Source organism: Pinus tabuliformis, chromosome 9 (genome assembly GCF_031772625.1).
Source record: "Pinus tabuliformis cultivar Carrire ecotype Pingquan chromosome 9, CPIR1, whole genome shotgun sequence".
In the NCBI taxonomy this organism is placed as follows: domain Eukaryota; kingdom Viridiplantae; phylum Streptophyta; class Pinopsida; order Pinales; family Pinaceae; genus Pinus; species Pinus tabuliformis.
The window spans coordinates 906,543,974-906,616,062 of NC_142307.1; the positions used below are offsets into that span (position 1 = coordinate 906,543,974).

A 72,089-nucleotide genomic window follows, 5' to 3' on the forward strand; every position below is an offset into this window, starting at 1 on the left:
TGTAAGCTATTCTAGGTGTGGTGTGCATAAGATTAAGCACAAGGATAATCCTGCAAGCATAAGGTTAACTCTATGGCTGCTGAGCAGCGTCTAAGTATAGATTTTGCTCAGATCTATAAACAGTCAACTCTTCAGCTCTATTTTGCGAAGTACAAGAATAATTCTTGGAACCAATACATTTCTAGACAATATTTTCTTTTAAATTTTCCAACTAATTAAATTCTTTCTTTCAAATACTAATAAATCTCATTTTATTAACGCAAAATAATTAAATTTTTTCTTTCAAATACTAATAAATCTCATTTTATAAACACAAAATAATCAACTTGTTAATAAGTTACGTATCCGAGCCCCTGATGCAAAGGATCATTATTTTCGCACTGAATATGTACAATGTGCTTGGAAACAATTCACAACCTACTTATGGAAACAATTTTGAGCATATTGTGAAGTCTTGGTTGCAATTTAGTGAACTTCAGCTTTTTAACTTCATGGCTATTTGGCACTAGCTAATGTCAAATACAGACGAAAGTGTACAACTAGTTTGTTATAATTGGGAATATTCTTTATTTATTTCCTTTACAATCTATCACTTTTAAATTTTAAACATTGTTCTCTGTTTTTAGCTCTCAATCACTTCTAAATTTTAGACATGGTTATCTTGTTTTAGGTTGCAGATTACGTGATAAAAATGTGCTCATAGTTTTCATTACACCTATATTTTTTTCAATTTGTAAGTATTTAATACTACAAGAAAATGAATTTGCAACAAAAAAGATCAAGAATAGATGTTAATGATAATTAAACCCATGCATGATACCATGTTTTTTATAGGAATAAATTATTTCTCTTCCGTGAACTCCTTGTTGATGTGGAATGCCAACTTTCTCTGTTGAAAAAAGTAGCTAAGATGTATTCTTGAATTGTATATGCTTTAGTCCACGGAAGAAATCACAGGTCTTATCAAAGGAGATCTGTGAAAATTATTTATTATTTTTATTACATTATTTTACAGAAAGTATGGCCAACAATTAGCTTACATAAAGTATTCACAACAGTTATGTTATTGTTGGACAATTCAATCAAATTTGACATCATTAAGGAAACTCTGTTTTTTACTATCAACAACATTGATACATACATCTCAAAGAAGTCTCAATCTAATATTCTATATAGGTTTTGGAAACTACTCCTTGGTTATTTCCTTTGACTACTATGATTTTTTCTTGCAAATTCTCAATGTATAACTTGATGGTGGGGCATTTTCCTTCTATAGGTGAGATAAAATTTGACCTCATTAAGGAAACTTTGTTCCTCCATAATTAATTGCACCTAAGAAGCTCTTCCAGACTCTCATCTCAAAGAATATTGCTCTGGTCTAGCTCAACATGATTCTTCTCCCCCAATCAGGGTGCCAACACAGTGAAGTGAGGTGGTGACCAGACATGGCCCTCTAGCATGCCCCTCATGTCAATCATTAAAGGATTGTATTGGATATTTTATGCACCACCCTACATGGCCATAAAATAAAATTCATATGGTCTCATCATATACATCTAATCCTAATGAGCATCTCTTTAGCTTTGATAAAGAATTCCCATGAGGGTCTTTTATTAATTTTGGGATTCTATTTAGTTCTAGTGTATTGGATAATTAATATAATGTTTTCAAATTTCAAATTTTATTTTGATCGAGGGAGATAACTGAAGGTCTGCTAACATAATTATTTTTTGCTCAGGCGTGCCTTGGGATGGATACGTGTTCCATCTTTGTTTCTAAATATTTATTTGGAATCTCCCATGTTGACAATCTCAAGTCTTTGGCATTTGAGGGATTTTGCAAATATTGGTCAACACAACTGCTACACATATTGTCAAATAAGGATGCCGTCATCAATAGCAAATTGAGGAATCCATGACACAATAGAGGACAATCTCAAAACTTCTTTCACAACCTACCAGGAAAGTAAATGAAATGTCTTAATTCTTTCATAATGCAGAGCCACCAAATGTCATTCAATAGGATTCAAATGATCTGATCATATACATCAACAAAATGTGTTAATTGTTACAGAGCCACCAGATGTCATAAAATAGCATTCATATGGTTTGATCATATACATCTAATCCTAATGAGCATCTCTTTTTCGTGCATAATGCAAGACACCAAATGTCATTCAATAGGATTCAAATGATCTGATCATATACATCAAGAGAATGTGTTAATTGTTGCAGAGCCACCAGATGTCATAAAATAGCATTCATATGGTCTGATCATATACATCTAATCCTAATGAGCATCTCTTTATCTTTTAAAAATAATTCCCATGAGGGTCTTTTATTAATTTTGGGATTCTATTTAGTTCTGCTATATTGGATAATTAATATAATGTTTTTAAATTTCAAATTTTAAATTTTTGGAGGGTTGGCTTCCCCCCTTTTTGAGTAAGTCAGCTCCGTAAGAAGCCCCCTACCTTCATCACTATAAATATGGGCATGGATCCTCCATAAATTCATGAATTTTTTTTTTCTCAGTAAAATTAAACTATTTCTATTGAGTAAAATATAGTACAGTCAAGAGAGACAAGAAACTGGCCGACCGGAAATGATGAAACTATCAACCTCGGTCCCGGAAAAGGAATGAACCATATAAGGAGCTACATCCATTGACTTGAGAACAAAAAATGACTTTTACCCCACAGGGGAAAAATTCTCAACACAATGTTTTTTCCCTTTCTTTTTATTGACTTTTATCCAACCATCCTGGGGAGAATGAGCTATAACAACTTAGGACTGGAATTTTCCAATAGGGGGATCTCCTTATCTGATTCAGAAGAGGAGGTCTCATGGATGCATTTCTGAGAGACTGCTGAGACAGAGGTGGGTGCAGGTGTATCAGTGGGCGGGTCCATCGATTGAGGCGCCTGGTCCGGTTCTGCATCCCTCTCCTCATCTTCCGAGCTTGAGGAATCAGAGCTTACTACTGGCAGCGGAGGACAAGGGGCCCAGCGTTTGGGTTTGGAATTTGCAATGTTGCCCTTTTTCGCTTTTGCAGGGAGCGATGAGCAGGAATTCTGCAAGTGCCCTGTTAGGTGACAATGGTGGCAACGGAAGGCAGTGTTCTCCTAGTCCAGAATTTGGGTCCAAACAAAATCGTTGATCTTGAGATTGATTTGATCTGGCAGACCCTTGCTAAGATCTAGCTCCACACATATTCTGGCATATGTGTATAGACCTTGATGTTCCTGCATAGAATCTCCCATTAAAAAGCGGCCCAAGGTGTTGCCTATGCACCTGTAAACTGCTAAATGCCACAGGTGAGCTGGTAAAATTTGGAAGTCTAATCCAGACAGGCGCTTTGGTGATAACTGCAGATGCTGGGTCAAAATCTGGGAACCATGGAGTTAAGAAGAGTCCTGCTGTACCCATAAACCAAGGACCTTCTTCTAAGGCCTGTTCATAATGCTTAGGATTGTCAAACAGAACTATAAAATATCCTTTTGAGTAGAAGCTGACCTTACAATGATGAGTCCAGTTGTCATGGATCCAGTCATAGAGGTCCTTAGAGCATGGCCAAACCCCGTTGAATCTGCAGACAATGGCCCTTTCAGCAAATTTTTGAAGGTTATCTGCAAGGCCCGGGGGGGAGAGCTCAACAGAGCGAACCTCCTCTAACTTGTCAACCAGGAAAGGCTTGGGTTTGGGAGCCTCAGGGGAGGAGGGAATCTCAGAGTGTACTGCTGCTTTTTAGGAGAAGGGAGGAGCAGAAGAAGATTAACCTGCAGCGCCGCCTCTCAAGCGAAGGGTAAACACTAAAGAGCTATTATTTTTTATGCTATAAGAAGAGAGGGGGAGAGGATCATCGGGTTGTTTACCTTGAAAGAGAAGTCTCTGTAGGGCAGAGGGAATCCCGACTCGACGCTCCAGTTTTACCTTGAGATCCTGCACCAGATCTGAAGGGTAGACCCATTGCAGAATGGTCTTGCCTGAGATCTATGAGATCTGAACCTGAAAGGGGGAAGAGAAGCTTTCAAACGCTTTATGGAGCAAAGCAATGCTTGAATCTTTAGGGGTTTCTGTCTCCTGACGAACTCGAGGTGGTGGGGGAAGAAAAGGCTTCTGCAGATGGCAGCTATCGTTCCAGCCCTAATCCACTGTTGAGGAAAGGTAAGCTGATTTGTAGAGGGCCGAATGGACATTTGCTTCATACAAACCCCTTCCACACTGCTTTTTTGGAGAAGGGCGAGGGATGCCCACGCTTGGAGCACGCCCAATCTCTCTGTCCTGGGAGAAAAATCTAGGCAAGTGGCACTGACATGCGAGTCTTCAGAATGTCTGCCATGGTCACCAACAAGCTGAAGGAAAAGCCAGCAAAATCCATGCTGTGCATAGCTCGATATCAGGCCCCTCCATGAGATCAAGTCTCGGTGAGGCATTTAGGCAAACACTTGCCACGCATCCTCCATGCTTTGGCATTTTGCGTTCATGTTGAAAACAAGGTTTCCCAGAATAGTTTTTGTCTCCAGTCCGCAACGTTGTGGTTGCATGCAACAGCCGACAGGCAACTGGCGCTGAAGGTCATCTGCGAAGGGAGCTACGACAGGATCCTTTGAATTGAGCAACCTCCCCATTAAGAATCTTGAAATAGCATCCAGCCGAATCACCAGATCTGAGAATTTTGCGGAGCTAGTTTTCGATCTATACCCAGAAAAGCGAGGCCATGGCCCGTGATCGAAGTTAGCACGAGCTGCTTTTACAACCAAAACCGCATTTTCTTTCTGAGCCTCTGATACGCGCGTTATCATTCCCTCTGTTCGAGGATCGTTGGTCTCAAAAGTTTATCCTGAAAATGCATCTACAGATTCTTCATTGATGAACAGCTTCGCATATATCACTTGCGGCGGAACTGCGTTTGATTTGGAGGAAAGGGGCACCATATCTTTGCAGAGAAATATCTCAAAACCTCAGTTGATGGCCTATTTCCAATGCTCGTTCCATAAATTCATGAATTAAACATGCCATCATTTTTTATTTTCTTCTCTAATTTTTGGAGCCTTTTGTAATCATGCGCACATGTAGTAATAGGTCACAATTTTGGAGTTGATTGGGTTTAACTCTTATGTTTTTGGTTATGTTTTTTTGTTGGGATTTTGGAATCAACTCAAAAGGCCTTTTTTCCCTTATTTCGCTCTCTTTTAATAGACTTCTATGGACCCTTTATGAGGCTACATCCACAGGTCCTAGATGTCATATTTGGCCTGCTTCCTTGCAAGGGTTTGGCCTTCAAAGAATACAATCTAAGGTCTGAATTCATCCTTCTTCACAAAGATTTCTATGGAAAGTTGAGGCATCCATTCGCACAAGACTATTTTTTGGTTCATCTATAGACGAGGCCAAGTTTCCTTGCAAATTGTTGAGGTTGATATGAGGCTATTGTGGGTTTATCTAAGGCTACATCTTTTTCTTCTTATGATCTTTATTCGTTATTTCTATAGACCTCTATTGTGGCATATTTCGGTCCTTTTTGAAGTCAATTTGAATTTCTGGGTTGAGGTAGAATGGGCTTATCTTGAAGCGAGTTCTTGCCTCCCTCTAAGGCATATTCTTGGTCATCTTTTGTAGATACTTATCACCTACATTTCAGCCTTGAGGAAGTTGCTTATTCACACAAATTCAGGGTTATTTTTGTGTGGTTAATCTACACTATTTTGAGGGTAATTGAATGATGTTTGGAGCACAATCTGTGGATTGATTCAGAGAAATTTTATAAGTAAACTAAAGGCTGGTGTTCAGTCTACATCTGTGGCTTGTCTTAGGATTTGTTGAAGACCTATTCAAAAGTCTCATCTAGACAAAGATCAGTGATGTTCCTTGAAGTGTTTTGCAAACTCATCTAAAGGTGTGATTTTCTTCTCTAATTTATGTAGCCTTTAGTAATCATGCACACATGTAGTAATAGGTCACATTTTTGGAGTTGATTGGGTTTATCATTTATGTTTTAGGTTATGTTTTTTTGTTGGGATTTTGGAATCAACTGAGTAGACCTTTTGTCCTTAATTTCACTCTCTTTTAATAAACTTCTCTGGACCCTTTTTGAGGCTACAGGCATAGGTCCTAGAGGTCATATTTGGCCTACTTCCTTGCAAGGGGTTGGCCTTCAACAAATACAATCTATGGTCTAAATTCATCCTTCTTCACAAAGATTTGTATGGAAAGTTGAGGCATCCATTCAACATTCTATTTCGTTCCTTTTTGAAGTCAATTCAAATTTGTGGGTTGAGGTAGAATGGGCTTATATTGAAGCAAATTCTTGCCTCCCTATAAGGAATATTCTTGGCCATATTTAGCGGATGCTTATCACCTACATTTCGGCCATGAGGAAGTTTCTTATTCACACAAATTCAGGGTTATTTATGTGTGGCTAATTTGGACTATTTTGAGGGTAATTGAATGATGTTTGGAGCACAATCTTTGGATTGATTTTGAATTCAACATTCTTTCTACGCCCATGTGTCTCAAGCTCATCCTATTGTCAGCTCATTGACATTGCCAGATCTTCGTCTCCAATTTTATTTAGGGCAACACATATCATCCATAAGCTTTTCAAGCTTCAGAAATCCACATGTGTCCTACAAAAATTTCATCAAGGGCTCTTGCCATGCAGTGAATTCAAATTCCATTGTAGAAGATGTATGCACTTCTTTAATACACTATTTTGATTGAGGGAGATAAATGAAGGCTTCCTAACATAATTATTTTTTGTGCGGGCATTCCTTCAGAAGGAGACAAATTCCATCTCTGTTCCCAATGATTTGTTTGGAATCTCCCGTGCTGAAAATATGAAGTCTTTGGCAGTTGAGGGAGTTTGAAAATATTGATCAACACAATTTCTACACATAAAATGATTCGAAGCAATTTTATAAGTAAACTAAAGGCTAGTGTTGAGTCTACATCTATGGCTTGTATTAGGAATTGTTGAAGACTAATTCAAAAGTATCATCTAAGCAAAGAACAGTGATGTCCCTTCAGGTGTTTTGCAAACTCATCTAAAGTAATCCCTAATGGAAAGTAACTTAATAAAACAGTTGGACCAAAGTTTGGTTTAAGGAATTTATATGACAGGCCCCTCTAGCATATTAGGGCTATTCATTATGGTGATCAATCATAGGCTACTCTTCCACATTTTTGTGGTACAATCCAATCCTTAAGGGCTTATCTTTATAAGTAAGAGTTTCATTGGATGATTTGAATATGTTTTTTATGATTTTTAGGAAAATGGAATAGTGGAATTAAAACCCAAGTCCTCACTGTTCCAAAAATAAATTAGAAGAATTTTATTATTTTTATAATAGAATATAATTTTTTGAAAATAATGATTCAAAAAAAAAGTTGAGAGTCTATGAAAAAGTAAATAATCTAACCAAAATAACATAAGCACAATTTAATAAAAAATAAATAAAAGAATGATAAATGCAACAAAAGATATGTCAAATAGATGCATCTCCTCATATTTTAAAGGTTTCTTAATTGAAATTGGGCCTAGTCGATGACTAGTCGCTACTGAAACCAAATTAATAAAAACGTGTGATATCTATCAATCTAATCATGAAAGGTTAAACTACTACAATAATCCTAAACAATATATTTTTAAGATATAAATGTATACCAAACATTGAAATGAGCATAACTTATTGCAATAATTATCCACATAAACGATGGTTTGTAGAAGTGCCATTGTTTTAGGAATCATAAAAAGCTAAACATTATGCTCTACACAGATTGTAAATATACATATTGCAAGAACTATGAATAGAGAATGCAAATAGAGAGCTCCATGCCAATAGGAAATTGTAGGAAGGGCTCCGATTAGCAGCACCATGGAGACTCTTAACAATAAACTTTCACAAATATGAGAAAGACAGTGTACACTAAACTAAAAAACTATAGTAAAGTGTTGTATATTAAACTAAATATAATAAACCTAGGTAAGGCATCGTACACTAAAATAAATACAGTAAACCCTAGTAAAGCATTTTATGCGTGAAAAGACTATAAATAAAGAGATGAATTCCTTTACTAAGAATATTGCTAGCAATAAACTCCATGTGAAGAGGCATTCACCACATGTTATTTTTACTCCTAAATCAACCCCGAGCTGAAGCCATGGAGGTAGGACATGTACGTGGAAGGATAAGCAAGAAGGCGAGAGACATTTAATTTTGCAATACACCCAAAATGAGAGAGGAATATTAATAATCAAGGAATTGTGGTCGATAAATTGATACCAGGTTTGGCTTATATAACATAGCATGCACCAAAAATGGTGAGGAAACCTTTCAAACTCACTCCTAAATTTTATTTGATACTTTGTTAGATGTGAATGGGCTCCTTAATGGATGATTTTGTCATTAATGGTATGTATTGCATTTTAAGATACTTTTAATTTCATATTCTCTTTGTTAAAGATTTAGCTCAACATTTTTAAATTTTAAATCTTCTCTCCTCTACTCTATCTTTTCTTTTAAAATCTCGTAGCTTTTTAAAATTCATATTTTTTTTGGTGTGGTCTACCCTAATATGTTAGAAGTTATTTGAAATCCCATTTTGGACATATCTACCACATTCACAATCACATATGAGAAATTTAAAAAAAACATTGATGCTAATGCAAATAATGAAGAATTTCAAATCATTTATTGTTGGTCAAAATCTAAACAAATTAATGTAAGTCCTTGCTTTAGGTATGCATGCATCTCTCTTGTCATCTTAACTCACCTCTTGCTGCATTTCCAATTTTTTTGTGCCTCTCTTTTTCCATGTGTTACTAAAATAAAATAAAATCAAATTTAAGAATGAGTTTCTTAGATTATCAAAGGGACTTTCTCCATTTCCAATACATGTTGTATATGCCAACCATGGTATCATTTTATCAATCCCATCTCTTCTATTATTAAACCTTCTTTGTCAATTTATATATATGTTGAAAATGATTATGATTATAGTCAGTTCGGTATAGTGGAGGATTTCTTTTGAGAGGGGGACTATTGAGCATAGATTGCTCTCCTCGACTGGCTATAACTTCTCCACTATCTTATATCCCCATTGCATCTCAAGGGTCCATGAGGAAGAAGACTACACAAGGATTAGGCTAGGAGGTAAACTGATGAGTCAATAAGATTTGCTCATAACACATCAACATTCACACATGTACATGGATGATGACAAGAGAGCCCAAACAACAGCCAATTCGAGAACCGAAACTCCACCCCTTAGTGAACAATACATTGTGTATTAATAATTTTTGTTATATGATTAATGATGTATTTATAATGACTGGAATGTAATGTCAATGTCATGATGATTGAATTTGAGAATATGACTATTGATGTATATACCTCAAATTTATATGCTTTCAATATTGATGAAATTTTATAGTGGTCATGGCTAACAAATGACTAGCTGATTAGAATGTTTATTTACTTATTATTATAGTATTGTAACTTAAATAGTAATTTCTCCCTATACCTATTAACCTGATTTCTGATTAGTAAAAAAAAATGGCCACAAATGACTAGTTGATTAGAATGTTTATTTGCTTATTATTATATTATTGTAACTTAAATAGTAATTTCTCCCTATACCTAGTAATCTGATTTCTGATTAATAAAAAAAAATGACATCAGAGGGAGTGTACCCACAATTGGTATCAGAGTCATAGATCTAGGACCTATGGACCAATAAAAAAAAAAATTCATCAATGACGTGATTCTCTCATTAAACTATTGTTACAATACATATATTGAACTAATATTTGATATCTAACTTAAGTAATATGCATTATTGTTGTAAATCACAATCAATCATAAGAAACTATCACAAGTGAAATCCCTATAAGAAAGGTCAAAAAATTAAATTATTTTATTTACATCATTAAATATTCCCAAAATTTATTAATCCAAATAAATTTAAACTAAGGAAAAACAAATGATCGACACAAAGATACCATACACAAATTTCAATATCATTGATGATTGTGCAACTTTGCACCCAGCATCAATTTGCACTACTTTTTTGGCCTTCACCCTTTTCCTTCTTACAAATCCTCTATGGGCCTTAGCTTTGGCTTCCACTTGAGATCGATTCCAAGTGGAGATGTGAGAATTATTTATGCATCTTCTAATCTTTATATATATATATATATATATATATATATACATATATATATATATATATATATATATATATATATATATATACAGCATTAAGAAAAGGTTTATTTCAATTATTGAAATATTATATGTTTGTTAATAAATTTAAATATGAAAATTTGATAGGTTCATTGCTCTAATTAACCTCATTATTGGATTTTTTTAGTAGATCATACTTCCAATGCTACTTTCTCTTGAGCTCGAGATATAAAAGATTGTTTGCCCCATTTCATTGGGTTATTGGCTAAGACATCCTTAACCCTCCCTTCCTCTAATAAAGAGGAGTTTTTATGTGTTTCAAGTTATACTTTTGCTCATATTCAGGTGAGTCATTTTGGTTAGCAGGGTCAATATGCCTTGGAAATGAAATAGGGACTCCATTCACCCCCTAGGGAACTCTGAAGGAGAGACTCCTATGACAAACTTATGGAGGAAACATAAGGGCATAAGTTGAAGGTTCATTGCATCGTGAGTCTCCTTCCATGGAGCATCATCATCAAGACCATCTAACAAGAGCTTCTAAGGATATGCCTATGTATTCACCATCATTCCTTTATATCCAATCACCAAAACAAGTAAAGGAGATAATTCTTTCAAACACATACCTTTACCTTGAGTTGACTTAAAAATATTACTCAACTCCCTGTGCATGGCGTTCTAGTTATCTTCAAATTCCTTAATAATATCTTTAGGTTCTAGTCCCTCGAGAGACTTTCTAAAGATTTTATCATTGTGATATTCAAGTCCTTGTATTATGCACGTTTACATTCCTGCTAAGGAATAATGTTTATAGTACTCTTATTCCTAATTTTTTTGTTCAAATACATAGCATTATGTTGTTTGATTGTGCTACATTCTCTTTGTCTTCACTGTTAATTTGATGTTCATAACCCATTATGCACATTTACATTAATGCTAAGGAATAATGTTTATATTACTCTTATTCCTAGTTTTATTGTTCAAATAAATAGCATTTTGTTGTTGTTGACCCTGGTTTATTTCCACAATGCTTGAAAAACCTAATTTTTCTATGGGAAATAACGTATTTTGCAGTAATATTTATAATTTTTTGAATTGATGTTTAAATTTTATTTTAATAACCTTAATTATTTGTCACCTTTTATTCCAAAAATATTTGTTTCTATTTGGTTAATTTTTATTTTACACAAATAATTTATTTGGTTAATTTTTATTTTAAAAAATTTTATATTTTGAAAGCAAATTAAGTGAAGTAAAGAGATATATCACTGTTTTATTCAGCATTACTTTTTTTCTTGGTTTATTTATCCATTAACAATTATAACATTTGTAATATATAAAAATTTATTATTTAAAATATTTATTTTATTTTATTTCAACATTTTAATTTATCATTTAAAATATAAATATTTTATATGAAAAAAATAAATGATTGGTACATTTTTATATATATTTTATATGTAATGTTTCTTATATTAACTTCTTCTTCTTTTTCAGAATGTAATATTTATAAACAAATCATAATACTAAAATCTTATTCCATGGACTTACTGAGTGCAATTTACAAAAATTTCCAGTGTAATATACTTTGATTCATATATTTTATTAATATATTTTTATTAATATATTATATCTTATTAATATATTTTTATTTATATATTATATTTTATTAATATGTTTTTATTAATGTATTTTATTTTATTTTTGTATCTTTTTCGTCATTGTTTAATTATTTTATGTTTGCAGTTTTCGGTTTGAATTGGAAGAAATAATTTTTGGTAAGTTTTTGTTCTTTAAAATATGTTTTTTAATGCATCAATTACTAGGGTGTAAATTTGATGGCCACTCCCATCTATCAAGTAAATTCTTGATCATGTGTTTCCTTTTAAAAGTGTCCTTAACATGGCTTTTGATTGTTATTTCTACCCATTATTTAAATATCATGTATTATTTGTTTTTGTTAGCAAGATCAATAGTAGGGACTTAACTTCCATGGAATATTCTAGAATATTGATAGTAGTATACACAAATCAACGGTTGAGATTTATCTCAAAAGTAGTTATGCTCTTTTAACCATTTTAATTAAATTGATTAATTAAAAATGATGTCATATGAATTGAGTTGTGGTTTTTGGGACATGTGGTATTGATAAGGCACGGTATTGTCCAATGGGATTGTAACAAAGCCTATTTATGAATTAAGATTTTCCAACATCAAGTGGAGGTAAATCTCCATGATTAAGAATCTTATTCCGTGTTTTTCTAAATGTGAGTATGTTTAACTTATATATTAATTATTTTTATAAATAATAATTTATTTAGAATAATTATAATTTGTTTACTTTTTATTATTTTTACTTCTAGCAACATGAGATGCATATGAAGTAATTGTTTTGATTCTTACTATGGATTGTTGCAAATATGCTTTTACCATCCATCTCTCTCTCTCTCTCTCTCTCTCTCTTTGGTGTGATATCTCTCTCACCTTCTCTGCCCACTCTTTCCAAACTCATCTCTATCTCATGATCGTTCCCCTTAAATTTATCTCCCCATCTGCTCCCTCTCCTTCTCTCTTTATCCACCCACCTCTACCTCTCTCCCCACCCTCCCTCACTCTATCATTTTCTCTCAATCCTTCCATCCCTCTCTTCTACATGTTCTCGATATCTTTCTCTCCACACGCTTTCTCTCAGTCTCCCCTTCTTATTCTCTCTCTCTAACCCCCATGCCCTATCTCTCAAACCGTCACTATTTTCCCCATATCTCTCTCTCCCTCTCTCTCACGCAATCCCTATTTTCCCATCACTCCCTCTCTCTCTCTCCCTCCCTTCTCCATATCCATCTTTGACTCACACACAATCATTCCCTTCCCTCATCTCTCTCACCCCTCTCTCTCTCTCATGCTCCCTTTCTTCCCCTCCACCGTCATGCTCCCTCTCTCTCTCTCCCCCCATTATCTCTCTCCCTCCCTTGTACACTCCCTCAAGCACTCCTTATTTCCCCCCTCTCTTTCTATCCTTGCCTCTCTGTCTCTCTCTCTCACCCTTTTTCTCTCCATCGTTCTTTCCCTATTTCCCTCCATCTCCCTCCTTATCTCCCTCCCTCTCTCTCTCCCTATCACCCTCCCTATCTCTTTGTCTCACTCTCCCTCTCCTCTTTGCTCTCTCACCCCTCTTCCTCCCTCTCTCTCAGACGACCTCCCCCCCTCTCTATCACACGACCTCCTACCCCCCCTCTCTCTTTCATCCCCCCTTACCTTCTCTCTCTCTCACATGCCCTCCCTCTATCTCTTTCTCTCTCACACTCGGTCTCCCCCACCTTTAGCTCCCTCTCCCTATCCTTATCTCTCTTTCCCTCGTACTCTCTATCTCTCTTCCCCCCAACCTTATACTCACTTTCTCTCCCCCCTTGCCTTCTCCCTCTCTCACACATGCCCTCCCTCTATCTCTTTCTCTCTCACACTCTCTCTCCCCCACCTTTAGCTCCCTCTCCCTATCCTTATCTCTCTTTCCCTCCTAATCTCTATCTCTCTCCCCCCTTCTCACTCTCACCCTCCCTCACTCTTCCCCTCTCACTCTCTTCCCCCCTCTCCCTCTCTTTCTCTCACTCGCTCCGCCACATCTTTTTTTCCCTTACACTTTCCCTCTCCCTCTCCCTCTCTCTCTCTCTCTCCACTTAACTCTCTCTCTCTCTCTCTCCACACATAACTCTCTCTCTCTCTCTCTCTCTCTCTCTCTCTCTCTCTCTCTCATTCCTTTTCTCTCCCTCCCTCTCCCCTTGCATTCCTCCTCCTCCATCTCTCCCTCCCTCTCCTCCTTTCTCGCTCCCCGACATTCCCTTTCCCACCCTCTCTTCCACTCTTTCTCCTTGTCCCTCCCTCTTTTCCACTCTCTCTATCTCTGTCCCTCCTACCCTTCCTCCTTCCTCCCACTACTCTCTCTCTATCTCCTACCCTCTCTTCCTCTCTCTCTCTCTCCCCCTCTCCCTCTTTCTATCACTCTCTCTCCCCCTCCCTCCCTCCTTTCCACACTCTCTCTATCTCTCTCCCTTCCACCCTCTACTCTCTCTCTCCCTCCCGCTTTCACCTCTCTCTCCAGCCATCCCCTCTCCCTCCCTTCCTCTTTTCATCTCTTCTCCTATCTCTTTGTCCCTCCCTCCTCCTCCCTCTCTCCAACCCACCATTCTTCCCTCTCTCTCTTTCTATCACTCTCTGTCCCCCTCCCACCCTCTTTTCCACACTCTCTCTATCACTCTCCCACCCTTCCTCCTCCCTCCCTCCTCCACATCTCTCTCCAAGCACCCCCTCTCCCTCCCTTCCTCTTATTCTCTCTCCTCCTATCTCTATGTCACTCCCTCCTTCCTCTCTCCCTCACACCATTCCTCCCTATATCTCCCTACTCCCTCCCTCTATCTCCCTATCTATCTATTTCTATCCATCCCTCCTTTATATGTCTCTCTACACCCTCACTCCCTCTCTCCTCTCCTTCCCACTCTCCCCACTCTCCTCTCTCCTTACCCCCTCCCCTCAAATGTTAAAAAAAATTGTATCAATAAAGGAAAGCAGATACAAGAGAAACAATATAGATATAGACATATATTAAAAACTACAATTCATCATTCTTCAAATATATATATATATATAAACATTTAATTGATCTTCAATTAAAATAATTTTTTTTTAAGTAATAATAAAACACTTAGAATATCTTAAACATATTAAGTTAGAATAACAATAGATTATAATTAAAAAAAACAATATTCCAAAAACAAACAAAAACCTTTAAATTTTTTATAATAGAATACAATAATTACTAACATTGAAAGATTATATATATATATATATATATATATATATATATATCCCGGATCTGGGTGTTTAATGGCTTGAATGGTACGTGGGCGGCTATATGGGTTGGCGCGTGGCTCATTACCACCGCCACCTGGCCTCGCGCATTTACAGTCTTTAATGCATATGCTCTCAACTTCAATGTTGCATTAATGCAGCCTGTCCCTCCCTATCAGCCTGTTCATTCTTCAATCATGTCGCCCCTTCCTGGTTTCATTTGCGCTCCTCCTCTGCGCTCGCGTCATTCCTTCACTGTCGCAGAGCCGCGCTCCCGGACCAGCCCTGGGAATCGTTGGGCTCTGGATCGCTAGGTGGAATTATTGCTGGCCCTTCAGGTTCCTCACCGCCATTTCTGCAATTGTAATAGCAGCTCGTCCTTTGTCCCTCCCACTACCCCTCTGGGTGCTGAAGCTCAGCTACTTTTAGTCCCCTTCTGCCTCCACAGTATTGCAGTCAATTCTGAACCTCCTGCTCTTCCCACTATGCCCAGATTGCGCCAGAGAATGAGTTGCAGGAGGGGAAGTTCCCGGGGGCAAGTTAACCGCCAAGCCTCCTCCTCCACGACGGAACCCTTGTCATTCTCCTCGGACTTCTGCTCTGACCGTTATCCTGTTACCAGGAGTGGTCGTGGACAAGGTCGTGGGAAGTTCAATTTGGTAGTGTGCTCTCTCAATTCTCCTCCTAATACAGCTCATCTTCAGTTCCCTTGTACTCTCAGTAATGTCTCCTTTTTAGCCTCAGTCACCATTGAGCTTAGTGAGGTTACCTCTAATCATGATTCCGTGACCTCTGGGGCGACTCTGGAGATGAGGGCAGAAAATAGGTATGGCACTACTCAATTTGATAACAAGTAAAGCAAGGCTCTCGGTCCAGGTAAATGCATTGCAACCCAGGTTAAGGACAATCAGCCTGGTCCGAGTGTCCCTTCTGGTGGTGGTTCTTGAAGCAAAGAGGGCCATCCCTCCGAGGACGAAGACCTCTACAATTATGGATGTTGCATCATTGAAGAGCATCCCTCAACCTCTCATGAAGTCTAATCAGGTCTACATTCAATGGTTTTTGTCTCTCCATGGCTCGAAGGTGCTCAATTTTCTCCTGTTTTATCCCCATGATATGCTAAATAGTTCTCATGTTCAGTCCTTGGTTCGAAAGTCCAAAAGCGGTTTCCCCTGCATGGGCTGCATTTTTCGGGCAATATGTTTTGGTATTCAATTTAGTCGCAGCTATTTTTCACGTCTGACTTCAATTTTGATTTGGGCAGCACCTCTTTGTTTTCTTGCCTCAGCCGAGTCATCTTGTTTTGGTTGTTGAATTTCCATGGGTCAGACTTCAGTTTCAGTCACGATAATGGTGTTTTTCTATTTCTATGTACTAGTCTTGGTCATGTTCGTAGAAGCCCTTCTGTTCGGTCTTCAACATGATTTTTTGGATAGTGTTTGGCTTTGCAATGTGAGCATGCCGCATCTCTGGGCTAGACTTCTCGAGGATGTGGCCTCTTTGTAATTTTATTTTGTATCAATATAAGAGTAGACAAATTTAGGAAAAAAAAAAAGAAGAAAAAGAAGGGAAAAGAAAAAGAAAAAAGAAAAGAAAAGATTATATATATATATAATATATATATATATATATATATATATATATATGATATTTATTTGAAAATCAAGATTCAGAAACAAAATTGAGAATCTATTAAAAAATAAATAATTTAACCAAAACAATTTAAACCGGTTAAAAAATAAATTATGAATGTAGCAAAAGTTATGTCAAATAGATATATGGCCTCTTATTTTAAAACATTACTTATTTTAAAAAATCGCAATCTCTAACAACTACTGAAACCAAATTAATTTGAAAGTGTGAGATTTATCCAGCCATTAAACAATTACAATAATCCCAAACCATATATTTTGCATTGACATTAGCATAACTTATTGCAATCATTATCCACGTAAACGAGGGTTTACACATAAACGATTGTTTGTAGTAGCAATAAAGTAGGAATCAGAAAAGGCTAAACATTACGCCCTAGAGAGATTGTAAATATACATATTGCGAGAACTGTAGAGGAGGGCGGTTATTGGCAGTACCATGGAGAATTGAAAGAGTTCTCTCTGAATCAACCCCGAGCATCAACCCCGAGGCGAATTAATGGAAGGGGAAGGGAGAAGGCGAGAACACACAAAATGAGAGGAGGATTAATAATGAAAGAGATGTGGTCGATAAATGATACCAGGTTTGGCACCGAAAATGGAGAGGCAGTCTTTCAAACTCACTCCTAGATTTGAGTTTATTTTATTTTGGAAACACCTTAAACACATCAATATGAAAACAATAATTTTAAAAACTTCTAAGGACGAGACAAAAGCATACATACTTGATTGGTTTCGGCACCAACTCAATTTCATCCAGCAGAGGTGGTTAGAGAGCGGAGCAGAGGTCAATTCCATTTCCCCAGCAGACGTGGTTCGAGAGCAGAGCTGACGTCCAATTCAATTTGCCCTGAAGGCATAGGACCAACCACCCTCCTCTATCACATATGGACTCGGGACCAAAGCGGACTCAATCTCGCATGTGTGGAGCGCTTCCAACACAACACAAAACAATGATTTGACAACCGTGTCAAAGTGGAGATACAATATAAAGAGTTGTTCCCACAAATCACTTCTATCGCTTTTCTATTCACCAACTATTTTTATAAATTGCTTTTCTTTTTTTCAAACTTTTCTTGCTTTTCTCTTTATCAGGTATCAATAATTGCTTTTCTTGCTTTTCTCTCCATCAGCCATCATTTAAAATTGTTTTTCTTGATTTTCTAACCGTTATAAATTGTTTTTCTTTCTTTTTCTAACTGTTTTTGCTTTTCTCTCCAGTAGCTATCCTTAAAAATTGATTTTCTTGCTTTTCTAACGTTTCAATTTTTGGTGTGTGTGGAGCTCGGAGAGTTCGAAGCTGGAGTTGAGGCGGTTTAACGCGGGTGAGAAAATTACATTTGAACTTCAACTGTGCACTTGGAGGGTTCGAAGCTGGAGTTGAGGCGGTTTAACTTAGGTGAGAAAAGTACATTTGAGCTTCATCATGTTTCCGCCGTGGATGATGTTTTTGCCACTACGTGTTTCGCCTTGAATTTCAGCTCATTTGAAAGTTGCGTCATAGACATTTGTTGCACGTTTCACATTACGAAGGTTTTTTTGCTAATACCGTTACATTCCAAATTGTTTGATTACTTGTACCCGATTAGGAAATCATCAATGGAATTGTTCTCACTATAGTTATATTTAGAAGTTACTACTCTTGAAATTGGGTTTAGTTTTGTGCATGATTCGGTCCAAAATTGATTTGATTAGATGCATTTTTTAAAATGCAAATGGGTTGTTAATTTCAAATTATGTCGTACTACATGTGCATATTTTTGTATATAATACAATTGTTTCAGAAGATTAGGTTTAAGTTTAAATGGCATTTATTTACTTCTTTACCGAAAATCAAATTTTGAAATTGTCATCGTAGTTTAGATTAGGTTAGGGTTGTGCCATTACAATTTACTTATTATTAGGTATTTCTTTTAAGTCTTACACTTACAATATGTCTTGTAGGTATATTTTCATTTTATTTACAATATTTTGGAAGTTATATTTTTATTTTACTCTAATTAATGGTTTTTAACTATAAAAAAAGACACAGAGCAATAACGTACACTTAATAAATCGATATTTAAGTTTATCATAATCAATTTGCTTCTCAGCTATAGATATGTTGTAATATCATGTTTGGCTTGGCATTACTAGTACATAAAACTTTTTGGTTCTCTCTAATTACATTTAAAAAAAATAAAAATAACAACTAAAATAGTCAATTTACTCTTTTAGGTTTTAACAATTTTCAGTTGTCTTTTCCCTAATATTGGTAACCATGGTTTTCCCCAAAGTATTAGCCTTTTTTAAAGGCATAAAATTCGAATGAAATTTATATTATTTTTCTTACCAAAAAGATTTCGCTGGGGATTTGAGAGTTATTTTCCAATCTAGGGACAAAAAATCCAAGAGGCCTATGGAATTGAGGGTCGAATTACCAATTTGTAATTTTAATTCACTACCATCATGCTACCTCAAGTTGCCACCATAAGCCTCAGAAGATTATTTGCAGGAAGCTCTTAGTAATGAACCCTCATCAACCCATAAACTATTTCCACCATTTCCCATTATCACCACATTCATATGTTGTGGAGCTTCTCCATATAAGCATCTTCATATGTTGTAGAGCTTTTCCAAATAACAATTTTTCACAAGAACATGATTCTCAAATTTTATAAATTAATATCCTACTTATGGGTAATATGTTCCATTGTGGAACATTTGTGATAAGTTCCACAATGGGTAATATGTTCACTTTTTTAGATTAAACTTTGAGTTGTTCTCTTATTATATTGTTTAAGATATTATAATTCATGGAGAAATCAAATCATCAGTCAATTTAATTTTATGTGTTTAGGAATTAATTTAATTATGATCTCCATCCATTCACAATCCTACAACTAAAACATGAAATAAAATATATAGATATGCATGTGTATAATGACATCTTCCAAACAACTCTATTTAGCCTCCGCCTAAAATTGAGGTTCAAATATTTTATAAAATGGTGCCACAATTATAATAAACAATTTTTTTAATAATTTTTTCCTAATTATAAAACAATTCTAATTTTACAATATTTTATTAATTACAAGTATTTGTCATAAATTTTCTATATTTTAACATTTAAAAAATAAAACAATTTATCTTAATTGATGTTGTATCTTTTAAACATCATTTTGTAAATACTCCACCTATTACCATCATTACCATCTACCCCTTCAAATGTTGTGGAGCTTCTTGAGAAAAGTATTTTTCATGTGAAACCCTAATTTTTAGAGTTTGAAAATTGATATGCTTAGTATCAATTCTCTTACGATGATACTTACATTCATGATAACGTTGGACAATGGGTAATATGATGACATTTTGTAGTTCTTCTCTCTTGGAATGTTGTTTAAGATATTATAATTCAAGGAGTCATTACTCATCAAAATGTTATTTCAATTTATGTGTTTAGATATTAATTTAATTGCCATGATTTTTATACAAGTAAAATTGGTTGAAGAATATACTCAAAAAATGCTTTAAAATGTTAAATTAAGACTTTAAATTCAATACTACACAACTATATATATGAGAATATGTTTCACATTTTAAATCAATAAAAAATGTTTAAATCATATTTTATTATAAAAATATACATAATTTAAATAAAAAATTATGAGATTCCTAATCATAATATTTTTTATACAAACTAATAATTAAACTAGCTTAGACACATCTTAAATTTGGATCTACCAAGGGACAAGAGGGATCAAATCTCTTTTCACTCTAAAAGAGGTTGTACCTCAAGGATTTGATCCCTTTGGGTGCTTGTAGATCCAAAGTTAAGTCCCTCAATTCTCTTTTCACTCTAAAATGTTTTTACCTCAAGAGATTTGATCCCTCTGGGTGCTTGTAGATCTAAAGTTAAGATGAATTTAAACTCTTGGTAGATCCAAAATTAAAATGAATCTAGAATAGTGTAATTTATGAAGAAAAATACATATCAAATTAGAGTAACTGTTAAATTATAGTTTTAAAAAAGAAAAACATATTGCAAAAATAAATTAAAAGATGTATATATATATATATATATATATATATATATATATATATATATATATATATATATATATATTAATGGAAGCATGCAAAACAAAAATCATAATAAACAATAACTATTTGAAAATAAAGATTCAAAAGCAGAGTTGAGACTCTTTGCAAAAATAAATAATCTAACCAAAACAACATAAGCACAATTTAATAATAAAAAAAAATAATGATAAATGCAACAAAAGTTATGTCAAGTAGACGCATCTCCTAATATTTTAAAATACTAATTAATTGAAATTGGGCCTAGCTGATGACTAACCGCTACTGAAACCAAATTAATAAAAAAGTGTGAGATCTATAAAACCAATCATAAATGGTTAAACTACTACAATAATCTTAAACAATATATCTTGAAGATATGAATGTATACCAAACATTGAAATGAGCATAACTTATTGCAAGAATTATCCACATAAACAATGGTTTGTACATAAATTAGGAATCATAAAAGGCTAAACATTATACCCTAGACCAATTGTAAATATACATATTGAAGGAGCTATGAATAGAGAATGAACATAGGAGGCTCCGTGCGAGTAGTAATTGTAGAAAGGGTTGTGATTAGTAGCACCATGCAGAACTCAAAGGAGAATTCTTAACAATAAACTTTAGCAAACATGAGTACGACATTGTACACTAAACTAAAAAACACTCGTAAAGTGTTGTGCATTAAACTAAATATAATAAAACTAGGTAAGGCATTGTACACTAAAATAAATATAGTAAACCTTAGTAAAGAATTGCAATTGCTTGAAAAGACGGTAAAGAAAGAGATGAACTCCTAGTCTAAGAATATTGCTAGCAAAAAACTCCATGCAGAGATTCATTCAACATATGTTATTTGTCCTCCTAAATCAACCCAAGATGAATCCATGGCGGTAGGACATGTACGTGGAAAGAGAAGGGAGAAGGGAGAAGGCGAGAGACATTTAATTTTTTAGTTACACATAAAATGAGAGAGGAGGATTAATAATGAAGGACTAGTGGTTGATAAAATGATACAAGGTAGGGATTATATAACACATCATGCACTGGAAATGCTGAGGAAACCTTTCAAACTTACTCCTACATTTGATTTGATACTTTGTTAGATGTAAATGGGCTGCTTAATGGATATTTTTCTTAGTAATGGTATGTATTACATTTTAAGCTACTCTTAATGTCATATTCTTGCTCTTAAATATTTAGGTCACCAATTTTAAATTTTAAACCTTCTCTGCTCTGCTATATCTTAGCTTCTAGTATTTCATAGCTTTTTAAAATTCATGTTTTTTTGTGTGTGGTCTACCCTAGTATGTTAGCAGTTATTTGAAATCCCATTTTGGACCTTCCTACCACATTCACAACAACATACTAGAAATGGAAAAGAAACATTGATGCCAATGCAAGGAATGAATAATTTAACATCATTTATTGTTGGTCAAAACCTGAATAAATTAATGTAAATCCTTTCTTTAGGTATGCATGCATCTCTGTAGTCATGTTAACTCACCTTTTCTGCATTTCCAATTTTTTTGTGCCTCTTTTTTTCCACGTGTTACTAAAATAAAATGAAATCAAATCTAAGAATGAGTTTCTTAGATTATCAAAGGGAACCATTTCCAATACATGTTATATATGTCCAGCATGGTATCATTTTATTAATTCCATCTCTTCTATTATTATACCTTCTCTGAGATTTTATATATATGTTGACAATAATTATGAGTATAGTCAATTTGGTTTAGTGGAGGCTTTCTTTTGAGAGGGGGACTCTTGAGAAAAGAGTGCTCTCCACCACTGGATATTAATTCTCCACTATCTTATAGCCCCATAGCATCTCGGGGGTCCATGAGGAAGAAGAGTACCCAAGGAGTAGGATAGGAGGTAATCCGATGAGTCATCAACATTTAGTCAAAACACATTAACATTCACGCATGTACGTGGATGACGACAAGGGAGCACAAGAAACAACAGCCAATCCGAGAACCAAAACTCCACTCCTTGGTGAATGGTACATTGTGTATTAATAATTTTTGTTATATAATTAATGATGTATTCATAATGATTGGAATGTAATGTGAATGTCATGATGATTGAATTTCAGAATATGACTATTGATGTATGTGCCTCAAATTTATGTGTTTTCAATATTGATGGAATTTCATAATGGTCGTGGATAACAAATGACTAGTTGATTAGAATGTTAGTTTACTTATTATTGTAGTATTGTAACCTAAATAGGAATTTCTCCCTATACCTAGTAACCTGATTTCTACTCCAATTAGTAAAAAAAAAATGGCATCAGAGGGAGTGTCCCCACACTTCCCTACACTTGCTATTAGAGTCATAGATCTAGGAGCTATTGACGCATAGAAATTTTAATCACTGGTAACAATTTTTATCTCCCATTTAATTTATATAACTATGTTAATTATTATGAGTAATCATAATTTATCATCCACCAAGCTTCCAATTGTCACTACTCTACAATTTCTTGATTGTGCTACATTCTCTTTGTCTTCACTGTTAATTTGATGTCCATAACCCTTGCATTATGCATGTTTACATTCCTCCTAAGGAATAATGTTTATAATACTTGTATTCCTAATTTTTTTTGTTTAAATACATAGCATTACGTTGTTTAATTGTGCCACATTCTCTTTGTCTTCACTGATAATTTGATGTTCCTAACCCATTATGCATGTTTACATTCCTGCTAAGTAATAATGTTTATATTACTCTTATTCCTTTTTTTTGTTCAAATAAATAGCATTTTGTTGTTGTCAACGGTGGTTTATTTCCACAATGCTTGAGATACCTAATTTATCTCTGTGAAATAAGGTATTTTGCAGTAACATTTATAATTGGTTGAATTGATGTTTAAATTTAAATGAATAACCATTAATTATTTGTCACCTTTTATTCCAAAAATATTTGTTTTCTAATTATGAGTTACTACTTGTTTATTTGACATCACATTTTGTTTGTAGCATCTATTTGGTTAATTTTTATTTAAAAAAATATTTATATTTCCAAAGCAAGTTAACTGAAGTGAAGAGATATATCACTGGCATATCACTTTTTTATTCAGCATTAGTTTTTTCTTAGTTTATTTATGCATTAACGATTATAACATTTATAATATATACAAATTTGTTATTTAAAATATTTATTCTATTTTATTTCAACTTTTTAATTAATAATTTAAAATATATAAATTTTTTATATGAAAAAAATAAATGAGTCGTAAATTTTTAATATATTTTATTTGTAAATTTTGTTATATTAACTTTTTCTTTTTTTTTCCAGAATGTAATATTTATAAATAAATCATAATATTAAAATCTTATTCCATGGACATACTAAGTGCGATTCACAAAAATTTCATGATCATTCCAATTTTGAGTGTAATATACTTTTATTCATAAATTTTATTAATATATTTTTATCTATATATTATATTTTATTAATATATTTCTATCTTTATATTTTATTTTATTTTCGTATCTTTTTTAGCATTGTTTAATTATTTTATGTTTTGGATTTTTTCGTTTGAATTTGAGGAAATAATTTTTGGTAAGTTTTTGTTATTTAAAATATGTTTTTGAATGCATCAATTACTAGGGTGTAAATTTGATGGGCACTCCCACCTGTCAAGTAAATTCTTCATCATGGGTTTCCTTTTAAAAGTGTCCTTCACATGGCTTTTGATTTTTATTTTTACCCGTCATTTAAATATCATGTATTATTTGTTTTTGTTAGTAAGCTCAATAGTAGGGAATTAACTTCCATGGAATATTCTAGAATATTCATAGTAGTATACACAAATCAATGGTTGAGATTTATCTCAAAAGTAGTTATGCTCTTTTAACTATTTTAATTAAATTGATTAATTAAAAAAAATCATGTGAAATGAGTTGTGATTTTTCTGGCATGTGGTATTTATAAGGTCTGGTATTGTCCAATGGGATTGTAACAAATCCTATTTATAGATTAGGATTCTCCAATGTAAAGTGGAGGTAAATCTCCATGATTAAGAATATTATTCCATGTTTTTCTAGATGTATGTATGTTTAACTTATATATTAATTGTTTTTATTGATAAGAATAATATTTAAAATAATGATAATTTGTTTAGTTTTTATCTTTTTTTACTTCTAGCAACATGAGATGAATATGAAGTAATTGTTTTGATTCTTATTATCGATTTTTGCAAATATGCTTTTACCATCCATCTCTTTCTCTCTCTTTTGCATGATCTCTCTCTCACCTTCTCTCCCCACTCTCTCCCAGCTCATATTATCTCATGATCCTTCCCCTTCAATTGATCTCCACATCTGCTCCCTCCCCTTCTCTCTTTATCCCCCCACCTCTACCTCTCTCTCCTCCCTCCATCACTCTATCATTTTAACTCAATCCTTCCATCCTTCTCTCTCCCCTATCTTCTACATGTTCTTGATATCTTTCTCTCCACACCCTTTCTCTCAGTCTCCCCTTCTTATTCTCTCTCTCTATCTCCCATGGCCTATCTCTCAAATCGTCCATATTTTCCCCTATCTCTCTCTCCCTCTCTCTCAAGCCCTCCCTATCTCCCATCGCTCCCTCTCTCTCTCTCTCTTTGTCTCCCTCTCTCCCACTTCTCCATGTCCATCTTTGTCTCACACACTATCATGCTCTTCCCTCATCTCTCTCTCCCCTCCCTCTATCTCTCTCATGCTCCCTTTCTTTCTCTCCACCGCCATGCTCCCTCTATCTCCTCCCCCATTCTCTTGCTCAAAGCCTCCCTATTTCCCCACTCTCTTTCTACCCCCTCTCTCTCTCTCTCTCTCTCTCTCTCTCTCTCTCTCTCTCACCCTCTCTCTCTCGATTGTTGTTTCCATCCCTCCATCCCAATCTCCCTCCCTATCTCTCTTTATCTCTCTCCCTCTCCTCTTTGCTCTCTCTCCCCTCTAACTCTCACCCCTCTCCATCCATCTCTCTCTCGCTCTCATCCCCCCTTACCCTCTCTCTCTCTCTCACACACTCTCTCCCCCACCTTTAGCTCCCTCTCACCATCCTTATCTCTCTTTCCATCCTACTCTCAATCTCTCTCCTCCCAACCTTATGCTCACTTTCTCTCTCCCCTTCTCACTCTCACCCTCCCTCTCTCTTCCCCTCTCACTCTCTCTCTCTCTCCCTCCTTCCCTTCCCTTCCCTTCCCTCTCTTCCACTCTCCCTTCCTCTCCCTCTTTCTGCCACTCTCTCTCCCCCTCCCTCTCTCTTTTCCACACTCTCTCCATCTCTCTCCCTCCTACCCTTCCTCCTTCCTCCCACTACTCTCTCTCTATCTCTCTCCCTCCTACCCTTCCTCCTTCCTCCCTCCACTCTCTTTTTATCTCCTACCATCTATTCATCTCTCTCTCCCCTTTCGTTTGCCACCTTCTATCACTCTCTCTCCCCCTCCCTCCCTCCTTTCCACACTCTCTCTATCTCTCTCCCTCACACCCTTCCTCCTCCCTCCCTCTACTATCTCTCTCCCTCCACCTCTCTCTCCAGCCACCCCCTCTCTCCCTTCCTCTTTTTCTCTCTCCCCCTATCTCTATGTCTCTCCCTCCTCCTCCCTCTCTCCCACCCACCATTCTTCCCTCTCCCTCTCTCTCCATCCCTACTCCCTCCCTCTATCTCCCTATCTATCTCTTTCTATCCATCCCTCCTTTATATGTCTCTCTACACCCTCACTCCCTCTCTCCTCTCCTTCCCACTCTCCCCCCTTCTCTCCTTCTTTTGCCTTAGATACTCCCCTTACATGTTAAAAAGAATGAATCAACAAACCAAACACATGTACAAGAGAAAAAATATAAATGTAGACATTTATTAAAAACAACAATTCCTCATCATTTAAATATACATACATACATACATACATACATACATACATACATACATACATATATATATATATATAAACATTTATTTCATTGTCAATTAAAATCAATTTATTTAAATTAATAATAAAAAACTTACAATATTAGATACATATTAAATTAGAATAACAATATATTATAATCTAAAAATAGGAAAAATAACATTCCAAAAACAAACTAAAAAGCCAAATAATTACTAACATTGAAAAATGATATATATATATATAGATATATGAAAATCAAGACTCATAAACAAAATTGAGAATCAATACAAAATAAATAATCTAACCAAAACAATTTAAGCACATTAAAAAATAGATTAAGAAGATAATGAATGTAACAAAAGTTATGTCAAATAGATACATCGCCTCTTATTTTAAAACATTGCTTATTTTGAAACACCGGGATCTCTAAAGAAAGTGTGAGATGTATCTCGTGAATCCTTAAAAGTTAAACAACTATAATAATCTCAAACCATATATTTTTCATTGAGATTAGAATATCCTATTGCAAGCATTATCCAAACATTATCATGAAAATTTACTGCTAGAGTTAATAATTAAAATAAAATTGAAATAAAATAGTCAATTTACTCTTTTAGGTTTTCACAACTTTCTCCTAGCTTTTCCCTAATATTCTTAACCATAGCTTTTCTCATAGTATTAACCTATTTAAAGGCATACAATTCCAATGAGATTTATTTTTTTCTTACCAAAAAGTTTTTGTTGGGTATTTGAGCGTTATTTACCAATCTAAGGACAAAAAGCAAGAGGCTAGTGTTATTTACCAATCTACGCACAAAATACCAAGAGGCCTATGGAATTGAGGGTTGAATTACCAATTTGTAATTTTAATTTACTACCATCATGCTACCTCAATTTTCCACCATAAGCCTCAGAAGATTATTTGTAGGAAGCTCTTAGTAATGAACGTCTCATCAACCCATAAACTATTTCCACCATTTCCCTATCTCCAACTTCATATGTTGCAGAGCTTATTCAAATAAGAATCTTCATAGGTTGTAGAGTTTTTCCAAATAAGCATTTTTCACAAGAACTTGATTCTCAAATTTTAGAAATTAATATCCTACTTATCCATTCTCTCATAATGATACTTACATTTGTGATAACATTCCACAATGGGTAATATGTTCACTTTTTAAAATTAAACTTTGAGTTGTTCTCTTATAATATTGTTTAAGATATTGTAATTCATGGAGAAATCATCACTGAATTCAATTTTGTGTGTTTAGGAATTAATTTAATTATGATCTTCATCCATTCACAATCCTACAATTTTAATAGGAAATAAAATATATAGATATGCATGGGTATAATGAAATCTTCCAAACAGCTCTATTTAGCCTCTGCCTAAAATCAAGGTTCAAATATTTTATAAAATGGTGCCACAATTGTAATAAACAATTTTTTTAATAATTGTTTCCTTCTTATAAAATAATTTTAACTTTACAATACTTTATTAATTACAATTATTTGTCATAAATGTTCTATATTTTAACATTTAGAAAATAAAAATAAAAAATGTTTTAACAATGTTGTATTTTTTAAACTTCATTTTGTAAATACTCCACCTATTATCATCTACCCCTTCAGATGTTGTGGAGCTTCTTGAGAAAAGTATTCTTCACGTGAAACCCTAATTTTTAGTGTTTGAAAATTAATATGCCTAGTATCAATTCTCTTACATTGATAATTCGAAATTTTTTATTTAATTTTATGTGTTTAGACATTAATTTAATTGTAATAATTTTGATACAAGTAAAATTAGTTGAAGAATATACTCAAAAAATGATTTAAAATGTTAAATTACCACTTTAAATTCAATACTACGCAACTATATATGAGAATATGTTTCACATTTTAAATATATAAAAATTATTTAAACCATCTTTTAATATAATATATACATATTTTAAAGACAAATTTATGAAATTCCTTTACCATAATATCTTTAATAAAAACTAATAATTAATCCAACATAGACACATCTAAACTTTGGATCTACCAAGGGACGAGAGGGATCAAATCTCCTTTCACTCTAAACGAGGTTTGTAGCTCAAGAGATTTGATCCCTCTCAATGCTTGGTAGATCCAAAGTTAAGATGAATTTAAAGGCTTTGTAGATTCAAATTTAAAACGAATCTAGGCTAGTGTAATTTATAAAGAAAACTACATATTAAATTAGAATAACGATTAAAATTTAGTTTTAAAAAAGAAAAACATTCCAAAAATAATAGGCAACACTGAAAAAAATCATAATAAACAATACTTATTTTAAAATAAAGATTAAAAAATAAAGTTGAGATTCTATGCAAAAATAAATAATCTAACCAAAACAACATACACACAATTTAATAATAAATAAATAAAATAATGATAAATGCAAAAAAACTTATATCAAATAGATGCATCTCCTCATATTTTACAAGATTACTTAATTGAAATTGGGCCTAGTTGATGACTAGCCGCTACTCAAATCAAATTAATAAAGAAGTGTGAGATCTATCAAACCAATCATGAAATGTTAAATGTATACCAAACATTGAAATGAACATAACTTATTGCAAGAATTATCCTCATAAACGATGGTTTGTAGCAGCAACATTAAATTAGGAATCATAAAAGGCTAAACATTAAGCCATACACAGATTTTGAATATACATATTGCAAGAACTATGAATAGAGAATGAACATAGAGAGCTCCATGTGAATAGGAAATTGTAGGAAGGGCGGTGATTAGTAGCACCATGGAGACTTTTAACAATAAACTATAGCAAACATGAGAAAGACATTATACACTAAACTAAAAACCCTAGTAAAGTGTCGTACATTAAACTAAATACAATAAACCTAGGTAAGGAATTGTACACTAAAATAAATAAGTAAACCCTAGTAAAGCATTTTATGCCTGAAAATAATGTAATGAAAGAGATGAATGGATACACTAAGTATATTGCTAGCAATAAAATCCATGTCGAGATGCATTCAACATATGTTATTTTTACTCGTAAATCAACCCTGAGCTCAATCCATCAAGGTAGGACATTTAGGTGGAAGAAGAAGGGAGAAGGCGAGAGACATTTAATTTTTTAGTACACACAAAATGAGAGAGGAGGATTAATAATCAAGGAGGTGTGGTCAATAAAATGATACCTGGTTTGGTTATATAACATAGCATGCCCAAAAAATGGTGAAGAAACCTTTCAAACTCAATCCTAAATTTGATTTGATACTTTGTTAGATGTCAATGGTCTCCTTAATGAACGTTTTTCTTAGTAATGATATGTATTGCATTTTAAGCTACTTTTAATTTTATATTCTCTCTGTTAAATATTTAGCTGAACATTTTCAAATTATAAATCTTCTCTCCTCTGCTCTATCTTTGCTTTTAAAATTTCATAGCTTTTAAAATTTCATAGCTTTTTAAAATTCATATTTTTTTTGGTGTGGACTACCCTAGTAAGTTAGCAGTTACTTGAAATCCCATTTTGGACCTGGTTACCACATTCAAAAGAACATACCAGAAATAGAAATAAACCTCGATGCCAATAAAATGAATGAAGAATTTGGCATCATTTATTGTTGGTTAAAACCTCAACAAATTAATGCAAATCCTTGCTTTAGGTATGCATGCATCTCTCTTGTCATGTTAACTAACCTCTTGCTACATTTCCAATTTTTTTGTTCCTCTTTTGTTGCACATGTTACTAAAATAAAATGAAATCAAATCTAAGAATGAGTTTCTTAGATTATCAAAGGGATTTTCTCCGTTTCCAATACATGTTGTATATGCCAAGCATGGTATCATTTTATCAATCCCATCTCTTATGTTATTAAACCTTCTCTGACAATTTATAAATATGTTGACAGTGATTATGATTATAATCAGTTTGGTATAGTGGAGGATTTCTTTTGAGTGGGGGACTCTTGAGCAAAGATTTTTCTCCTCCACTCGTGATAACTTCTCCACTATCTTATAGACCCATTGCATCTCGGGGACCCACGAAGAAGAAGAGTACCCAAGGATTAGGCTAGGAGGTAAACCAATGAGTCATTAACATTTGGTCATAACACATCAACATTCATACATGCACGTGGATGATTGCAAGGGAGCACAAACATCAGCGAATCCAAGAACCGAAACTCCACTACTTGGTGAATGGTACATTGTGTATTAATAATTTGTGTGATATGATTAATGATGTATTTATAATGACCGCAATGTAATGTTAATTTCATGATGATTGAATTTCAGAATACAACTATTGATGTATGTACCTGAAATTTATGTGTTTTCAATATTGATGAAGTTTTATAATGGTAGTGGCTAACAAATGACTATCTCATTAGAATGTTTATTTAAATATTATTATAGTATTGTAACTTAAATAGTAATTTCTTCCTATACCTAGTAACCTCATTTCTACTCTGATTAGTAAAAAAAATGGCATGAGAGGGAGTGTCCTCGCACTTGGTATCAGAGGCATGGATCTAGGAACTATGGACCCATAAAAATTAATTTTCATTAGTGACATGATGCTCTTATTAAACTATTGTTATAATACATTTGTTGAACTAATATTTAATATCTAATTTAAGTAATATACATTATTGTTGTAAATCACAATCAATCATAAGAAACTATCACAAGTGAAATCCCTATAAGAAAGGTCAAACAAGTAAATTATTTTATTTACGTCATCAAATATTCTCAAAATTTATTAATCCAAACCTCTTTTATTTACATTATGAAATATTCTCATAATTTATTAATCCAAATAAATTTCAACTAAGGAAAAACAAATATCGACATAAAGATACCATACACAAATTTCAATATCATTGGTGATTGTGCAACTTTGCACCCAGCATCAATTTGCACTAAATTTTTGGCCTTCACCCTTTTCCTTCTTACAATTACTATATGTGACTTAGTTTTGGCTTCCACTCGAGATCGATTCAAAGTGGAGAAGTGATAATTATTTATGCATCTTCTAAACTTAATCTATATATATATATATATATATATATATATATATATATCTATATATATATATATATATATATATATATATATATATATATATATATATATAGAGATATCTAGATATATATATATAGAGAGATATATATATAGAGAGATATATATATAGAGAGAGAGAGAGAGAGAGAGAGAAAGAGAATAAAGAAAAAGTTTATTTCAATTATAGAAATATTATATGTTTATTAATAAATTTAAATATGAAATTTTGATAGGGTCATTCCTCAAATTAACCTCGTTATTGGAATTTTTTTAGTAGATCATACTTCCAATGCTACTTTCTCTTAAGCCTGTGATATAAAAGATTTTCCCCACCTTTCACTAGGTTACTGGCTAAGACATCCTTAACCCTCCCTTCCTGTAATAAAGAGAAGGTTTTATGTGTTCCATCTTATACCGTTGCTCATATTTAGGTGATTCATTTTGTTTAGCAGGGTCAATATGCCTTGGAAATGAAATAGGGACTCCATTCACCCCCTAGGGAGCTCTGAAGGAGAAAATCCTATGAAAAACTTATGGATGAAACTTAGGGGCATAAGTTGAAGGTTCATTGCATCGTGAGTCTCCTTACATGTAGCATCATCATCAGGACTATCTAACAATAGTTTCTAAGGAGATGCCTACATATTCACCATCATTCATTTATATCCAATCACAAAAGTAGATAAAAGAGCTAATTCTTCCAAACACATACCTTTATCTTGAGTTGACTTCAAAATATTAGTCAACTCCCAATGATTGGCATTCTAGTTACCTTCAAATTCTTCAATAATATCTTTAGATTCTAGTCCCTCCAGAGACTTTCTAAAGCTTTTATCATTGCGGTATTCAAGTAAAAAATTTCAATACCAACCTCCGTAGGAGAAATTCTCTTTTTCGGTGAAGGACCCTTTAAAATGTTGGAAGTAGGTGATTTTTAACAATTATTTTTTATTGAAAGGAAATGAGAAATATTTATCTATATGACTTAGTTAATGGTATATAAACATATTAAGGGGACACGATGGCAATCAAGCTCGAAAATAACCATAGGTGGGTCCTTCTAAATCACCATTCCCAATACTAATCCATCTCCAAAATAAATTCCAACCATAATTTGAGTGACTATCATAATGTTAGTCTTAATAAAATTCATGTTTGCCTCCAAATAATGACCTAAAGAGTTTCCTATCTCTGTAAAGACTCTGGCAAACCAATATTTGATATGTAAGCTAGGTATATTTCACCATCGATGAATGTCATCAATTGTTTCAAATTATGCATTGAAGGAGAGAGGCCAACTTTTTAAACTAAGAAGCATCTATTTCCATAATGAAAATCAAGACAATGACTTTTCTACATTCCCCCATTGAAAGAAAGGTTCAGGCCAACCATCGTCTTGCAAGAAAAAATCTCTTTTGGAACATAGCCTAATAATGTTCCCAAGCCTTACCCCTTAACGACTTAATGTTGGCTTCATTAAAAATTCATTTGAAGATGCATCCTGCTATTGTATGTTATATTATGTTAATAACCATATTGAGCTTAATATCACTCCAAGGACTAACCTTGTATAAGTACCTTTTAGTTTTATGCATTTTCTCGTCCTCTTCTTAATATTTGAGCCTCATAATTCCCCAAAATGTCTTCAATTACAAGAATATGTTGATATATTTCATCGAGTAAGACCTTCGATCCATACTTCATCACATATGGAGGAGACACATAGGGAGATAAGTCAAATGTTGAAGCCTAAATATTAATGAGGGCTTCTACCTGGAATCCAATTCCCTTAACTGAATCATTTTTCAACCCTTCTCAGGAATCTTAGCATTTTTCTTACAATCCCCTAGGCTTACAAGGATGGATTGAGATTTGCTTTGATCCAAAACAACCTCCTTTAATGTAGACAATGTTTTCACAATAACACTACTAGGTGATCTCTCCTTATACTACCCATTCAATGGATGATATGGATGAAAATATAGACAAACATTTCCTACATAGCCTTATGTTTTTATTATGACAAACACTCGCCAAAATTTGGTCTAGCTTGAATTTTGGAGCCTATTGTAGATGTTGTGATCATTCCTTATGTAATCACTTTATGTTCGATTAATAAGTTTCAAATTCACTTGCTTGCGCATGCTTATTCTACAACAAGTTCTTGAGTGCACTCTTTTATGAAAGCTTGAAGAGGGAAAGCACAAGTTCATCAAGGTAGTGCCTATGCAATGTTTCACCTATGTTGAAAGTTAGTGCACACTTTCATCAACAGTCCCTCACTTTTTTTTGCGATTTTCATATGTGACGTGATGATCTCATTAAACTATTGTTATAATACATATATTGAGCTAATATTTGATATCTAATTTAAATAATATACATTATTGTTGTAAATCAAAATCAATCATAAAAAACTATCACAAGTGAAATCCCTATGAAAAAAAGGTCAAAAAATTAATTTATTAACCAAATAATTTTCAACCACAGAAAAACAAATGATTAGTATAAAGATACCGTACACAAATTTCAATATCATTCGTGATTGTGAAACTTTTCACCCAGCATCAATTTGCAATTGAAAACAATATTGGCATATATTTTTGGCCTTCACCATTTTCCTTCTTACAAATACTATCTTTGCATTGACTTTGGTTTCCACTCCAGATTGATTCAAAGTGTAGAAGTGAGAATTATTTATGCATCTAGTAATCTTCATCTATATAGCTCTTTTCTATGTATTCATGGGCTTACTCTAGTTTATTATATCTAGGGTTTTGTGGTGCATAAAGTGTTTTACATCCAATCACTAAGTTTATCAACCTGAAGTGTTTTACTCAATCACTGAGTTTAATTACTTCCATAGGTATCATCTATTTTGAAATGGTTTCTAAAATTTCTATCTTTTATAATAATAAAATGTATATTTGATTTAAATTTCATAATTTGAGAATATTTTTAAAAATATACACAATTTTTGTGAGTTGTATTTGGGAATTTTACTCTATCTTCTCATTACAAAGGTTCGGTATTACATAAATTAAGTAGCACATTATTATTTTAATCACTCATAACAATTTTTATCACCCATTTAATTTATATAACTATGCTAATTATTATGAGTAATCCTATTATATCATCCACAAAGCTCCCAACTGTCACACTCCTCTACAAATTTTTGATTGTGCTACATTCTCTTTGTCTTCACCCTTAATTTCATGTTCATAACCCTTGTATTATGGGCGTTTACATTCCTTCTAAGGAATAATGTTTATAGTACTCTTACTCCTAATTTTTTTTGAAACACATTGCATTATGTTGTTTGATTGTGCTACATTCTCTTTGTCTTATACTGTTAATTTGATGTTCATAACCCATTATCTCTGTGAAATGTATTTTGCACTAACATTGATAATTTTTTGAATTGAGGCTTAAATTTTATTTTAATAACCATTAATTATTTGTCCCCTTGTACTCAAAAAATATTTTTTTTTTCAAATTATGAGATATCATTTATTTATATGACATCACATTTTGTTGGCAGCATCTATTTGGTTAATTTTTATTTTACAAAAATAATTTATTTGTTTAATTTTTATTTAAAAGATATATATTTATATTTTCAAAGCAAGTGAACTGAAGTGAAGAGATATATCCTTTTTTTATTCAGCATTAGTTTTTTTCGTAGTTTATTTATCGATTAACAATTATAACATTTATAATAAATATGAATTTCTTATTTAAAATATTTATTTTATTTTATTTCAACTTTCTAATTTATCATTTAAAATATAGATATTTTATATGAAAAAAATAAATGAGTGGTAAATTTTCAATATATTTTATCTGTAAATTTGGTTATATTAACTTCTTCTTTTTTCAGAATGTAATAATTATAAACAAATCATAATACTGAAAAGCTATTGCATGGACTTATTGAATGCAATTTAAAAAAATTTCATGATCATTTAAATTTTGAGTGTAATATACTTTAATTCATATATTTTATTAATATATTTTTATCTATATATTATATTTTATTAATATATTTTCATCTATATATTATATTTCATTAATATGTTTTTATTAATGTATTTTATTTTATTTTGGTATCATTTTCATCATTGTTCAATTATTTTCTATTTGGAGTTTTTGGTTTGAATTTGAGGAAATAGTTTTTGGCAAGTTTTTGTTCATTAAAATATGTTTTTTAATGGATCAATTACTAGGGTGTAAATTTGATGGGCACTCTCACCTGTCAAGTAAACTCTTGATCATGGGTTTCCTTTTAAAATTGTCCTTCACATGGCTTTTGATTTTTATTTTTACGCATCATTTAAATATCATGTATTATTTGCTTTTGTTAGTACGATCAATAGTAGGAACTTAACTTCCATGGAATATTCTAGAATATCAATAGTAGTATACACAAATTGATGGTTGAGATTTATCTCAAAAGTTGTTATGCTCTTTTAACCATTTTAATTAAATTGATTAATTAAAAAAAAAGGCATATGAATTGAGTTGTCGTTTTTGGGACATGTGGTATTGATAAGGCATGGTATTGTCCAATGGGATTGTAACATAGCCGATTTATAAATTAAGAATCTCAATTGTAAAGTGGAGGTAAATCTCCATGATTAAGACTCTTATACCATGCTTTTTTAAATGTATGTATGTTTAACTTATATATTAATTATTTTTATAAATAATAATAATATTTAAAATAATGATAATTTGTTTAGTTTTTATTATTTTTTACTTCTAGCAACATGAGATGCATATGAAGTAATTGTTTTGATTCTTATTATGGATTGTTGAAAATATGTTTTTACCATCCATCTCTCTCTCTCTCCCTCTCCCACTCTCCCACTTCTCCATGTCCATCTTTGTCTCACACATTATCATGCTCTTCCCTCATCTCTCTGTCCCCTCTCTCTCTCTCTCATGCTCCCTTTCTTTCTTTACACCATCATGCTCCCTCTCTCTCTCTCCCCACATTCTCTCTCTCCCTTGTTCTCTCCCTCAAACCCTCCCTATATCCCCCTCTTTCTACCCCCACCTCTCTCTCTCTTTCCCTTTCTCCCTCCATCGTTGTTTCCCTTCCTCCCTCTGTCGCCCTCCCTATCTTCCTCCCTCTCTCGCCCTCCCTATCTTCCTCCCTCTCTCTCTCTCCTGATCTTCCTCCCTCCCTCTCTCTCTCCCGTCCTCTTTTCTATCTCTCCCCTCTAGCTCTCAACCCTCTCCCTCCTCTCTCTCTCCCTCTCAGCCCCCCTTACCCTCTCTCTCTCTCATGTGCCCTCCCTGCCTCTCTCTCTCTCTGTCATCCCCCCTTACCCTCTCTCTCTCATGTGCCCTCCCTCTCTCTCTCTATCACACACTCTCTCCCCCACCATTAGCTCTCACTCCCTATCCTTATCTCTCATTCCCTCCTCCTCTCTATCTCTCTCACCACAACCTTATACTCACTTTCTCTCCCCCCTTCTCACTCTCACCCTCCCTCTCTCTTCCCTTCTCACTCTCACCCTCCCTCTCTCTTCCCCTCTCACTCTCTGCCCCCCTCTCCCTCACTCTACCTCCCCACACTTTTCTCTCCCTTACACTTTCCCTCTCCCTCTCTCTCTCTCTCTCCACCTAAATCTATCTCTCTCTCTCCCCACTTAACTCTCTCTCTCTCTATGATTTTCCCTCCCTCTCTATCCCTCTTTCTCCCTCTCCCCCTCCATTCCTTCTCCTCCATCTCTCCCTGCCTCACCTTCTTTCTCGCTTCCCGCCACCTTCCACTTCGCACCCTCTCTTCCCCTCTCCCTCCCTCTCCCTCTTTCTCTCACTCTCTCTCCCCCAACCTCCCTCTTTTGCACACTCTCTCTATCTCTCTCCTTCCTACCCTACCTCCTTCCTCCCACTACTCTCTCTCTCTCCCCCTCTCTCTTCCTCTTTGTATCACTCTCTCTCCCCCTCCCTCCATCATTTCCAAAATCTCTATATCTCTCTCTCTGCCACCCTCTCTCCCTCCCTCCTCTGCCTCTCTCTCTAGATACCCCCACTCCCTCCCTTCCTCTTTTTCTCTCTTCTCCTATCTCGTTATCTCTCTCTCCTTCTCCCTCTCTCCCACCCACCATTCTTCCCTCTTCCTCCCCCTCCCTCCGTCCCTCCCTCTTTTCCACACTCTCTCTATATCTCTCCCTCCTCCGCCTCTCTTTCCAGCCACCCCCTCTCCCTCCATTCCTCTGCTTCTCTCTCCACCTATCTCTATGTCGCTCCCTCTTTCTCCCTTTCCCACCCACCATTCTTCCCTCTCCCTCCCTCCCTACTCCCTCCATTCTCCCTCCCTATATCACTCTATTTATCTCTTTCTATCCATCCCTCCTTTATATGTCTCTCTACATCCTCACTCCCTCTCACCTCTCCTTCCCACTTACATGTTAAAAAAAATTGTATCAATATAACAAACATAGATACAAGAGAAACAATACAAATATAGACATATATTAAAAACTACAATTCATCATTATTCATATATATATAAACATTTAATTCATCGTGAATTAAAATTAATTTATTTAAATTAATAATAAAACACTTACAATATCATAAACCTATTAAATTAGAATAATAGTAGATTAAAATTATAAAATAAAAACATATTCAAAAACAAACTAAAAGAACTTTTAATTTTTTTTATAATAGAATAAAACTAACATTGAAAAATTACAAATATATATATATGATATTTATTTGAAAATCAAGATTCAGAAACAAAATTGAGAATCTATGCAAAAATAAATAATATAACCAAAACAATTTAAGCACATTAAAAAATAAATTAAGCTAACAAAAGTTATGTCAAATAGATACATCGCCTCTTATTTTAAAACATTGCAATCTCTAACAGCTACTGAAACCAAATTAATAAGAAAGTGTGAGATCTATCCAGCCAATCGTGAAAGGTTAAACAACTACAATAATCCCAAACCATATATTTTGCATTGAGATTAGCATAACTTATTGCAAACACTATCCATTTCAACGAGGGTTTACACATAAACGATTGTTCGTAGCAGCAATAAAGTATGAATCATGAAACGCCAAACGTTACGCCTTAGAGAGAGATTGTAAATATACATATTGCGAGAACTGTAGAGGGCGGTTATTGACAGCACCATGGAGAATTGAAAGGAGGACTCTCTGAATCAACCCCGAGCCGAATTGATGGAAGGAGAAGGAGAATTTGATTTTGCAATTACACGCACAAAATGAGAAGAGGATTAATAATGAAAGAGATGTGGTTGATAAAATGATACCAGGCAGGACTTATATAACATAGCATGCACCATAGCATGCAACAGAAATGGAGAGGCTGTCTTTCAAACTCACCACTCGATTTGAGTTTATTTAATTTTAGAAGTACGAGACAGAAGCATACATACTTGGAAGTACGAGACAGAAGCATGATTGGTTTCGGCAGCAACTCATTTTCATCCGGCAGAGGTGGTTCGAGAACAGAGCAGAGGCCCAATGCCATTGCTTTTCTTTATTTTTCTCGCTTTTCTCTCTGTAAGGTATCATTAAAGATTGATTTTCTTGTTTTCTCTCGATCAGTTATCATTAAACATTGTTTTTCTCGATTTTCTAACCGTTATAAATTGGTTTTCTTTATTTTTCTAACTGTTTTTTCTTTTCTCTCCAGCAACTATCCTTAAAAATTGATTTTCTTGCTTTTCTAACGTTTCAATTTTTGATGTGTGTGGAGCTTGGAGTGTTCGAGGCTGGAGTTGAGGCGGTTTAACTTGGGTGAGAAAAAGACATTTGAGCTTCATCATGTTCCCACCGTGGATGATGTTTTCCTGCGATGTGTTTGAATTTCAGCTCATTTAAGAGTTGCCTCATAGACATTCGTTGCTTGTTTAACATTGCTTGTTTAACATTGTGAAGGTTTTCTGCTAATACCGTTACATCCAAATTGTTTGATTACTAGTACCCGATTAGGAAGTCATTAACGAAATTGTTCTCACTACAGTTATATTTAGAAGTTACTACTCTTGAAATTGGAGCTAGTTTTCTGAAAGATTCGGTCCAAAATTGATTTGATTAGATGCGTTTTTAAAATGCAAATGGTTCGTTAATTTTAAATTATGTTGTACAACATGTACATATTTTTGTATATAATACAATTGTTTCCTAACATGAGGTTTAAGTTTAAATGGTATTTATTTACTTATTTATGGAAAACTAAACTTGAAATTGTCATGGTAGTCTAAGTTAGGTTAGGGTTGTGTCATTACAATCTATTTATTAGGTATTGCTTTTGAATCTTACACATATGTCTTGTAGGTATATTTTCATTTTATTTGCAATATTATGGAAGTTATACGTTTAGTTTACTCTAATTAATGGTTTTTAACTATATAAAAAAAGACATAGAGTAATAATAAATGGATATTTAAGTTCATCATAATAGATTTGCTTCTAGGAAAAAGATATGTTGTAATATCATGTTTGGCTTGTCCTTACTAGTGCATAAAACATTTTGATTATGTCAAATTACATTTTTTTTTAAATAATAACAACTAAACTTAATAATTAAAACAAAATTGAAATAAGTCTCTTCGGAGACATCCGATAAAATTGGAACGATACAGAGAAGATTAGCATGGCCCCTGCGCAAGGATGACACGCACAAATCGAGAAATGGTCCAAATTTTTATGGTCAAAGAAGTAAGGCATCTCAGGAAAATTTTGGATCTGTTTGCGGAGGCTTCTGGTTTGGAAATCAATAGAGATAAATCTTGCATCTTCATATTCAACACAGTGGATCAGGTTAAAACCCATATCATAAGACTCTTGGGTTTTAAGAGAGGTGAATTACCTACGAAATACTTGGGCAATGTATTGGACTTTACCTCTAAAAGGATGAAAAATTGGCAAGGTGTCCTGGATAAACTGAGCAACAAGGTTGCAAACTGGGCCTTTAGGGTTTTAAACATTGCTCGAAGAGTAGTTTTGGCAAAATCGGTCCTCCAAGCTATCCCTATCTACCCTTTATCGATAATGGCTGCCCCTTTAGGGGCGTGTGCAAAGATCAAAGAAATCATAAGGAATTTTATATGGAGAGGGTCTGATCAAAAGAAAAAATGGGCCCTAGTCTCATGGAGTCAGCTAACGGATAGAAAGGAAAAAGGAGGATTGGGGCTGAGGGACCCTGAAATTCTCAACAGAGTATTGGGCGCCAAACTGTGGTGGCGGTGGCTTAGGGGGGGAAATGATCTTTGGAAAACCATATGGAAGACAAAATACAGAATGCCTGACTCTCCGGTTGAGGTCTTAAGACAGAAGGAAACTCCCAAAGGCTCCACAATTTGGGACTTAGCTCGTCAGAACAGGGATCTGGTCGAAAAGCATACCTTCTGGGAGATTCGGGGTGGAGAGGAGGCCAATTTCTGGGAAGACAGGTGGCAACAGAAAGAGAGAAGGTATAGAATTCAGAACCTCCATCAGATTCGGGACCGAATTGAAGGAGACAAAACTTGTGTAAGGGACTACTGGAAAGCAAATGAACTGGAAGAAGGCTGGAGAGTTTGGATTGACCCGAGGGAGTGGGACCGAGAGCTCAACCAAGACCTTCAAGAAGCTTACAGGAAAGAAATTGAATCTAGGAAAATCAGAGCTCGCGATGGAAAGGATATCCTTAGGTGGGGGAATTCCATGAAAGGCTTGTTCACAGCCAAGGAGGCCTATTAACTAACTGATACTCAAAACAGAGGTGAAGGGAATCTGGATTGGAAAATAATATGGGAAGGTAATTGGTGGCAAAAAGTGTCCATATTCATTTGGCTAGCCTCTAAGAATAAGATCCTAACCTGGGATTGTATCCAGAAAAAAGGCCTCAATGGCCCATCGAAGTGTTGCTTGTGTAACAATGATGGGGAGACCAGAGATCATCTGTTGATCCACTGCCCGTTTGCAAAGAAATTGTGGACAAACACCAAACAAACATTTAACAAATCCGGATTTGCTCTAAGGGAATTCAATGAACTGGTTTTTCAGTTGAGTAAGGAAGCTTTTCAATGTAAAGTAGTAAAAAGGGTGTGGAATCTCATCCTAGGATTTATGCTCTGGATGGTCTGGAAGGATAGAAATCGTAGGGTTTTCCAGAATTCTGCAAATGAGCCGGAGACAATTTGGGCTCGAGCAGTCCAGTTAATGCGGGAAACAATATTGGTTGAAAAGTGGGATGGAGAGGATTGGAAGGCAAACCAGGTGGAGCAAGGAATCCTGAGCAAATTAAACTTAAAATTCGAGATGGTCCATCATAAACACACTTCCCGGAATGATATGAGGATTCAAAGTCTGGATAAATTTAGGTACCCTAGAGATAACTTCGTTAAGCTTAACTTTGACGGGGCCTCGAAGGGGAACCCGGGCGAAGCTGGTTTTGGTGGCATCTTCAGGGATAGCAACAATCAGGTAAGATGGATATACGCAGACTGGGGAGGAGAAATGACAAATAACGAAGCAGAATTCTGGGCTCTCCATCAAGGATTACGGATCGCGGTAAGAAATGGGTACACTAATATGGAAATCACGGGAGACTCGCAGATTGCGGTGGACATGCTGAAGAAGCTCAGCAATGGTCGAGGTTGGGAGAAAGTCACTAACAGTTGGTGGACTGCGGGCATTGTGCAGGAAATCGCGGACCTTTTGAAAAGAATTGATTACAAAATAATAAACCATGTTCGAAGGAAAGGGAATCAGGCCGCGGATTGGTTGGCCAATTGGGGATGCAGAGGGCGCGGTAGCAAGGTTGATAATCAGTGGAGAGCTGTGGCTGGGAATAGGGAATGGGAGGAGCTGGCGGATATCATAAATGCTGATCATGATCAAGACACAAATGGAAATACTCAGATCAATGAGCTGGACCAATAAAAGGAGGCGGAGACCCCGAATTAAGGACACCGTTCAAGCGGGTCAGGACAAGGATATTATGATAGATTACAGGAGATATGATCATAAGTTACAAGGAGGTACAACGACGGCGGGTGTGGAGAATGGCCAAGAATACATCCGAGACGAAGCAATCAATGCCCGAGTAATTAGAGGAGATGAGAGCGGTCTGTCAGACCCCATGACAGAGGAAATTAATAAAGGAATGATGGTCGAAGGCAACGGCATACCGGAAAGCTATCGGCGGCAAACACAAGTTGAACCAAGAAGGTACCTCGAGGACAGGAAAAGGATATATTCCCAAAGTAAGAGGGAAGAACGATTATTCAGCTGTTTCCTAATTTGGAGAGGTTCGGAGATTGCAGTTGAGAGACAGCAGCAAAAAGTTAAAACCTGTGGAAACCAGGGATCTCTTTGCGCCAGAGCGAAGGGTAACATGGAAACTAGGCAGAAATGTAGAGGGGCAGAGGAGCAGTATGATGCAGCGATGGAGAAAAAGAGTCGGAAGGGAAAAGGAATTCTGACTGATGATCAACCGTTCAAGGTCTGGGACATTGAGGATGATTCGGAAGAGGAATTGGCACCTAGTGAGGGGAATGTGAGACCCTACCCCCAAGATAGACTGACTGATGACGAACACCCACAAATGGAAGAGAACTGCCCTGCTTCGTAGGAGGTGAAGGTTCGCCGCTACGGTATGAGAAAACGTGGAAGGACCCCCGGCAGAGGAGTGGACTCGGAGCAGAAAAGAGGCCGAACTCAGAATAAGAAGACGCAGGAAGGGGGCGAGCACTCCAGGCAAGACCAGAATAAGGACAAAAAGGCAAAGAGAACTATGAATCATAGGATTCGAAGGGTAGAAAGGGCTTACCAGCGAAATTCCACTCCAGCTGTGAGAAGAATCATGCAGTATCTAGAAGAGGAGTCCTTACAGGAACAGTCTGCAGAAGAAATGGAAGAATGGGAGTTTCTGCTTCATGACCCTGGTCATACCAGGGGGCGAATGTCATTATTCAAGCAATCTTTTCATATCTATTGGGTGATGAAGGGGCTGCTGGCTAAAGCCCTGGAGCAAGTGGCAAAGGAGATGGTGGAGCTGGCCCAAGGTAATCCTGACATACGTAGAGAATTGAGCTTTATTCGAATCGCAATGGCAAAGCAAGAAGAGAAGCTAGATGCAATTCATCAGATGATGAAGGGAGACCGTCCAGAAACAGAGAAAGGCGCAGACCAGCAACCAGATATGGACACTGCTTGACTTAAGATATGTCTAGAAATTCTAGTAGTTTTTTTTATTACAGCTTTTTGCATGCCTTAGATAGAGAAAAGAAAGTAGTGCAGACTAGTAGTATTAGGAAGTCACAGGACTGCTCTGTTTATTTGGCTAAAATTATCAGACTGTGGAACTTTTATTTTTGGGCAGCAATCAAAAACTATAGATGGAACTATCACCCGGTTTCCCCATGTGGGCAGGCTGAAACATTTTTGAAATGATGTAATGTTCTTTTGATCTAGTAATAGAAAGAGTACCACCCGAGCTTACAAAAAAAAAATAAAAAAAATTGAAATAAAATAATCAATTTACTCTTTTAGGTTTTCACAGATTTTGGCTAGCTTTTCCCTAATATTTGTAGCCAAACTAGGGACAAAAAACCAAGAGTCCTATCGAATTGAGGGTTGAATTACCAATTTGTAATTTTAATTTACTGCCATCATGCTACCTCAATTTTCCACCAAAGACCTCACAAGATTATTTGCATGAAGCCCTTAGTAATGAACGTCTCATCAACCCATAAACTATTTCAAACATTTCCCATTATCTTCACCTTCATATGTTGTAGAGCTTCTCCAAATAAGCATCTTCATGTGTTGTAAAGCTTTTCCAAATAAACCATTTTAAAAAGAACTTGATTCTCAAATTTTAGAAATTAATATGCTACTTATCCATTCTTTCATAATGATACTTTCGCTTTTGATAACGTTCCAAAATCGATTAGAAATCGATTAGATGTTCACTTTTTTAAATTAAACTTTGAGTTGTTCTCTTATAACATTGTTTAAGATATCATAATTCATGGAAAAATCATCACTCAATTTAATTTTGTGTGTTTAGGAATTAATTTAATTATGATCTTCATCCATTCACAATCCTACAATTTTAACACGAAATAAAATATATAGATATGCATGGGTATAATGAAATCTTCCAAACAACTCTATTTAGCCTCTCCTTAAAATCAAGGTTCAAATATTTTATAAAATGGTGCCACAATTGTAATAAACATTTTTTTAATAATTTTTTCCTTATTATAAAATAATTTTAATTTTACAATATTTTATTAATTTCATTTGTTTGTCATAAATTTTCTACATTTTAATATTTAAAAAATAACACAATTTGTCTTAATTGATGTTGTACCTTTTAAACTTCATTATTTTTTTTAATAATTTTTTCCTTCTTATAAAATAATTTTAATTCTACAATATTTTATTAATTACAATTATTTGTCATAAATTTTCTACATTTTAACATGTAAAAAATAACACAATTTATCTTAACTGATGTTGTATCTTTTAAACTTCATTTAGTAAATACTCCATCGATTACCATCGTTACCATCTACCCCTTCAGATGTTGAGGAGCTTCTTGAGAAAATTATTCTTCATGTGAAACCCTGATTTTTAGAGTTTGAAAATTAATATGCTTAGTATCAATTCTCTTAAAATGACACTTACATTTGTGATAACATTGGACAATGGGTAATATGGTGACATCTTTTAGTTGTTCTCTCTTGGAATATTGTTTAAGATATTATAATTCAAGGAGAAGTCATTACTCATCAAAATCTTATTCTATTTGATGTTTTTAGACATTAATTTAATTGCAATGATTTTTATACAAGTAAAATTAGTGGAAGAATATACTCAAAAAATGATTTAAAATGTTAAATTACCACTTTAAATTCAATACTACAGAACTATATATGAGAATTTTTTTCACATTTTAAATCAATAAAAATGATTTAAATAATCTTTTAGTATATAAATATATGTAATTTAAAGAAAAATTTATGAAATTCCTTAATCGTAATATTTTAATAGAAACTAATAACTAAACCAGCTTAGACATATCTTATCTTTGGATCTACCAAAGGACGAGACGGATCAAATCTCTCTTCACTCTAAAAGAGGTTTGTACCTCAAGAGATTTGATCCCTCTGGTGCTTGTAGAACCAAAATAAGTCCCTCAAATCTCTTTTCACTCTAAAAGAGGTTTGTACCTCAAGAGATTTGATCCCTCTCGGTGCTTGTAGATCCAAAGTTAAGATGAATTTAAACTCTTCGTAGATCCAAAATTAAAATGAATCTAGGCTACTGTAATCTATAAACAAAAATACATATTAAATTATAATAAAGGTTAAATTATAGTTTTAAAAAAGAAAAACATATTCAAAAAATAAATTAAAAGAATTTCATTTTTTATAATAGATTAAAATAATCCGTAACACTGAAAAGGAATTTCATAATAAACAATAACTATTTGAAAACAAAGATTCAAAAGCAAAGTTGAGACTCTATGAAAAAGTAAATAATCTAACCAAAACAATAGAAGCATAATTTAATAAATAAATAAACGAATGATAAATGCAACAAAAGTTATGTTAAATAGATGCATCTCCTCATATTTTAAAATATTAATTAATTGAAATTGGGCCTAGCTGATGACTAACCACTATTGAAACAAAATTAATAAAAATGTGTGAGATCTATCAAACCAATCATGAAAGGTTAAACTACTACAATAATCATAAACAATATATTTTGAAGATATAAATGTATACCAAACATTGAAATGAGCATAACTTATTGCAAGAATTATCCACATAAACGATGGTTTCTAGAAGCAACAATAAATTAGGAATCATAAATGGCTAAACATTATGCACTAAACAGATTGTAAATATACATATTGAAGGAACTATGAATAGAGAAAGAACATAGGGAGCTCTGTGGGAGTAGGAAATTGTAGGAAGCAATAAACTTTAGCAAACTTCAGTAAGACATTGTACACTAAACTAAAAACACTAGTAAAGTGTTGTGCACTAAACTAAATATAATAAACCTAGGTAAGGAATTGTGCACTAAAATAAATACAATAAACCCTAGTAAAGCATTTTATGCCTGAAAATATTATAAAGAAAGAGATGAATGCCTAGACTAAGAATATTGCTAGCAATAAACTCCATGTGGAGATGCATTCAACAAAATTTATTTGTACTCCTAAATCAACCCCGAGATGAATCCATGGAGGTAGGACATGTACGTGGAAGGATAAGGGAGAAGGCGAGACACATTTAATTTTGCAGTTACACACAAAATGAGAGAGGGGAATTAATAATGAAGGAGTTGTGGTTGATAAAATGATACCAAGTTCGGCTTATATAACACAGCATCCATCGAGAATGGTGAGGAAACCTTTCAAACTCACTCCTACATTTGAATTGATACTTTGTTAGATGTCAATGGGTTGCTTAATGGATGCTTTTCTGAGTAATGGTATGTATTGCATTTTAAGATAATTTTATTTTCATATTCTCTCTGGTAAATATTCAGCTCAGAATTTTCAAATTTTAAATCTTCTCTCCTCTTCTTTATCTTAGCCTTTAAAATCTCATAGCTTTTTAAAATTCATATTTTTTTTGGTGCGGTCTACCGTAGTACGTTAGCATTTATTTGAAATCCCATTTTGGACCTGCCTACCACATTCACAACACTATACCAGAAATGGAAAAAAACATCAATGTCAATGCAAGGAATGAAGAATTTCACATTATTTATTATTGGTCAAAACCTCAACAAATTAATTTAAATCCTTGCTTTAGGTATGCATGCATCTCTCTTGTCATGTTAACTCACATCTTGTTGCATTTCGAAATTCTTTGTCCCTCTTTTGTTCCACGTGTTACTAAAATAAAATCATATCAAATCTAAAAATGAGTTTCTTAGATTGTCAATCCCATCTCTTCTATTATTAAGCCTTCTCTGTCAATTTATATATATGTTCATAGTGATTATGATTATAGTCATTTTGGTATAGTAGAGGATTTCTTTTGAGAGGGGGACTCTTGAGCAAAGATTGCTCTCCTCCACTGGCTATAACTTCTCCACCATCTTATAGCCCCATAGCATCTCGGGGGTCCATGAGGAAGAAGAGTACCCAAGGATTAGGCTAGGAGGTAAACCGATGAGTCATAAACATTTGGTCATAACACATCAACATTCACACATGTACGTGGATGATGCATGGGAGCGCAAACAACAACCAATCTGAGAACCGAAACTCCACTCCTTAGTGAACGGTATATTGTGTATTAATAATTTGTGTTATATGATTAATAAAGTATTTATAATGACCATAATGTAATGTGAATGTCATGATGATTGAATTTAGGAATATGACTATTAATGTATGTACCTGAAATTTATGCGTTTTCAATATTGACGAAATTTTATAATGGTAGTGGCTAACAAATGACTCGCTGATCAGAATATTTATTTACTTATTATTATAGTATTGTAACTTAAATAGTAATTTCTCCCTATAACTAGTAACCTGATTTCTACGCTGGTTAGTAAGAAAAAATGGCATGAGAGGGAGTGTCCCCACACTTGGTATGAGAGTCATTAAATTATATTATTTACATCATTAAATATTCTCAAAATTTATTAATCCAAACCTCTTTTATTTAAATTATGAAATGTACTCAAAATTTATTAATCCAAATAAATTTCAACTAAGGAAAAACAAATGATCGACATAAAGATATCATACACAAATTTCAATATCATTGGTGATTGTGCAACTTTTCACCAAACATCAATTTGCACTACATTTTTTACCTTTACCATTTTCCTTCTTAGAAATCCTATATATGCCTTAGCTTTGGCTTCCACTCGAGAATGATTCAAAGTGGAGAAGTGAGAATTATTTATGCATCTTATGAAATTCATCTATATATATATATATATATATATATATATATATATATATATATATATATATATATATATATATATATATATATATATATATATATATATATATATATATAATATATATAATATTATATATATATATATATATATATATATATATATATATATATATATATATATATATATATATATATATATATATATATCGATATAGATATAGCATAAAGAAAATGTTTATTTCAATTATTGAAATATTATATGTTTATTAATAAATTTAAATATGAAATTTTGATAGGGTGATTGCTCTACTTAACCTCATTATTGGACTTTTTTCAGTAGATCATACCTCCAGTGCTACTTTCTCTTGATCATGAGATATAAAATATTCACGTGAGTCATTTTGGTTAGCAGGGTCAATATGTCTTGGAAATGAAATAGGGACTCCATTCACCCCCTCGGGAACTCTGAAGGAGAGACTCCCGTGACAAACTTATGGAGGAAACTTAGGGGCATAAGTTGAAGGTTCATTGCATCGTGAGTCTACTTACATGGAGCAAAATCATCAAGATAATCTAAAAAGAGTTTCTAAGGAGATGCCTACGTATTCACCATCATTCCTTTATATCCAATCACCAAAATAGGTAAAGGAGCTAATTCTTCCAAACACATACCTTTATCTTGAGTTGACTTCAAAATATTAGTCAACTCCCTGTGATTGGCATTCTAGTTATCTTCAAATTCTTCAATAATATCTTTAGGTACTAGTCCATCCAGAGACTTAATAAAGCTTTTATCATTGTGATATTCAAGTGAATTTTTTCAATACCAACCTCCATAGGAGAAATGCTCTTTTTCAGTGACGGACCCTTTAAAATGTTGGAAGTAGGTAATTTTTTACCCTAACTTTTTATTGAAAGGAAATGAGCAATATTTAGCTATATGACTTAGTTAATGGCATATAAAAATATTAAGGGGCCACCATGACAATCAAGCTCGAAAATAACCATAGGTGGGCCCTTCTAAATCACCATTCCCAATACTAATCCATCTCCAAAATAAACTCCAACCATAATCTGAGTGATTGTCGTAATGCTAGTCTTAATAAAATTCATGTCTGCCTCCAAATAATTACCTAAAGAGTTTACTATCCTTGTAAAGACTCTGGAAAACCAATATTTGATATGTAAGCTAGGTAGACTTCACCATCGATGAATGTCATCAATTGTTTCAAATTGTGCATTGAAGGACAGACGCAAACTTTTTAAACTAAGAAGCATCTATTTCCATAAGTAAAAAGAAGACAATGTCTTTTCTACATTCCCCCATTGAAAGAAAGGTAAAGGTCAAACATCATCTTGGAAGAAAAAATCTCTTTTGGAACATAGCCTAATAATGTTCCCAAACCTTACCACTTAAGGACTTAATGTTGGCTTCCTTAAAAATTCATTTGAAGATGCATCCTGCTATTTTATGTTATATTATGTTAATAACCATATTGAGCTTAATATCACCACAAGTACTAACCTTGTATAAGTACCTTTTAGTTTTATGCATTTCCTTTTCCTCTTATTAATATTTGGGCCTCATAAGTCCTCAACAATGTGTTCAGTTACAACAATATGTTGATATATTTTATCAGCTAAGTCCTTTGATCTATACTCCATCACATATTGAGGGGACACAGGGAGATAAGTCAAATGTTGAGGCCTAAATATTAATGAGGGCTTCTACTTGGAATCCAATTCCCTTAAATGAATCATTTCTCAACCCTTCTTAGGAATTTTAGCCTTTTTCTTGCAATCCCCTAGGCTTACAAGGATGGATTTATTTTTTCTTTGATCGAAAGCAACCTCCTTTGATGTAGGCAATGATTTCACAATAAAATTACTAGGTGATCTCTCCTTATACTACCCATTCGATGGAGGATATCGATGAAAATATAGACAATCATTTCCTACATAGCCTTATCTTCTCGTTAAGACAAACACCCTCCAAATTTTGGTCTAACTTGAAGTTTGGAGCCTACTATGGATCTTGTGACCATTCATTCCATAATCACTTTATGGTCAGTTGATAAGTGTCAAAGTCACTTGCTCACACATGCTTATTCTACAACAAGTTCGTGAGTGCAATCATTTATGCAAGCTTGAACGGGAAAGCACAAGTCTATCAAGGTAGTGCCTATGCAATGTTCCACCTGTGTCAAAAGTTATTGCAAACTTTCATCAATAGTCCCTCACTTTTTGTTGTGATTTTCATCAGTGACGTGACACTCTCATTAAACTTTTGTTATAATATATATATTGAACTAATATTTGATCACTAATTTAAATAATATACATTATTGTTGTAAATCACAATCAATCATAAAAAACTATCGCTAGTGAAATCCCTATAAAAAAGGTCAAACAATTAATTTATTAATCCAAATAATTTTCAACCAGTGAAAAATAAATGATCGGCATAAAGATATCGTACACAAATGTCAATATCATTGGTGATTTTGCAACTATGCACCCAACATCAATTTGCAATTGAAAACAATATCAGCACTACATTTTTGGCCTTCACCCTTTTCCTTCTTACAAATCCTATCTTTTCATTGGCTTTGGCTTCCACATGAGATCAATTCAAAGTGGAGAAGTGAGAATTATTTAGGCATCTGCTAATCTTCATGTATATGGATCTTTTCTATGTATTCACTAGCTTACTCTAGTTTATTGTATCTAGGGTTTTGTGGTGCAAAATGTCTTTTACTGGCAATCACTATGTTTATCAACCTAAAGTGTTTTAATTAATCACTAAGTTTAATTACGTCCATATATATCCTCTATTTTGGAATGGTTTCTAAATTTTTTATCTTTTATAATAATAAAATGTATATTTGATTTAAATTTCATGATTTGAAAATATTTTTAAAAATATACACAATTTTTGCGAGTTGTAATTAGGACTTTTACTCTATTTTCCCATTACAAAGGTTTAGTGGATAAATTAAATAGCACATTATTATTTTAATCACTCGTAGAAATTTTTAACACCCATTTAACTTATATAACTATGCTAATTATGATGAGTAATCCAACTTTTATTGTCCACTAAGCTCCCAACTATCACACTCCTCTACAATTTCTTGATTGTGCTACATTCTCTTTGTCTTCACCATTAATTTGATGTTGATAACCCTTGCATTATGCACGTTTACGTTCTTGCTAAGGAATGATGTTTATAGTAATCTTATTCCAAACTTTTTTATTCAAATACATGACATTACATTGTTTGATTGTGCTACATTCTCTTTGCCTTCAACCCTTGTTTATTTCCACAACGCTTGAAATACCTAATCTATCTCTGCGAAATAATGTATTTTGCAGTAACATTTATAATGGGTTGAATTGATGTTTAAATTTTATTTTAATAACCATTAATTATTTGTGGCCTTTTATTCCAAAAATATTTGTTTTCAAATTATGAGATATCACTTATTTATTTCACATCACATTTTGTTTCGAGCATCTATTTGGTTAATTTTTATTTTACAAAAATAATTTATTTGGTTACTTTTTATTTAAAAGAATTTATATATTTATATTTTCAAATCAAGTTAACTGAAGTGAAGAGATATATCACTTTTTTATTCACCATTAGTTTTTTCTTAGTTTATTTATCCATTATAAATTATAACATTTATAATATATACAAATATATTATTTAATTTTTTTTTTATTATTATTATTATTTTTTTTTATTTCAACTTTTTGATTTATCATTTAAAATATAAATATTTTATATGAAAAAATAAATGAGTGGTAAAATTTTAATATATTTTATCTGTAAATTTGGTTATATTGACATTTTCTTTGTTTTCGAGAATGTAATATTTATAAGTAAATCATAATATTAAAATCTTATTCCATTGACCTACTGAGTGCAATTTGCAAAACTTTCATGACCATTTCATTTTTCAATGTAATATACTTTGATTCATATATTTTTATCTATATACTATATCTTATTAATATATTTTCATCTAGATATTATATTTTATAATAAATTTTTATTAGTGTATTTTATTTTATTTTTGTATCATTTTTAGCATTTTTTAATTATTTTTTTTGGTGTTTTTGGTTTGAATTTGAGGAAATCATTTTTGGTAAGTTTTTGTTATTTAAAATATGTTTTTGAATGCATCAATTACTTGGGTGTAAATTTGGTGGGCACTCCCACCTGTCAAGATAATTCTTGATCATGGGTTTCCTTTTAAAAGTGTCGTGCACATGGCTTTTGATTTTTATTTTTACCCATCATTTAAACATCATCTATTATTTGTTTTTGTTAGTAAGATCAAGAGTAGGGACTTAACTTCCATGGAATATTCTAGAATGTTGATAATAGTATAAACAAATCAATGGTTCAGATTTATCTCAAAAGTAGTCATCTTCATTTAACAATTTTTATTAAATTGATTAATTAAAAAAAAATCATATGAAGTGAATGGTGATTTTTGGGACATGTGGTACTGATAAGGCATGATATTGTCCAATGGGATTGTAACAAAGCCTAATTATACATTAATATTCTGCAATGTAAAGTGGAGGTAAATCTCCATGATTAAGAATCTTATTCCATGTTTTTTAAAATGTATGTATGTTTAACATATATATTAATTATTTTTATAAATAATAATAATATTTAAAATAATGATAATTTGTTTAGTTTTTATTATTTTTTACTTCTAGCAACATGAGATGCATATGAAGTAATTGTTTTGATTCTTATTATGGATTGTTGCAAATATGATTTTACCATCTATCTCTCTCTCTCTCTCTCTCTCTCTCTCTCTCTTCCTTCCTCCCTCTCTCTTGCATGATCTCTCTCTCACCTTCTCTCCCCACTCTCTCCCAACTCATCTCTATCTCACAATCCTTCCCCTTCAATTTTTCTCCCCATCTGCTCCCTCTCCTTCTCTCTTTATCCCCCCACCTCTAGCTCTCTCTCCTCCCTCCATCACTCTATCCTTTTCTCTCAATCCTTCCATCCCTCTCTCCCCCTCTCTTATACATGTTCTCGATATCTTTCTCTCCACACCTTTCTCTCAATCTCCTCTTCTTACTCTCTCTCTTTATCTCCCATGCCCTATCTCTCAAACCGTCCCTATTTTCCCCATATTTTTCTATACCTCTCTCTCAAGCCCTCCCTATTTTCCCATCACTTCCTCTCTCTCTCTCCCTCTCCCTCTCTCCCACTTCTCCATGTCCATCTTTGTATCACACACTATCACGCTCTTCCCTAATCTCTCTCGCCCCTCGCTCTCTCTCTCTCATGCTCCCTTATTTTCTCTCCACCGTCATGCTCCCTCTCTCTCGCCCCATTCTCTCCCTCCCTCCCTTGTGCTCTCCCTCAAATCCTCCCTTTTTCCCCCTCTCTTTCTACCCCCGCCTCTCTCTCTCTCTCTCTCTCTCTCTCTCTCTCTCTCTCTCTCTTGCGTTGATTATTTGCCTCTCTCTCCCACCCTCCCTATCTCCATCCGTCCCTCTCTTTCTCTCCCTCCCTCTCCTCTTTGCTCTCTCTCCATTCTGACTCTCACTCCTCTCCCTGACTCTCTCTCTCCCTCTTAGCCCCCTTAACTTCTCTCTCTCACATGCCCTACCTCCCTCAATCTATCGCTCTCAACCCCCCTTATCCTCTCTCTCTCTCTCATGCCCTCCCTCTCCCTCTCACACGCACACTCTCTCTCCCTCATATTTAGCTCCCTCTCCCTATCCTTATCTCTCTTTCCCTCCTATTCTCTGTCTCTCTCCCCGAAATATTATACTCACTTTCTCTCTCCCCTTCTCACTCTCACCCTCCCTCTCTCTTCCCCTCTCACTCTTTGCCCCCTTCCCCTATCCCTCTCTCTCTCTCTCTCTTTCTCGCCCCCCCCCCCAACTTTCTCTCCCTTACACTTTCCCTCTCCCTCTCTCTCTCTCTCTCTTGTTCTCTCTCTCTCCACTTAACTCTATCTCTCTCTCCCAACTTAACTTCTCTCTCTCTCTCTCTCTCTCTCTCTCTCTCTCTCTCTCTCTCTCTATCTCTATCTCTATCTCTCTCTCTCCTTTTCCCTCCCTCCCCACCTCCTCCTCCATCTCTCCCTCCCTTCCTCCTCCTCCATCTCTCCCTCCCTCTCCTCCTTTCTCCCTCTCTCCCTTTCCCACCCTCTCTTCTACGCTCTATCCCTCTCCCTCTTTCTCTCACTCTCTCTCCCCCTCCCTCCCTATTTTCCACACTCTTTCTATCTCTGTCCCTCATAACCTTCCTCCTACCTCCCATTACTCTCTCTATTTCCTACACTTTATTCCTCTCTCTCTCTCTCCCTCCCTCTCTGTCTTTCTATCACTCTCTCTCCCCCACCCTCCCTCTTTTCCACACTCTCCCTATCTCTATCCCTCTGACCCTCTCTCTCCCTTCCCTCTACTATGTCTTTCCATCCCTCCTTTGCATATCTCTCCAGCCACTCCCTCTCCCTCCCTTCCTTTTTTTTCTCTCTTCTCTTATCTCTTTGTCTCTCCCTCATCCTCCCTCTCTCTCTCACTCTCAACCCCCCATCCTCTCTCACTTATCCTCTCTCTCTCTCTCTCACGCCCTCTCTCTAAAAGTAAAATTGGTTGAAGAATATACTCAAAAAATGTTTTAAAATGTATAATTACCACTTTTAATTCAATACTACACAACTATATATGAGAATATGTTTCACATTTTAATATATAAATATATATAATTTAAAGAAAAATTTACGAAATTCCTTAATGATAATATTTTTAATAGAAACTAATGATTAAACCAGCGTAGACACATCTTAACTTTGGATCTACCAAGGGATGAGAGGGATCAAATCTCTTTTCACTCTAAAAGAGGTTTGTACCTCAAGTGATTTGATCCCTTTGGGTGCTTGTAGATCCAAAGTTAAGTCCCTCAAATATCTTTTCACTCTAAAAGATTTGTACCTCAAGGGATTTGATGTGTGTGGGTGCTGGTAGATCCAAAGTTAAGATGAATTTAAATGCTTGGTAGATCCAAAATTAAAATGAATCTAGGCTAGTGTAATTTATAAAGAAAAATACATATTAAATTAGAATAATGGTTAAATTATAGTTTTGAAAAAGAAAAACATATTGCAAAAATAAATTAAAAGATATTTTTTTATTTTTTTATTTTTTTTTATAATAGAGTAAAATCACTTGTAACATGAAAAAAAATCATATTAGAAAATAAAAAAATTGAAAATAAATATTCAAAAGCAAAGTTGAGACTCTTTGCAAAAATAAATAATCTAACCAAATGAACATAAGCACAATTTAATAAAAATAAAAAAACAAATGATCAATGCAAAAAAAATTATGTCAAGTAGATGCATCTCCTCCTATTTTAAAATATTACTTAATTGAAATTGGATTTAATTTTTTTATAATAGAGTAAGATAACCGGTAACATGAAAAAAAAATCATAATAAACAATAAATATTTGAAAATAAAGATTCAAAAGCAAAGTTGAGACTCTTTTCAAAAATAAATAATCTAACCAAAAAAACATAAGCACAATTTAGTAAAAAATAAAAAATAAAAAACAAATGATAAATGCAACAAAAGTTATGTCAAGTAGATGCATCTCCTCATATTTTAAAATATTACTTAATTGAAATTAGGCCTAGCCGATGACTAACGGCTATTGAAACCAAATTAATAAAAAAGTCTGAGGTCTATCAAACCAATCATGAAAGGTGAAACTACTACAATAATATGAAACAACATATTTTGAAGATATAAATGTATACCAAACATTGAAATGAGCATTAACTTATTGCAAGAATTATCCACATAAACGATGGTTTGTTGTAGTAGCAATAAATTAGGAATCATAAAAGGCTAAACATTATGCCCTAGATAGATTGTAAATATACATATGGAAAGAACTATGAATAGAGAATGAACATAGAGAGCTACATGTCAGTAGGAAATTGTAGGAAGGGTAGTGATTAGCATCACCATGGAGAACTCAAAGGAGGACTCTTAACAATAAACATTAGCGAACATGAGTAAGACATTGTACAGTAAACTAAAAAACACTAGTAAAGTGTTGTGCATTGAACTAAATATAATAAACCTAAGGCATTGAACACTAAAATAAATACAGTAAACCCTGGTAAAGCATTTTATGCCTGAAAAGATGGTAAAGAAAGAGATGAATGCCTAGACTAAGAATATTGCTAGCAATAAACTCTGTGCAGAGATGCATTCAACATATGTTATTTGTACTCCTAAATGAACCCTGAGCTAAATCCATGGAGGTAGGACATGTACGTGCAGAGAGAATGAAGAAGTCGAGAGACATTTAATTTTGCAGTTACATAGAAGGAGAGGAGGATTAATAATGACGGACCGGTGGTTGATAAAATGATACCAAGTTCGGCTTATATAACACAACATGCACCAAAAATGGTGAGGAAACCTTTCGAACTCACTCTTAAATTTGATTTGATAATTTGTTAGATGTCAATGGGCTGCTTAATGGATATTTTTCTTAGTAATGGTATGTATTGCATTTTAAGCTACTCTTAATTTCATATTCTCTCTCTTAAATATTTAGCTCACATTTTTAAATTTTAAATCTGCTCTATCTTAGCTTTTAAAATTTCATAGCTTTTTAAAATTCATTTTGTTTGTGTGGTCTACCCTAGTATGTTAGGAGTTATTTGAAATCCCATTTTCAACCCTCCTACCACATTCACAACAACATACAAAAAATGGAAAAAAAACATCAATGCTAATGCAAGGACTCAAGAATTTGACATCATTTACTATTGGTCAAAACCTTAACAAATTAATGTAAATCCTTTCTTTAGGTATGCATGCATCTCTCGTGTCATGTTAACTCACCTCTTCCACATTTCCAATTTTTTTGTTCCTATTTTTAGCTTCTTAGATTATCAAAGGGAATTTCTGCATTTCCAATACATGTTGTATATGTCCAGCATGGTATCTGTAACGCCCCAGTTAATTGTTAATGTTAAAATTAAAAACAGTAAATTTAACTATTGGTTATGGTTATGTTTGGCAAAACTGAGTAATTATTATTGTTGTTACTGTTTCAATTAATTATATTGATAATTGTTATTGGTTGCCATCAAGTGTGGCTTGGAAATAAAAACAACTGTTAATGATTATAGAGTTTCCTCATCAGAGGGGTATTAGAACTAAAATATGACATCTGTCAGAAAGGGAAGAAACCCTAACTACTTCAGATGGCGGTTAAGCCCTCATAGAGGAAGGATACTTAATGTCAAAAAGGAAAGAAAAAGAGGTCGCTACGCCTGGTAAGGACCAGATAGCAAGACTCAAGAAAAAATGCAATTTGGTAGTGAACGCTAAGTCTGGTAAGGACCAGATAGCGTATGTTGGGAAGCAGAGAACTCCCTGAAACTGCTATGTCTAGTAAGGACCAGATAGCGTAACTCTGGCAGTGCCAGAGGGTCTGTAGACAGCAAGAATCTTGCAGGAGTGCTTGGGGGTGGAAGGTCGAGAAGGACCCTCCTAAGGTCGGGAGGTTTGACAAGCGCATTAAGAGGTTTGCCTCAGAACAGGTACGTATGATGGAGTATTTGGTTGCCTGTATATGCTGTTGAAATAATTTAAAGTTGTGACAGAGCAGGAAACTGCGAATGGTATAGAGAAAATATCTTCTAAAAATGCAAGTAGGAAAGACTTGGTCTAAGTTTAGACATTTATCTTTTAAAAGAAAGAAAACCCGTGTACGTTTTCTTCAAGGTAAGAACAGTCAAAACCGGAAAGAACAAAACCCAGAATAGAGTTAGAACTACTGATTTTATTCTAGAAAAGAATACTGGGTAAATGTGAAACTTCTAAATGGAAAAGAATTCCGTGAATAACCATCACAGTATGTGAATCTAATAGATGATAATGTAAAAGCCTAGGAACATATAAACCCCCTAGAGCGATTCCTGTGAAACAAGGGAAACCGTAACAGGTCGACAAAAATGATTAGACCGTGAGTTCTTGAAGTAACTTTTCCAAAACAGTGACGGCGGTTTCCCTTCGTAAAACACAGAAAGTAGTAACATAAATGTGGCATGCGCAACGAGATAAGGGGGCTGGTACTTATGCCAGAAAACTTGTCCTAACCCTGTGCCAAATGCTCCAAATCAAATGTGGAACACCATCGTGAGATGGGCGGCCGTAGCCGGTATGAACAGGGTAAGAAGTCGGTGGTTAGTCACCAAGACAAAACAATAATCCATATTTAACTAGTAACACAGCATGCAAACTATGAAGTTGATAATCCTACTTAAAATAGGAATTTACAAGAATCCCGCAGAACATACAAATGTAGCGGAAGTTTCCAATGAACAATTGTATTCATAAATCAAGTAAAACATCGCTAATAATCCAACAGAAGTCTCCAAAGTCCATTACAAGCCGTAAAACTTACTATGCAAATACATATATATAATCATTAACCAGATAAGAGAAATTACAATTGCTGTAATTGCTATTAAGTATGAGTGTTCGCCATAGGAATAACCCTTGGCCCTGTACCAAATACAGAATGTATTAAAAACAGCGTGTAGCGAGCGCAGCCCGGTTGGGGTATTGCCGCCATAATAGTCTCGAGCGGAATCCAAACATACCACGGGAAAACAGAGCGGGTTACCGTCTCTCTCACAAATAGGGGATGAATCAGAACAACAATAAACAAACACAGTAGCTTAAATATTGTTTCGGCAGAATGCCAAGAAGGAAGTCGGCCGGAACCCGCTTCCAGAATCCTCTCATAATTTCATATACATAGCGTCGGTCCTCTTACCAGGAAGCGGGAGAAGGGTTGGAAGAGCTGTTCTCCACCATGCACTGGTCGCGGCACCTGTATTCCGCACCTGAGACAGAGGAGAAGCCAGGACAAAAAAAAAAAACAAAAGCAGATTAGCATCAGAACCATAACCAAACAAGGAATAAAAAGGTAAACAGAGAAGCGTTTCGCTGTGAGCAAGGAGGGCATGTATACCGCGGCCATGGCTGGCGGGCGAAGCCTATCTCCACCATGGACAAACATGTAGGTAGCATGTGCTGCAAAATGCCAATCGCCAGAGATCCGCAGAGGATGAGAGCCACTGCGAAAATGAGCGGTAATGAGATCAAATGCGATTAGAAAAACCCCTTTAAGATTTTTTATCCATACCTGGTGGTTGTCAACCGTTGATCTGGGAGATTCCATCTCCACCGTAGAAATGGGCGCGGGCTCTTCTGTCACATGGGCTCATTCGTGCCTTGTACTAGGCACATTAAAGCCGCCCTTCAGCGTTGGTAACTGGGTAGCAACCAGCATGCCGTAGCTTAGGCTAGCTGGCTAGTTTTCACGCTGCGCCGCGCCAGGTGGACTTCATGTGAGAGCTTAGGTATTAAAGCGCCAAGGAGTGGTGGCCGGAAAACGTTAACCGGAACAACCTTTCAACAACGCAAAAACCCAGACCTGTCCGAATATATTGCTGGCACGGGTAGCCATGTTACAGCTGGAGATCTTAAATGGCAATTGCAGAAAACGCAGGACAATGACTTAAATAAAATATCAAATCATCAACCATAATGGTAAGTACATCCATGCAAACCATCGGAAACATCTCGAGACAGGTGGATAGGGTAGGTTTAAACCATTAACCAAAATCTTAATGTTAATGTACACATTGATCAACGCATACGCTTAATAACATCATGTGCACGTTTCATGTTACCACAGATAAACACTTATAAAATGCCATAATGATGCCGTGTGAAGGGTATGCATGTAAAGCGCTGATAAGTGTGTGACTAAGATTTATATTACCATAAACAATGTATATGTAACGCTGATATGCTTGTTAAGAGCTGATAAAGTATTACCATAAACGATGTTACCATAAACAATGTATATGTAATGCTGATGTCATTAGGGGTAAATAAATTTTTTTTTTTAGCAGGTAGAAGCCTTACAAGTGGTATCAGAGCGAGGTTGCAACTCTGTGACCTCGGGTCAACCATAACTGAGAAACTGATATAAATAATTGAATTAATGAGCAAGTAGGGATTATCCAATGATGTATTGCATGTAATATTTGTGGAAAAGGAACTAATCTTCTGAACAGGTGACAGCAGAATGAGGAGAACGAGCAGCACTCCTCATGGAAATGTGGACAGACCAGACAACGTCACCCACCCTCAGGGAAATCCTGAGATTTGGGTGCAGCTAGGGGAGGAGGCACGCAGCACCAACTTGACCATATTGGAGACGGTCCAAGAATTGAAGAACGAGATGGCTCGTTTGCGAGAGGACAACACCAGATTGACCATGGAACAGGAAAGGATCCTGAAGAGTTTATCAAATAAACAAAACCAGCACCAGCCTAACCCCTGTCCGGAACAAAAGCATGTATCAGAAGAACCAGATTACAATACTGATCAGGACGAAACAAAGGGAAGGGCGGAGGCTCGAGGTGAGAAATCTGACAATGCTTCTGAACATCAAACCTCAAAAAGACAGCGGATAGAACTACAAGGAGAGTTTCAGAAGATTAAGCTACCGCACTTTGATGGGGAGTCCGAGGAGGCTGCGGAAGCCTGGTTAATAAACATGAACAAATATTTCCAAGTTTACGAATATGACCACCATCTTAAGGCACGGCTGGCTATTTTCCAGCTACAGTCCAAAGCTACATTATGGTGGGAGGAAGTCAAGATGGTGCGGGGAGTGAGTGAACAGGATATAACTTGGGAAATTTTTCCGAAGTACTTCAAGGAGAAATACTTGACTGAACGCTTTTCTGATGAAAAAGCACGGGAATTTCATGATCTGCGGCTTGGGCAGCAGACCATGGATGAATTCATTACCAAATTTACATCTCTGCTCCGCTATGTACCATATATTCGGGAGGAAAAGGCAAAAGTGCAGCGGTTTGTTAGCAGTCTACCCCAAAAAATGCGGGAAAGGATTGAATTTGATAACCCGAAGACCATGGATGAAGCGATTCGGAAAGCTAGAATATGCTATCAGCAGAATAAACAAAAGGGAGACAGCTTTGGAAAGCGTTGGGTGGATAGAAAGGGCGGAAAAACCACTATGGGAGTTAAGGGAGCTCGTGGCAGTTTCAGCAAAGGAGGTTCAAAAGGGCTCAGCAGTAGGAATCAGTCTAGAAATCAGCTCAGAATAAAACCACCTAATGAGCCCAAATATAGCGAGCAGCCGGGCAGAGTTGATAATGAGGGGACAGTTAGACCGCTAGTACAGTGCTGGGGTTGTGGTGGGCCACATTATATCAAGAACTGTCCTCACCGAAACGGTAGTGATCAGATGTCCCAGGTTTATGAAGCTTCTACAGTGGGAGATGTAGCTCGGTCCATACCAAGAATAAATGCCGCTCTCGAGGACCGTCAAGCTGATTTCCAGCCAACTATGGTAGAGTTCGAAGGTAAGATTTTTGATCGAACTGTTTCTGTTTTAGTAGACCCAGGAGCTACATTAAGTTATGTTAGCCCCAAAGTAGTGGAAAGCTGTAATTTACAATCTATTAAGTTTAAGAGTCCCTGGTTGGTTCAGCTAGCTACCGGGGCCAAAAGGCGGGTGCTGGCCAAGGTCAGCAACTGTCCATTAAAGATAGCTGGACAGATAGTGACAGAAGAATTAAATGTACTTCCTCTCGGCTCTTATGATGTGTTAATTGGAATGGACTGGCTGGAAAGGTGGTGGTCCATAATAAATCGCAAAACCAAGACAATTTCCTACCGCGATGAACTGGGAAATGAATAGGAAATTCAGGGTATTCTGAAGCCAGTTCAGATTCGGCCAATTACTGCCTCACAACTGGCTAAATGCATCCGGAAAAAGTGTCAAGTATTTGCAGTTCAAGTGGGTCATGCAGAATCTGAAGATAAAGATAATGCACTGGAAAGCATACCGGTAGTGCAAGAGTTTGCAGATGTGTTTCCCGAGGAAATACCAGGATTGCCCCCTAAAAGAGATTTGGATTTTACCATAGAGCTGGTGCCTGGTGCAGCCCCAGTGTCTCGAGCACTGTACCGGATGAGTGTGCCGGAATTAACAGAATTAAAGATGCAGCTACAAGAGTTGTTGGACAAGAAGTACATCCGTCCCAGTGTATCTCCCTGGGGAGCCCCGGTACTGTTTGTTAGGAAAAAGGATGGAACACTCCGCATGTGCATAGATTATCGACAGCTGAATAAATTGACGGTGAAAAACAAATATCCACTACCCCGTATCGATGAACTGTTCGATCAGGTAAAAGGGGCGACGATATTTTCAAAGATTGATTTGAGATTTGGTTACCATCAAATCAGAATTAAGGAAGGAGATATAGCCAAAACTGCTTTTCGATATAGCCAAAACTGCTTTTCGAGCGCGTTATGGGCACTACGAGTTCGTGGTATTGCCTTTCGGGTTGACCAATGCACCTATGACATTTATGTGTCTGATGAATAGTGTATTTCATCAGTATTTAGATAAATTCGTGTTAATTTTCATTGATGATATACTGATATACTCTCGGAATATTAAAGAGCATGAGGAGCATCTCAGACTTGTGCTACAGACTCTACGGGAACATCAGTTATATGGAAAATTTAGCAAATGCGACTTTTACAAAAAGCAGATCCAGTATTTGGGGCACATCATCACCGAGAAAGGCATTGATGTGGACCCTGAGAAGATTAAAACCATAATGGAATGGCCAACACCAAAGGACGTGGCAGATATTCGGTCTTTTATGGGGCTGGCTGGATACTATAGGCGGTTCGTGGAGAGTTTTTCCAGGGTTGCATACCCCATCACCTCCCTGCAAAAGAAAGGGAAAATATTTAAGTGGAAAGCGGAGTGTCAACAGAGTTTTGAGCAACTCAAGCACTTGCTCATGACTGCACCTGTGCTGAGCATTGCAGACCCGGAAAAAGATTACGTAGTCTGCACAGATGCAAGCAAAGAGGGTGTAGGAGGAGTGCTGATGCAAGAAGGGAGGGTGATCGCGTATGAATCCAGAAAATTGAAAGAACATGAACAGAAGTATTCAGCCTATGATCTGGAACTCACTGCTGTAGTACATGCACTGAAAATGTGGCGCCATTATTTGGTGGGAAGAAAATTTTTATTGATGATAGATCATCACATCTTAATTAGCTACTTAAGTCAACCAAGTTTAAATGGTAGACAAGCTAGGTGGGTGGGCCTTTTGGGCAGTTTTGATTTTGAAATCAAACAATTAAAAGGAAAAGAAAACCGGGTGGCGGATGCATTAAGCCGAAAAGTACATTGTCTCTATGAAATTGGCCTTAGTGAAGGACGGTCTACCCTTACCAAAGAAATTATAGAGGCTGCTGAGCAAGATCAAATCTACCAGCAAAAGAAACAACTTGTGCAGAGTTCAAACGTCCACATCATGCAACAAGGTTATGAGTTGGACGCAATAGGCATTTTACGTTACAAGAAAAGAATATGTGTACCCGACCGGAGCGATAGTAAGAGGAAAATTCTGGATGAAAATCATAAAATTCCTTATGCGGGACATCCAGGTTATCAAAAGTTAATCACTTCGCTTCGGAAGGAATATCACTGGCGAGGCATGAAAAGGGACATAACGGAATATCTGGCACGATGCATAGAATGTCAGCTAATTAAAGCTAAACATCGACACCCCGCGGGTTTGTTACAACCATTACCCATACCAGAATGGAAATGGGAAGTTATTACCATGGATTTTATTACAAGGTTATCGGAGTCCAAGAAGAGCAATGACTCTATTATGGTTGTAGTGGACAAACTTAGTAAGACAGCCCACTTCATACCAGTTCAATCTACGTATCATGCAGCCCAAATTGCAAATGTTTTTATGCAGAACATATTTAAGCTCCACGGGTTGCCAAAAACTATAATATCTGATCGCGATGTCAAATTCACATCAGCTTTTTGGAGGACCTTGTTTGAAGGTCTGGGAACTCAATTGAATTTTAGCACCGCATATCATCCGCAGACTGACGGGCAGACTGAGCGGGTGAATCAAGTGTTGGAGGACATGCTGAGATCTTATGTGATGCAACAACCCACTCGGTGGGAAGAGTATCTGCATCTTGTGGAGTTTGCTTACAACAATGGATATCATGCATCCTTGCAGATGAGCCCATTCGAGGTACTTTACGGCAGAAAATGTCGCATGCCATCCAGTTGGAGTGGACCGGAAGATAGACTCATGCTGGGTCCTGAAATGTTAAAAGAGATGGAGGCAATGGTTAAGAAAGTGCGGGCTAATTTAAAAATAGCCCAAGACAGACAAAAAACTTTTGCAGATCGTAAAAGGACCTTTAGGGAGTACCAAGTGGGAGAACATGTATACGTTAGAATTCGGGCAAGGAGAAGCGCGTTACAATGGAATGGTTGTGCCAAATTGGCACCCCGTTTCTGTGGGCCTTTTCAGATTTTAGCACGAGTGGGGCCGGTAGCTTATCAGCTAGCCCTACCTAGCCACATCCGGGTCCATAATGTCTTCCACGTGTCAGTTTAAAAAAAATATGTCTATGACCCTAAACACATAATTAGCTGGCAGGACATACAAGTATGTGGATACTCTGAGGAGCTTAAACTACAAGTGTTTGCCAGGGGAAAACACTGATCATATTGTTGTGTGTTTCAGGTGGAACCGGAAGGAGAATTCCTAGTCGAGCCGGTGATAATATTAGATCAGAGAAGGGTCGTGCTGCGGAAACGAGTCATCACCCAGGTTAAAGTGCAGTGGCAGCACTTTGGGCCAGAAGAGGCCACCTGGGAGGATGAACAGAGCATGAAAGTAAATTATCCCAAACTGTTTATGGGTGAACAACATCAGGATGATGTTGAGCTTCAGGAGGGGGAGATGTAACACCCCAGTTAATTGTTAATGTTAAAATTAAAAACAGTAAATTTAACTATTGGTTATGGTTATGTTTGGTAAAACTGAGTAATTATTATTGTTGTTACTATTTCAATTAATTATATTGATAATTGTTATTAGTTGCCATCAAGTGTGGCTTGGAAATAAAAACAACTGTTAATGATTATAGAGTTTCCTCATCAGAGGGGTATTAGAAGTAAAATATGACATCTATCAGAAAGGGAAGAAACCCTAACTACTTCAGATGGCGGTTAAGCCCTCATAGAGGAAGGATACTTAATGTCAAAAAGGAAAGAAAAAGAGGTTGCTACGTCTGGTAAGGACCAGATAGCAAGACTCAAGAAAAGTTGCAATTTGGCAGCGAACGCTACGTCTGGTAAGGACCAGATAGCGTATGTTGGGAAGTAGAGAACTCCCTGAAACTGCTATGTCTGGTAAGGACCAGATAGCGTAACTCTGGCAGTGCCAGAGGGTCTGTAGACAGCAAGAATCTTGCAGGAGTGCTTGGGGGTGGAAGGTCGAGAAGGACCCTCCTAAGGTCGGGAGGTTTGACAAGCGCATTAAGAGGTTTGCCTCTGAACAGGTACGTATGATGGAGTATTTGGTTGCCTGTATATGCTGTTGAAATAATTTAAAGTTGTGACAGAGCAGGAAACTGCGAATGGTATAGAGAAAATATCTTCTGAAAATGCAAGTAGGAAAGACTTGGTCTAAGTTTAGACATTTATCTTTTAAAAGAAAGAAAACCCCTGTACGTTTGCTTTAAGGTAAGAACAGTCAAAACCGGAAAGAACAAAACCCAGAATAGAGTTAGAACTACTGATTTTATTCTAGAAAAGAATACTGGGTAAATGTGAAACTGCTAAATGGAAAAGAATTCCGTGAATAACCATCACAGTATGTGAATCTAATAACTGATAATATAAAAGCCTAGGAACATATAAACCCCCTAGAGCGATTCCTGTGAAACAAGGGAAACAGTAACAGGTCGACAAAAATGATTAGACCGTGAGTTCTTGAAGTAACTTTTCCAAAACAGTGACGGCAGGTTCCCTTCGTAAAACACAGAAAGTAGTAACATAAATGTGGCATGCGCAACGAGATAAGGGGGCTAGTACTTATGCCAGAAAACTTGTCCTAACCCTGTGCCAAACGCTCCAAATCAAATGTGGAACACCATCGTGAGATGGGCAGCCGTAGCCGGTATGAACAGGGTAAGAAGTCGGCGGTTAGTCACCAAGACAAAACAATAATCCATATTTAACCAGTAACACAGCATGCAAACTATGAAGTTGATAATCCTACTTAAAATAGGAATTTACAAGAATCCCGCAGAACAGACAAATGTAGCGGAAGTTTCCAATGAACAACTGTATTCATAAATCAAGTAAAACATCGGTAATAATCCAACAGAAGTCTCCAAAGTCCATTACAAGCCGTAACACTTACTATGCAAATACATATATATAATCATTAACCAGACAAGAGAAATTACAATTGCTGTAATTGCTATTAAGTATGAATGTTCGCCGTAGGAATAACCCTCGGCCCTGTACCAAATACAGAATGTATTAAAAACAACGTGTAGCGAGCGCAGCCCGGTTGGGGTATTGCCGCCATAATAGTTCCAGGCGGAATCCAAACATACCACGGGAAACCAGAGCGGGTTACCATCTCTCCCACAAACAGGGGATGAATCAGAACAACAATAAACAAACACAGTAGCTTAAATATTGTTTCGGCAGAATGCCAAGAAGGAAGTCGGCCAGAACCCGCTTCCAGAATCCTCTCATAATTTCATATACATAGCATCGGTCCTCTTACTAGGAAGCAGGAGAAGGGTTGGAAGAGCTGTTCTCCACCATGCACTGGTCGCGGCACACATATTCCGCACCTGAGACAGAGGAGAAGTCAGGACAAAAAAAAAAAACAAAAGCAGATTAGCATAAGAACCATAACCAAACAAGGAATAAAAAGGTAAACAGAGAAGTGTTTCGCTGTGAGCAAGGAGGGCATGTATACCGCGGCCATGGCTGGCGGGCGGAGCCTATCTCCACCATGGACAAACATGTAGGTAGCCTGTGCTGCAAAATGCTAATCGCCAGAGATCCGCAGAGGATGAGAGCCACTGCGAAAATGAGCGGTAATGAGATCAAATGCGATTAGAAAAACCCCTTTAAGATTTTTTATCCATACCTGGTGGTTGTCAACCGTTGATCTGGGAGACTCCATCTCCACCGTAGATTACATTCTCTTTGCCTTCACTATTAATTTTATGTTTATAACCCTTGCATTATGCACATTTACATTCTTGCTAAGGAATAATGTTTATAATACTCGTATTCCTAATTTTTTTGTTCAAATACATAACATTATTTTCTTTGATTGTGTTACATTCTCTTTGTCTTCACTGTTAATTTGATGTTCATAACCCATTATGGACGTTTACATTCCTGCTAAGAAGTAATCTTTATATTACTCTTATTCCTATTTTTTTGTTCAAATAAATAACATTTTGTTGTTGTCAACCTTGGTTTATTTCCACAATGCTTGAAATACCTAATTTATCTCTGCGAAATAATGTATTTTGCAGTAACATTTATAATTGGTTGAATTGATGTTTAAATTTTATTTTAATAACCATTAATTATTTGTCACCTTTTATTCCAAAACTATTTGTTTTCAAATTATGAGATATCACTTATTTATTTGACATCACATTTTGTTTGCAACATCTATTTGGTTATTTTTTATTTTACAAAAATAATTTATTTGGTTAATTTTTATTTAAAAAAATATATTTATATTTTCAAAGCAAGTTAACTGAAGTGAAGAGATATATCACTTTTTTATTCAGCATTAGTTTTTTTCTTAGTTTATTTATCCATTAACGATTATAAATATATACAAATTTATTATTTAAAATATTTATTTTATTGTATTTCAACTTTTTAATTTAATAAATATTTTATATGAAAAAAATAAATGACTAGTAAATTTTTAATATATTTTCTCTGTAAGTCTTATTATATTAACTTTTTTCTTCCCGAATGTAATATTTATAAATAAATAATAACATTAAAATCTTATTCCATGGAATTACTGAGTGCAATTTACAAAATTTCATGATCATTTCAATTTTCAGTTTAATATACTTTGATTCATATATTTTATTAATATATTTTTATCTATATATTATATTTTATTAATATATTTTCATCTATATATTATATTTTATTAATATGTTTTTATAAATGTATTTTATTTTATTTTTGTATCTTTTTCAGCATTTTTTAATTACTTTATGTTTTGGAGTTTTTAGTTTGAATTTGAGGAAATAATTTTGGTAAGTTTTTGTTATTTAAAATATGTTTTTGAATGCATCATTTACTAGGGTGTAAAATTGATGGGCACTCCCAGTTGTCAAGTAAATTCTTGATCATGGTTTTCCTTTTGAAAGTGTCCTTCACATGGCTTTTGATTTTTATTTTTACCCATCATTTAAATATCATGTATTATTTGTTTTTCTCAGTAAGCTCAATAGTAGGGATTTTACTTATGCTCTCTTAACCCTTTTAATTAAATTGATTAATTTAAAAAAATGTCTTATGAAGTGAGTTGTGATTTTTGGGACATGTGGTATTGATAAGTCATGGTATTGTCCAATGGGATCATAATAAAGCCTATTTATAGATTAGGATTCTCCAATGTAAAGTGGAGGTAAATCTCCATGATTAAGAATCTTATTACATGTTTTTTTAAATTTATGTATGTTTAAGTTATTATTAATTATTTTTATAAATAATAATAATATTTAGAATAATGATAATTTTTTACTTTTTATCATTTTTTACTTCTAGCAACATGACATTCATATGAAGTAATTGTTTTGATTCTTATTATGGATTGTTGCAAGTATGCTTTTACCATCCATCTCTCTCTCTCTCTCTCTCTCTCTCTCTCTCTCTCTCTCTCTTGCATGATCTCTCTCTCACCTTCTCTCCCCTCTCTCTGCCAACTCATCTCTATCTCATGATCATTCCCCTTCAATTGATCTCCACATGTGCTCCCTCTCCTTCTCTCTTTATCCTCCCACCTCTACCTCTCTCTCCTCTCTCCATCACTCTATCCTTTTCTCTCAATCCTTCCATTCCTCTCTCCCCCCTCTCTTATACATGGTATCGATATCTTTCTCTCCAAACCCTTTCTCTCAGTTTCCCTTTCTTATTCTCTCTCTATCTCCCATTCCCTATCTCTCAAACTGCCCCTATTTTCTAGTATCTCTCTCTCCCTCTCTCTCACACCCTCCCTATTTTCCCATCACTCCCTCTCCCTCTCTCCCTCTCCTGCTCTCTCACATCCTCCCTATTTTCCCATCATTCCCTCTCTCTCTCCCCCTTTCCCTCTCTCCACCTTCTCCATGTCTATCTTTGTCTCACACACTATCATGCTCTTCCCTCATCTCTCTCTCCCCTACCTCTCCCTCTCTCTCTGTCATGGTCCCCTTCTTTCTGTCCACCATCATGTTCCCTCTCTCTCCTCCCACATTCTCTCCCCCCCCCCCCCATTTTCTCCCTCAAAACCTCCCTATTTCCCCCTCTCTTTCTACCACCTCGTATTTCCCCCCTCTCTTTCTACCGCCTCGTATCTCTCTCTCTCTCACACCCTCTCTCTCCATTGTTATTCCCTCCCTCCCTCTCTCACGCTCCCTATCTCCCTCCCCCTCTCTCTCTCTCATGCACAATCTCTCTCCCCCACCTTTACCTCCCTCTCCCCATCCTTATCTCTCTTTCCCTCATACTCTCTATCTCTCTCCTACCAACCTTATACTCAATTTCTCTCTCCCCTTCTCACTCTCAGCATGGAGAATTGAAATGATGACTCTCTAAATCAACCCCGAGCCGAATCAATGGAAAGAGAAGGCAGAAGGTGAGAGACATTTGATTATGCAGTTAGGAAAATGAGAAGATGATTAATAATGAAGGAGATGTGGTCGATAAAATGGTACCAGGTTCGGCTTATATAACATAGCATGCACCAGAAATGGAGAGGCAGTCTTTCAAACTCACTCCTCCATTTAAGTTTATTTTATTTTAGAAACACCTGAAATAGATCGGTATGAAAACAAGAATTAAAAAACTTTGCAAGCAATCTCAAGGACCAACGCGGACTCAATCTTGGATGTGTGGAGCCCTTCCAACACAACAGAAAACAATGGTTTGACGAGCCACAAATTGCTTTTATTGCTTTTCTATAAATTGCTTTTCTTTCTTTTTCTTACTTTTCTTGCTTTTCTCTATTAAAAATTTCTTTTCTCTTCATCAGCTACCATTATAAATTGTTTTTCTTTCTTTTCCAAGCTGCTTTTGCTTTTCTCTCCAGCATCCTTAAAAATTGATTTTCATGCTTTTCTAACGCTTCAATTTTTGGTGTGTGGAGCCCTGGAGGGTTCGAAGATGGAGTTTAAGTTGGGTGAGTAAAGGACATTTGAGCTTCATCATGTTTTGAATTTCAGCTCATTTGAGAGTTTACTCATAGATATTCGTTGCATGTTTAACATTACCAAGGTTTTATCCTAATACCGTTCCATTCCAAACCGTTTCATTACTAATACATGATTAGGAAATCATCAACGAAATTGTTCTGAATATAGTTATATTTAGAAGTTACTACTCTTGAAATTAGTTTTGTGCATGATTCGGTCCAAAATTGACTTGATTAGGATGCCTTTTTTAAAATGCAAATGGTTTGTTAATTTTAAATTATGTCCTATTTTATGTACATATTTTTGTATATAATATAATTGTTTCAAAACGTGAGATTTAAGTCTAAATGGTGTTTATTTTCTTATTCACAGAAAATCAAACATGAAATTGTCATCGTAGTCTAGGTTAGGTTAGGGTTGTGTCATTACAATCTATTTATTAGATATTTCTTTTGAATCTTACACTTACAATATGTCTTGTAGGTATATTTTTATTTTATTTACAATATTAAGGAAGCTAAACTTTTATTTTACTTTAAGTAATGGTTTTTAACTATAAAAAAGGACCTAGAGTAATAACCTACACATGACCAATCAATATTTAAGTTCATCATAGTCAATTTGCTTTCATGCAATGGATATGTTGTAATATCATGTTTGGCTTATCCTTACTACTGCATAAAACTTTTTGATTCTGTCAAATTACATTCAAAAAAAAAAAATTACAACTAAAGTTAATAATTAAAATAAAATTGAAATAAAATAGTCAATTTACTCTTTTAGGTTTTCACAACTTTTCCCTAATATTCTTAACCATGGTTTTTCCCATAGTATTAGCCTATTTAATGGCATAAAACTCCAATGAAATTTATTTTTTTCTTACCAAAAAGATTTTGTGTGTTACTTACCAATATAGCGACAAAAAACCAAGAGGCCTTTGGAATTGAGAGTTGAATGACCAATTTGTAATTTTAATTTACTTTCATCATGCTACCTCAATTTTCCACCATAAGCCTTATAAGAT

General features: G+C 35.0%; 1 non-coding gene across 1 annotated transcript; it reads left to right on the forward strand.

The window, feature by feature from the left end:
* Positions 1-40,291: 40,291 nt before the first annotated feature.
* LOC149151703 (U6 spliceosomal RNA) lies at positions 40,292-40,394 on the forward strand. Its single transcript, XR_016263828.1, has one exon. It is a non-coding gene; the product is annotated as a U6 spliceosomal RNA (small nuclear RNA).
* The last annotated feature ends 31,695 nt before the right edge of the window (positions 40,395-72,089 follow it).